Consider the following 72089-nt stretch of genomic DNA (forward strand, 5'->3'; position numbering starts at 1 on the left):
TTGAAGAGACAATTGCCATTTGTTGAGACTTGGACAGGGTTTCTTTCTTTAATAATCATGCTTTGTTCATTTAATATTTATCTAGAAACCCTGTCTTCAATCAAAGAGCTCATTGCAGAATATGTATGGTTTGTCTCCCCAATAATTTGTGTTAGTGCATGCATGGTTCTTTTCTTAGCAATATTTTCTGTACATTGCTGTAGTTTATGGTTATGTCCTTTATTGACTTTTTTCCTTTTTCCCACCAATCTAAAATATTCATTTTTGGAAAATGACGCGTCAGCGGCATTCTTCCATTACCATTGACCAGAACAACAGGAAGTCGATTATTGCCTCCGCCTACCGCACTCGGTTTCATATTTAATATTTTACAAACTAACTGGTATCTGCTTGTATTCCGCTTCACTCGAACAAAGTGTTTTAGTCGGACGGGAACCAGTTTTCACACTTTATTTCATTAAGTACAACAAAAATGTTGACCTGTCCATAGGAAGTCTTGTATAGTCCGCGCTTTTATTCTCAAAAATTGAACCTTCCAGTGGGGATGCGGACTATATGGTACAATTAGCAAGAAATAAGAGAACAAGTTCAATATTCGCGGCGAGGTGGTTTGTTTACATTCCGCCATCTTTGTTATTGATATTGTAGAGGGCGCTCTCATGATTTTTCAAACTAATTATTTTAATTCATCCATTAATATTAGATATTTCTATTTAATGTCAAATTAAAAGTGATAAATATAAAAACCTTTCATTACAAATTTCTCCTTTCTGTTCAATGCATTTAGAATTTGTAAACTACAAAACGTAATCGGTTATTGTTCATTCCGTTTTGGTGTTTCATACCGACTTAAAATTGGTTTGTATAAGCTTAGACCCTTCAAACATTAATGTGATAGGTATATTCAAGAATGTTTTACAAAAGGGTGGAACTGTTATATTTTCAAAGTCGTATTAAAGTGATATCGGTCATGTACGGATTTCGACTTTCACCGGTTAATTTCTTCTTTTACACGTGCTTTTAAACTTCCTTTCAAAACATCGCAAAGTTTCAAAATTGTTTTTTAAGTGAATTAAACTAATTTCAACAATCATGAAGCGTTCTAGAATCATTTTAAAGCAGTTTCTGCTTCTGTTTGATGATCAAAAAAGGGTTTCTCAAGGAAATACCGCAAACGATCGCAGGGGATTTGAAATGTTCAACTCAAATCGGCACCTGGTTTAATCGGCATATAGTCAAATCGGCACCTATTTGAAGTCAATTTGGCATCCAATAGTATTTGTTATAATATTTTCTATTTAATCAATTAATAACTTGTACAAAGTACATAGTTAATATGTTGTTGTGTATAAAGGTACGCAACGAAGCCCTTACCCAAGCTGTTGTTTCAACAATGAAACAATTAGAAAAATAAAATGGAAAACTATGAGGCCCTTTCAATAAATCAAACTTTCATGCCAAATAATAGCAAATTTAAGGTGTTTTTTTTTCAGGAAAGTTTAAACAACATCAAACGAACAATCCTGTAAAATGCTCAACTGGTTAAAAAATGCATAAAAAATAAATATCTAATACCTTTTATTCCTAAATATACCTCAAATATATAATTAAAAATACATGTTCCAGACCATGAGTATTTGGACTGTGCGTGTACGTTTCGGACCGTATACGTATACTCGCACAATCTGACAATACTCGTATGGTCAGACCGTATGAGTAAACATGTATGGTCCAGTACGAGCTAACCATAAATCACAATCTTTATTTTTATTTTTTATAAATTTTTATCATTACAATTACTTTTAGATGGATAAAATGAACAATTGAAATTCAATATTTGTTTAATTGTATATCTGAATCCTATTTTGGTACTCTCGCCCATGGTGACTCTTAAGCTTACTACCACAATTAATGATATTTTTTTTACATGTTTGCAGATCATTCTTGTTCCTTTGCATTTGCATTATTTTGAAAAGTTTCTAATATTTTAAAAATTGTCTTCCCACATCATGTTAACTTTCGATATCGTAAATTTCTATGATCATAATTCAATTAATGTATTACTGATTGACAAGCTAAATACAAGATATTAACATGATTAACAGATTTATTAAGCTTAAATATTTGTATTAGTTAAAATATTTTTTTTTTTTATTCCAATTACAATTGTAACTTTTACATATTAATTTGAGAGTTAAGTTATGTTGAGCTGAACATGAACTTTACATGCATTTGTAACTTATAAACTTAAGCAACTTATTAATTTAATTAATCAGACCATATGAGTATTTTGAAAAAGTACGCATACGGTCCAGGCCATACGCGTACGGTCCAAATACTCATATGGTCTGGAACATACACATTTAGTTGAGAAAAATAAATATATACAAAATGTACATGAAACCCCAAAAATGTGAAAGTAAGTATTTACAGACAATCCTTTCCTTAGGTATTTAACTCTTTTTGCTTAAATGCTAAAAACAAATCTGGCAACCTCATTCTTATTTTAACTCTTTTTGCTTAAAATACTGTTAAAAATATATATTTAACATGGGTAACAAATTGACTATATAGGGTGTCAATTTAACCAGGTGCCGATTTGACTATACCAGGTGTCGATTTGACCAGGTGCCAATTTAACCACGTGCCTGTTTGACTAGAATTTTTTGAAATTACCTGAGTTTCATTAGACTTTTGATAACAGTAACAAAACGATTATTTAAAATTAATTCAAAATTTCTGGGAGAAGGGGGTTCGACTATGTACCAGTGAGAAATATACAAGCCTTTCTACGGTATGTGACAATTCAGGTAGTCCTGACCTATTTATTTGTCTTTAAAAAAACAGCCATTTCACACACAGATATATACGAATATCAATTATATGCTTACAAGACAGGTTGCATTGTTAAATTAATTACGGTATGTGAAAATCAAGACTTGCATAACAAATATCCCAACATTAGAGACAGTGGCGTCATTTTTCCTCAGAGCTTTCAGCTCTTTGATTAATTTCTCCTTTCTCCATCAATTCCAGAAGTTTCTTATCAATTCTGTATATTTCTTTTGTTTTAGTAAAGATTCATTTAGTTTCCAAAATCCTGTTCCCCATTTTATATGGCCAATTAATATTCTTAATTTATATCATTTATGGTTTGATCTTGCAAAAGGTGTATATATTGTTTCTTTTATTTTATTACAGATATGTTTGGATTGATAGATTCTGTCTATTCTTGTTGCCGAACTATTGTCAAAGTTTCCCCATGAGTATACTCTTGTATACTCTTCCTGTTTTAATTATTCCTGTTTTTGAGTCTCTTTCTGATGTTATTAGGTTACAATCCCCTCAAAAAATTACTACATCTGTTTTTACACTTATCAGTTCAACATATTTATCTAATTGTTCATAGAATTCTGTTTGTGGTCTTGTTGAATTCTCTGGGCTATATATATTTAGAAGTTGATATTTTTTACTTTCTATTTTAAATTCAAGATGTTTGAATTTTCCTTTTAGCGTCGCTCGGACTTGTTTCTTAATTATTTCTTTTGCATCTTCTGCTATTAGTATGCATACACCCCTTGCCCTATTTTCTCCGTCGGAACTGTAAATTTTATAATTTGTAGTGGCTTCAATATCAACGTGGATTGATTTTTTTAAAACCCCTGTTTCTTGTAGACAGATGATATTTACATCTTGGTAGTTGTTGATAATAGCTTTATACTTTAAGTTTATGTTTTTCCTTATATTTTGTGAAATAATATGAAGGGTGCTTATGTGTGTTAGTAAAAGAGAGTATAGTAGTAATGAGAAGATACTAATCATAAATAAATAATAAATTATACAATATAATAGTTTTGTCTTTCTTTAATTTTAATTTAAATCTAGTTTAATCTTATGACTATTGTTTTATTTTATCTGTTTCTTTGCCTCTGGCTTCCTTTTTTCTACTTCATTTTCGCTATCACTTAGATTTATCCTTTTTTCAATTCTTTGTCTTCCCCCCAAGGGTGACTGGGGTATAGAAATATGGTCACCTGGTCTTCTCCCGACCGGCAGTAAAACGCTTGCCGAAGTGGGGCGTCCGTTTGGCTGTGCGGGATGTATCAAGTTCGCAGTCACGTACGTCCGGTCAGAAGGGGGACGTTAAATCCGATGCCTCGTGCAAAGAGAGTGCTACGCTCTTTGCACGTTAAGAACCCTTGCAACAACTCATTGAGGGGTCCGTAGGTGGCCTGTTGCAAGGCAAAATTTGTGTCCCTATCCAATAAACCCTCCTTTTCCGGTGGCAGTCCAAATTTTCCCGACCATCATCCCAGATGGCCTCTATTGTAACAACCTACCTATTGCAATTTATTGTTAACTTGTTCTCGTCCTGAATATGCATGAAATATTTGCCACTGGACGTTAAGCAACCAACAATCAATCAATCAATTCTTTGTCTTTCTGTTCTCGCTCTCTTTTTTCTTTGTCTGTTTGGACTTTTATTTGTTTGGTTTGGGATATACCTTTTCCTTGAGCCACTGAGGCTCCAGATTTGGCATTCGACTCTTTATTTTCTATTTGTTGTTCTTCTGTTTGATTGTTTTCGGGATCTGACTCAGAAACTGAGTCTAATATCTCTGTTAAACCCTCCATCAGATCATTGTAATCTGTTTGGTTTGGCTTTTTTTACCTTTTGGTTTTTCATTTATTTTTAATTTTCTGAATGTGGTTTATCAAATTTGACTTCAAGAGCTTGTGTGATTATAATCTCATGATCAATTGACTCATTGCTACTCTTTGATTCATTTAGAGTTTCTTCTATGGGGGTGGAATCGGAAGTGTTAGTTTGGGTTACTTCTATTGTTTCCTTGTCATGGTAGATGTATACCTCTATTTTCCCTGAGCTTATAATTGTGGTTTCTTGTGAATCTTAGGATTCTTTTGAGTCTTGTGTAGATAGGGACTCATTACTATTTGTTCTTGTTCTAGTAGGGTGGGTTCTTGCTGAACTCCAGGCTCTACGATGTAGCTCTGGCTGGACAATCTTTTGAGATATGTCCATGTGCTTGGCAATTATAACACTTTTTGCCGTGTGGCTGGCCTTCTTATCTAGTAGTTATTTGTTGCCCTTTTATACATACTTTTTTGGTATATCCTCTTTAATACTGTTGGCGACGACTGTAACGTCCCCACTAGATATATCAGGGAAATATTTGTAGTTGTTTTATTTTATTTCCCCTATATCTACATATTTTTGCATTTTGTTTCTGATGTACTCTAGTTTTAATTCATAGGGTATATCGAACAAAGTAATGTCAATGGTTTTTTGTTTGTTTTCCCATTGTAGGGGTTCTGCTTGCTCTACATTAAAGGTACCATCTTGAACCTCGATTTTGGTTATTATCTTGAATATACTTATACATAGAGATAAACTGTATACAGCAATAATGTTGAGCAAAATAAGATCTACAAATAAGTCTGCATGACCAAACTTGTCAATTGACCCCTTAAGGAGTTATTGCCCTTTATAGTATTTTTTTAACAATTTTCATATTTTTTGTAATTTTTGTAATTTTTAGAAAATATTTTCCACTGTAATAACTGGACCAAGTTCATTATAGATAGAGATAATTATAGCAATTAGAATGTTCAGTAAAGTAAGATCTACAAACAGATCACGATCACCAAAACACAATTTTGTCATGAATTTATCGGTGTCCATTGTACCGATATGCACAGAGACCAAGGTGAGCGACACAGGCTCTTGAGAGCCTCTAGTTACTTTCTCTTATATCATTTTTAAACTCTTCATTTTCAGATTTTGCATTATCTATTTGAATGATATATTTTGATACTTCTGCATGGTGATGTCCTATCATTTCGCTGATTTCTTTTACAACTGTAACAATTGCATTTGAAGGTAGTTTTAATTTTCCCTTAACTGAAGAAGAGTTAAAGCAAATCCTCTTTTAAAATCAATTGCAATTGCGTTGTTTCTACTTCAATGTAGCCCGGTGCTTCGGTATATTATTTTTCCCCTTCGAAAAATGTTTATGGTGAAATTCAGGGTGTTTTTGTTTCGATCAGATTCACTCCCACCTAACAACTGTTGGGGCAATTTTTTAACTATGGTCCACTTTAAGCTTCAGCTGGTATCTCAATCAGCATTCGTGTTTTCTAGGTGGAGAGAAAGAACGAAAAATCGTCACAATTGACGCTTCTTGCCATGATGACCAACTTCGGGGGAAATTCCCGCACAACCAACCCCGCCTTCTCGCCGACCCTATGATCAACTACATTAGATTTAAAGGAATGAATATTCTACAGCAACAGTGCTAAGCTAATTTCCATATAATTTGCATATTTTTGCAAATAAACGAAAATTATTCATTTTCTGAAAACAATTCAGCATGGTAAGGGTAAAGGCCCTTGGTGGTACAAACCAATTTTTTTCCAGTTTTATCTCAAATTTGGATGGTTTTATTTTAATTTATTTTGGGTCAGCATTTAAAAAGCAGTTAAACTATGGAGAGATATTGTAGATTCAATTACAATTTTAAATCATATAAAAATGTGGATTACCCAATAAAATTGAGAATGGAAATAGGGAATGTACATTTATCATCAGAATCAGATCTCATAATACAATAAAGTTCATGTTATATGGATTTCTCTAATTCTTCGTCAATTTATCCCTTTCTGCACCCATTGTATAAAAAAAAATTAATCAACGTGTGGTTCGTTTGATCTCAGTACTTCATTGGTTAAAATCCGATTATGACGTCGAATTTTCTTGCTCTCCTCTGAAATACCTATTGTGACGGCATGAAAAAAGGCGACCATGCCTGATGTCGTCACATAGAAAGAACACATCTTTTTGCAGAGAATTCGAAAAGAAGGAATAAGTTTGCCTGCATAATGTTAAAAAATCATTAGAGAAACAGATTCCACCACCAAAACTCGTGTAATACGATATTTATCCACTCTCGACAGTTAATTTTAAATATTTAAAACGCTCGGCCAAGCCTCGCGTTTTAAATTTGAAAATTTAACTGTCTCGAGTGGATAAATATCGTATTACACTCGATGCAGTGGTAGAATCTATATTTCTACAATCCTTAGTTTCAAGTTGTTTTTTTTTTTTTTTTAATTTTCAACATATCGTTTCATATAGATTATATATATATATCACGATATCACAGTAGCATGGGTTCGAATCCCGGCGAGAGAAGAACCAAAAATTTGTGAAAGCAAATTTACAGATCTAACATTGTTGGGTTGATGTTTAGACGAGTTGTATATACATTATGTACACAGCCATGTATCACGATCATTGATGGCGATCCGATGGATACATCTGTTGTAGGGTTGTCACTGACTCAGACGTACTTATATATATATATAATAAAAATTATAACACAAATTCCCATACGTTTCGGCCATTACGGCCTTCTTCATTGGAATAAATTACAACATTGAAACAACAATTACATCGCTTGGATACATTACGTTATAATAACTTCTATGACGTTCATTTGCCGCGTTTTTTGCTTTTTTAATATAAATATATTTATTATCGTTCATACATTGTGTTGAGTCCTTCAGGTTCTAAAGTTTTTAATTTTTTCATCCAAAAGGTTTCTTTAGTTTTTCTGTAAATTCCTGTCCCAAATACTCTCTCTATGGCGGTAACTTTCAAATTTGTCATGGAATGATTGTTCTGAATAAAATGGTTGGCTACTGGATCTTCTGTTTTTTTTGTGCGTATTTTTGAAAAGTTCAATAGCATTCGTTGATATAGTGTATCACCCGCTTGTCCTACATATAGAACTTTTTCACATTTTGTACAATTAATCGCATATACAGTAGGCGTGATATATGCGATTCATTGTACATATATATATATAAGAAGATCTCGTATGAGTGCCAATTAGACAACTCTCATCCAAGTCACAATTTACAAAAGTAAACCATTATAGTAGAAGATATTAGCAAGCAAAATCAAGGGAATTGTACAAATGATGATACAAGCATGAAAATTACCACAAAGCATCATAACTATATACTATTTAAGAAATAACTGCTGGCCATTAGAAAAAATATTTTTCAGTTTCAAGATGGCCACGGTCATTTTCTAAAATGGCTGTTTTCTTCAGTTTGAAAAAAAAATGATTTTTCTGGGAAAGTTTTTTAAACTTCTTTTAGTAAAAAAAATTATCAGGGTTTGGCGGCTACCTTCCTTACATCACAAATTTATTAAAAATTAATATTTGACATATCCAGTATTTGCGCATGCGCAAAAATGTTACAAAATTCTTTCAAAAACATTTGAATTAATTACCATATATTTAGTGTTTTTGGATTTCTAGTAATATTATAAATTGGTTTTATAACATTTTTCAAGGTTATAATACACATGTGTTTAACACTTTTGCGCATGTGCAAACTATTCATAGACATTAAAAGCGATTTGTGAGCACAACCAGGCAATTATCAGGTATTCGATGGATAAGGCGAAAATGTGGCGAATCCCGAAAAAACATCAATTGTAACTGCAGATCAGCCACTTTTGGAAATTCCTTAGCAAATTCAATGGGAATTGCCTGATTTTTATGGAAAAGATAAGTTTATCGTCATGTTTGGTGGATTGCACATTGCAATGACTTGTTGTTTAAGCAACTGTCAAACCAAACTCGGCATTTAAACTTATCAAAGAGTGTTATCACTTGTTAACTTGATTGATTTTTTTTAAATATTCTTTACGTATTTGCCTCAATTTTGGAACCGGAAATCACTATTTTTCTTCATTTATGTGTTGTTTTGTCGTACTTAGGAACTGTTTTTAACGTGTTATCATAACTTACATTTGATTATACCTATAACACATTTTTCAAGGATTTACATCCCTTGTGAAGTTGCTTGAAAGTATAAAATTTGAAATTTTTGACTTGTTTGCCGACATTTATAAATCGGAAGTCATCTTTAGTTTCATTGATGTATTGTCTAGTCGTCATTTAGGAACTGTCATTTACTTTTTATCAATTCTAACATTGGATTTTACATACAACTCACCTTTCAAAGGATTAACGACTTATTGCCAAATTGTTATGACGCCATTTCCAAAATGTGTGGTGGCCATCTTGAAAAATTGATTTTTTTTTCTGGCCAGCAGTGAATTTTTTATAAGTATCATTTAGTCAACCTTTATACCAAATTTCATGCTTGTATCACGATTTGCACAATTATGTCCATATTATTTCCCACTATAGGTCAAGGTACGGTCTTCAACACGTCCGCATTAGCTCACACCAAATCTATAAAGGGGCCAAAAAATAACTGGTTTAAAACAATTCAAACAGGAAAACCAACGGTATAATCGATATAAAAAAAACCACATCAACAAACGACAACCGCTTAACATTGGGTACCTGGTTTAGTAAGGTGCAAACAAATGCAGCAGGTTTAAACGTTTTATTAGGTAACAACATTCACACATCACAACATATAGATAGACACACTATAACATATATCAATTGAAATAGCCTTACTTATGTATCAAAAGACATACATGTATTAACAAAATTAACTAAACATGCACTAAACGAATAAATTGCATTTAAAAAAATTAAGTGCGAGTCTACAAAGAATCATCAGTGACGCTCGAACGAAACATTTTAAATAATGTCAATTAAAGTACGAAGTGAAGATATCTATTCCTTGGGTAGAAAATTCTAAGCATTATAAAAATTTCAAAATTCATAATAGGACGTAACTATTTTTTTTTAAACCCAGCTAAAGATCAGAATACCATAAGTAATAATGTCCGTGCTTAAAAGTTACATGTCAAGCTCTCTCTGTAGTGTTATGAATTTAGATAAGAAAAGCGAAAATTCGCATTCACGAGAAAAATTATTATTTATGCATACACGTGAAATTTTGCGCAAGACATAGTATATAAAAATATACGCACTATGACATAGTTGTTGATTAAATCGTAATTATTTGAAACTTATCATAATTTATGTCGATTTTTTTCAAACAAATGTGATCAAACTTGATCTACAGTCACAAACAATATAAAAAAGAAGATGTTGTATGATTCCCAATGAGACAACTTTACACAAGAGACAAAAATAACACAGATAATAATAATTATAGGTAACCGTACAGCCTTCAATAATGAGCAAAGCCCATCTTTTTTTCTCTCCTTACAATATCAGTATGTAATATATGATGAGCAATGTGATTGTACCAAGCCGTGGCGGACACAGAGCTTATGGTGGGTCCGGTATCTGGACCCCCTTTTTGGACGATCAATGCATTTGAATGGGGACAAATGGTCGGGCCTCCTTTTATACTGGGTTTTGGAACTCCTCTTTTTAAAATGCCAGGATCAGCCCATGTACGGCCAGGTCATTGCTTGTTCTAGTCAAATTATATGATAAGTTTTTGTTTTCAGGTAGTCAACTGTTCACCCCTTCTACAAAATGTAAAGATAGTCTTAGTAAGTAAGTATTACTTTATTTTGATCTGCGTATTGACAATAAAATTGAGAAAGAAAATGGGGAATGTGTCAAAGAGACAACAACCCGACCATAGAACAGACAATAGCAGAAGGTCACCAACAGGTCTTCAATGCAGCGAGAAATTCCCGCACCCGGAGGCATCCTTTAGCTGGCCCCTAAACGAATATATATACTAGTTCAGTGATAATGAACGCCATACTAAACTCCAAATTGTACACAAGAAACTAAAAATAAAACATAGACTAACAAAGGCCAGAGGCTCATGACGGACAGGCGTGAACATTCGGCTGGGTTAAACATGTTTATGAGATCTCAATTCTCCCCCTATACCTCTAGCCAATGTAGAAACGTAAACGCATAACAATTCGCATATTAAAATTCAGTTTAAGAGAAGTCCGAGTCTAATGTCACAAGATGTAACCAAACATATTACAACGTACGCTGTAATGAGCTTTTCACCGAATATAAAAAAAAAAACATATACAATAACAAACAAAACAAGACATGTAGCAGGCAAATCAAACGATTTCTTTCCTTGTGAGGTAGTTCTTACTTGTGGTATTTCAAAGATGTTGCTGTATCTAAAAAAATATTTAGTCTGTTTCAGAATTCGAAGTAGATTTTGTAAACATAAAGGAGCCAAATTAATAAAATTGTACAAGTCTAGTGTCATTGTCCTGGTGCGTCTCACTACGATACGGTTGGAACCTTTGCGTTGTTAAGAAGTTTTTCAGAGGATATGATAGATAATCGTCATTTACAAATCGCAGTGCTCTTTTGTGTTTTTCGAGGGTTTTTTTTTAGAATTTTTCTCTGTACTGAAATGCCAAGTTTATTCAATCTGGTTAAAAATTATCCAATTCTCTTTAAAACATTTAGCTGTTGTGGTGCCCTTCTACAAAAGTTACTATATGGGCATCACATTTTATTATATTATCAATATCAATTCCAAGTATAAACTTCTCGGCATCTTCACATGATAAAAAATAATCAGAGGCGGATTTAGAGGGGGCACGGGCCCGGCCCCCCTTTCTTGGACAAAAAATTGTTGCTTATATAGGGAATCACTGAAGCGTGACTGGAGTGGGCCCCCTCTTAGGCACTATCGGAACTACTCGGCCTTTCTGGCTGCACGAAGAAATAACGTTATTTTACTGCATAGCGAGAATAGTCGAGTAGTTACGATTGCTCTTAGGCGGTCAGTGGGCCCCCACTTATGACAATTTCTGGATCCGCCAGTGTAATAAAATAGCTGAGTTGGGATGACAGATTTTTTGCAAAGGTTCTTTTACCTACAGCAATAACTTGAAATATCAGGATTTGCCTGCATCTTATTTACTTTGAACAAATCAATCAGCACTAGAGACTCAGATTCTAATATAGATATGAAATTTAAATGGTCATAATCCATACTACTAAAAGACAGTGAGAGTGTTATCGTCATAATAATTGTATAATGTATTATGTTTAACAAAATAAAAAATATCTTTTATGAAGACATTAAACAAAAGAACTTTGGGGTACCACCCTTTTGGATGGCAGTTTAGCTACTCAGAACACTCTTGACTTTAATTTGTTATCTTTTCTGTCAGAAAGTTATGACTTCTATAAAGATACAGAGTGTGGAGAAACATCATATGCTAATAATGTATCTAATAAAATATCATGGGATAAGCAGTCGAAAGCTTTTGAAAAATCCATAAGAACTGTAGCTGTATAAAAAAAAAATGTCTTGGGCTTTACGCCAGTTTTAAGTAATCTGCATAGCGAAGTCTGACATCTTCTACGGAAAGCACATAGATAAGGATTAAAAATGGAACCAAAGAAGTCATATAACTGTAAACCAAATATCTTTCGTAAAAGTATGAAAAAATAAGTAACACTCTGACTTGTCTGTAGTTTGATTTCAGCAGTGGCCTGTGGGTCGATCTTTTTATGTAAGGGTGTAACTTGGGCTTCTTAAAGACGATCTGGAAATACGCCCATGTCCACAGTCAAATTTATAAGACTGGTTTAGTTTAAACAATATTTACTCAGATAAATCAACATTAAACGATATTATACAAATGAAATAATATTAAGGATTCAGAAACAAGCAATTTGTTTAATTTTACAAATCTGTCTCCTTAAATTACAAAATAATACACTTATTGAACAATACATAAATATAAATACTGGCATGCTCTGTAATAAATATATGAATATGAAAAAGGTGAAAGAAGAAGACTGGTTTGCTGAGGTTTGCTGAAAGATTTACTTGCTAACTTTTTTTGCTGGTATCCCATATTCTCCTGTTGATCCTGTTGCTTAGTCTCAGTTTAAATAAAGAAAATTAAAAAGTTCATGATATACTCTAATGAATGATACAGCAGCAAATATATACACTTTTGAATATTCGAATTATTATATATACAAAGGCAATATTAAATTAACTCTTTGAATATATATTTATTTTGAATGACCGTTACAGACTTTAACAATCGAGAAGACCTAAAACTAAAATTGTAAATTAAAAAAAATAAGAAATACTTTATTTTTTCAACGGATTATAATTTTGAAAATATATCTTATATTATTCACTAAGCATCACTAAAGCCTATGCAGAGGCATAAATAGAAAAATCTAGAATTCTCATGGCTGTTAAAGGGTCCGTTCTAGTCTACGTGTAGTGGTGTTGTGCACGGGAGCTAGGATCGGTTATTTATAGAAAACGGCGCGAAATCAAACAAACCGATGCAGTTTATGATAATAGTTTCGAGTTAGAAAGTCTGTACACGAGTTTAATCAATCATTTATACAACAATAATCTGGTAAGATAAAACACAAACACGGAAAAAATGAAAACACAATCGCTAACATGTATCCCAAAGGCAGAGCGTAGACAAGAACTTCTGAATCTAAAAGAATCTAGACATGCTAGAATAGAGTTCAAAGAAGATTTTATTTCCCAAATTACAGGGCCCTAGTCCAAATATATCATTAATGACCGATTGATTATCGATGAAAGTGAACGGGGTACAAAGATAAAATGGTCATAACTTTTTTATAATTCCCCTCCAAGCCACGTTACAGGGGGTCTCATTGGGGGGGTTCCGATCCCGGATCCCGCTTATTGTTTTGTCAGATTCCCGTATCCCGCTTACACTATTTATGTAAGCAATTTTCATTTTTTTGTCATTTCCCAGGTCCCGCTAGACCTCATTTCCCGTTTTCACGACACAATAATTTGACTTTCACGTGTCACGCTTACAAAAAAATCGGCAATCCCGTTTCACGCTTAGACCCCAATGAGACCCACTTACAGTATACAAATTTTTACAATTAAATACATGTATGTTTTAAGTTTCAGTGCAGATAAATGATTTCAAAATAAGTTTGAAAATCGAGGTGACATATAAATCATACAGCCTCCGTTGACTTCTTCGTTAAAACTCGATAAAACTGCTATGGGACCATTTTGTATAATCAATTTTCTCAACTTATTTATTGTTATTTATATCCTCCCAACCAGGGTTCCCCCTTGGTCAATTATTTTTTTCTCCACCTCTTTCGCCAAAACAATATATTTTTCACCACTTTAGTATTTTTTTCGCCAAGTAACATAAATATATATTTTTCGTTTAAAATTTACCTTTTTTTCTACCCCCCCCTCCACCATCCCTCCCTGAAATAAGATGATTTTGCCCCATTGTGTCGTGTCTATGATTATTCTCTCAAACTTATGTAAGAGTCTACATTTTAATGAATATAAACACTATAAACATTTACTTTTAAACAACAGATTTTTTTAACTTAAAAGGGAAAAATATTCATTGTATTTCAAACAACTTTTCTAAATGAGGGGGCCACTATACTTTTAATAATAAATAAGATATAAGTCCTGGAATATAAACAAAATTAATGGACATGTTTTGATCATATAATACCAGTATATATAAAAAAAAAAAAAAGATGTGGTATGATTGCCAATGAGACAACTATCCACAAAAGACCAAAATGACAGACATTAACAACTATAGGTCACCTTATGGCCTTCAACAATGAGCAAAGCCCATACTGCATAGTCAGCTATAATAGGCCCTGATAAGACGATGTTAAACAATTCAAACGAGAATAGTTCGTATGGAAAGTTTCTTTAAAAGAAAAATACTGATGTGCCCTTTTGTACTAAAAAATGGATTTTACAACAAAACAAAAGCTTTAATCACATGAAAGTGATCCCTCATTTCATGTGTAGTCATTACATTGAAGGGTTACTCTCATTCGACAAAAATGTTCGAGGGGTTGTTCCCAACCTTTTGGATAGATTTCTTCATAACTAAAGATTTCTTTTCTTGACCATCGTAAATGAAAAAGTTGAGACGTAAAACTATGGTGTAAACACGTGTGCCCATCAAACGACTTTAAAGTAGTCTCCCTAATCAATTACTTATATATACCTTAGATATTAAAGTCAGAGGATAATTAAACTTTTGAATCAGAGATTTTTCTTGCTTTTGAACATTTTTCGTAACAACAGCTTTCTTTTTCTAAACTATCTTTAAAAGGAGAGGAGACGTCAAAAGTTTGCTTCAAACAGGTGCGTCGCAAAGTGGTAATTAAATTCTGTATGTGATATTTAGCGGAAGCCATTTAACCATATCATTTTGTCAAACAATTCAATCAACACCTTTATTACTTAGTCCTTTGTTGTCGAAAGCAATAAAATGCAATCAGCTGATTATTGATTTTCTGTCCAAATCTTAATGAGGTCAATTCCGAGTAGTGTCTGATCGGATAAAGTCCGATCGAGAAACTAGAAAAAACGTAAATAAACAAGATGGAGGAAAATAAATCGTTATATATATTTCTTTCGTCAAATTCTTTCACAAATGACGAATTTTTTTCGCCACATTTATTATTTTTTCGCTAATTGCGAAAATGGCGACCGCCAGTGGAAACCCTGCTCCCAACCCCTAAAAAGATCGACAACATATATATATTCATTTGCATAAAATGAAAAAACCATATCACTTCAGGTATCAAACGTTTTGCTTCAAAATTTGATTGAAAAGTTCATATTTTGGCAGTCTTTAGCAATATTTTCAAAATGGTGGCCACTGTTGGAGGATAACAACAAAACGACATGCCAGTATTCATTTAGTTATAAATCAAAAAGTAATATTTCAAATATTTATCAATCTTTTTATACTTAAGAAATTTCTTTTTTTCGCATGTTCTTTAATACATCTATTAGAAACAGTCTTTCACACTAGAAATAAAGATTTATCATGTTTATATGCACGAACCATGCAGTTTACATAGATAGCTTGTGGCGACATGGGTATATATATTTTTGAAGATTTGTACGATGAAAATCAAAAAAATGTTAGATGCATGTCTTTTCAATAATTGTCTTACCTGAAAGCAGCATAGAATTAAACATTGTTTCTCTCTGTTAAAACAGATACATGCTATTTGTTTTGATAAAATTTCGAAGTTACAAATATAATAAAATGGCGACCAAATAAATTTCAAACATAGACGATGTTCGACACTGATTTTGCACATGCAAATAATTCAATTTGATTTGACTGTTTATATTGCAATTAAATATGACACGTTATTGTAACTCATATGATAATTAAGGATACATAATATAGCTAGATTGTGGATATATTAATTAAGTCATCATCGTGAACAAAGAAAACAAACATGGCAACGTGGCCTTTATATCACGATGTAAGTGTTGACAAGACCTATATATATTAGTATTGTACGATTGTTTATGAAATCATTTTGTGATAATATTTTATATTTGAAAACCTCGAATGGATGGTAAAATAGATGAAATATCTAAAAAAAATAATTTTAAAATCACCTGACACGTGTAACCAGCACATTTTACACAATCCTAATTAGGTAACCATTCACATGTAGAGTTATTGAACGTAATTATGACTGGAATAGTTGCATATGATTTTAATTTTTTTTTTCTGGGACGCCTTTCTACGTCGTAGGAAGTCCTAAGGAAGGCGTCCCAGAAAAAAAAATAAATAGCCTTTGTAGAAAGGCGTCCCCTCCAGAAAAAATAAATAAATAGCCTTAGTAGAAAGGCGTCCCCCCCCCAAAAAAAAATAGCCTTCGCCAGATGTCATAATTATTTTGACCTAATTTTCATGGTTCAGTTGTCAAAGTTTTTGAGTTTTGGTCTTATTTATAATACTGTGTATGCAATAGGTCAACTATACTTAGTGTATGGAAATATTTTATGATCTATATGTTAGTCGCGCAGGTTTTATTTGACCTTGACCGCATTTTAATAGTTCATTGCTCAGTGTTAAATTTAGTTGCAGAAAGCTCAACATTAGGATAATGATCCGGCGACATTAGCTGACTACTTAAAACCTTTTACATTTAAGAAGGTGGAAGACCTGGATGCTTCAATTACTTAAATTAAAATGGTCCAAATTTATTGACAAAGGAACAACTTTTTCAAAAGAACTATATACAGATATTTTATTTTAGAACATACATGTGAAAAAGTTAGAAGCCTTAATAATTGATATTTTTTTGAAGTTTTCAAAGGCTTGTTACTTCTCCCCCACCTGGTAAACTTGGCTACCTGTACATAGTCCAAATAATTAATCTATTTATGACGTCTTATTTTTCAGGTTGTAAAGATGGTTGACTCTGTTATGGCAGATTACTTCGGTAACCCTGGATCACCATTGTTACATCTTAACCACAGATACATGCACGCTATAGGTAATTCCAGGTGAGGACTGGTTTTATAAACTTTCTGAAAAACTACATAGATATATTATAAGAAGATGTGGTATGAGTGCCAAAGAGACAATAACTGTCCATCCAAGTCACAATTTATAAAAGTAAACCATTATAGGTCAAAGTAAGGTCTTCAACATAGAGCCTTGTCTCACAATGAACAGCAAGCTATAAAGGCCCCCAAAATGACTAGTGTACATTTATGATCAAATTTATATAAGATGAGAACCAATTACTGTAAATTCAGAAATTGTTGTGTGCGGTGCATTTATTATTGAGATTTTGTCATTCTAGACTGAAATGTGATTTTAATTTTTACAATTTTGAGAAAAATTCTGTTTAATTCATAGAAAATATTTCAAAATGCGAGTTTAAATTATTGCCTTTACAACTCGCATTTTTCGCAATAATAAAAACCTCGCATTAATTTCTGAATTTACAGTATTAGATACATCTTAATCTCAGGATACACTTATGCTATATGTAATTCTAGTTTAGAACTAGTTTTATGGTACACTTTCATCTCACAAACATGTATGCTTAAAGTACTGTATAGCGGGTTATTTTCGATGGGTGTAAATATTTGCTTATTTTCGCGGATAGAACAAAATCACCAAAATCAATTCCGCCAATTTAAATTGCACATGCAAAGGTATTGATAAAATTTTTGAATTGCCAAAATAATGAACAAAAACAAAAAAAGACAAAATCAAATAACAAAACCTATCCTGTCACAATATTGACAATAATTAAAACATGTAAACCAAGAATGTGTTTCAAGTACACAGATGCCCCATCTGCACTATCATTTTCTATGTTCAGTGGACCGTAAATATGGGATAAAATTTCTAATTTGGCATTAAAATTTTGAAAGATTATATCATAGGGAACATGTTTACTAAGTTTCAAGTTGATTGGTCTTCAACTTCATCAAAAACTACCTCGACCAAAAACTTTAACCTGAAGCGGGACGAACGGACGCACACAGACCAGAAAACATAATGCCCATAAATGGGGCATAATAAATGGGACATAAAAAATAAATAGATTACAGTATGTTTTTATTGAGAAATTATTTTAGGGTTCTACAAAAATATTTTGATTCTTGAATGTAAGATTTGTTCATTTTAAGTTTAAATAAATCCTGGTATGATTTAAATGGATGTGGATATTTACAGAGCAAGGGATTTATCAGAAGAATGTAAGATTCCTGACGGACCCGAGTTTCTAGTCCTTGGAGGAGGTGACATCAGACATGTTCTATACACCGTATCACAGATGTCACAATTACAGAAATTACCATCATCCATCTCAATGTATCTAAATGATGCTGATGATGTTGTGTTAGCCAGGAATATATTATTGTTAAAAGTGAGGCCAAAATATGATAGATTTATAATATGGTTTTCTTACCATACTTATTATACCCCCGCTTTAAAAAAGGGGGGGTATACTGTTTTACCTCTGTCTGTCAGTCCGTCCGTCCGTCCCATGAAACTTTCGTCACATTTTTCTCAGGAACTACACATCCAACCTTTCTGTAATTTGGTATCAACATTTATATATGTCAGCCATACCGTGTGATGCGTTTTCAGATTCATCACTTGACAACTTCCTGTTTACCGAACACTTGTCTGATTTTACACATGATAGCCAAGTTGAAAATTTTCGTCACATTTTTCTCAGGAACTACAATACAAGGATTTCTGAAATTTGGTTTCAGGATTTATATAAGTCAGCTATACCGTGTGATGCGTTTTCAGATTTATCACTCGACAACTTCCTGTTTACCGAACACTTGCATATTTTTACACTATTAATATTATCCACTTGCGGCGGGGGTATCATCAGTGAGCAGTAGCTCGCAGTTTCACTTGTTTTTTCTCACAATAAAAACTCTTTTTTTCCACAGAATTCTCATATATACTCACAACATGCCATGGTCCTGCTGAACCATAAAAGACCAGTGAAAAAATCTAAAAATAGGTGAAAAAAAACAACTGATTCTGCAAACACAGTAAATATTGTACAGTAAATATGTGTTTCTGTGATGACTGAAAAACATGTGTATGAAATAATTTGATAACAACTCAGTCTCTTTTTTCTCATTAACAAAAATATCACAATATTCACCAGCTTACATATTTTCAGATTCTAGAGACCTGTGACCCCAATGACAAGAAGGCTCTGTCTTTTCTATGGTCTGTGTGGTATAATACCTTCCTGACTCCATCTGAGCACACTTGTTTAAAAGATCTGATCCATAATGTCCAACAAAAGTTACCCGAATGTGTTGAGTATGCAGAGGAGTATAGTTTGAAGGATATAGATAAGGTTTGTTCCACCAGGCTAAATAGTAAAAAAAGCGGCAGATACGAAGGGGTGTTCCGAACTCATAAGTTGAAGAAAATTTGACAACATCATGTGGCAAAACACCAAAAAAGGTCTTTATTTTGCAATTTATTATCACGATCTAAATAAGAGCCATTTTGAAATCGAGATTTCCCAGCAGCCTATATAAATATATATAAATGATTTAGAAAGTGAACAGCTTTACAATTACATAAAATCAAGTGATAAAAATATTCAGAAATATTTTGTTTTTGGTTTATTAATGTTAAAGTAGATTAAAAGTTTGAAATATTTGCTTGTAAAAACACATATATACTCAATAGCAGAGAATATAAAACCTAATTATACCCCCGCTTTAAAAAAGGGGGGGTATACTGTTTTACCTCTGTCTGTCCGTCCGTCCGTCAGTCCGTCCTTCAGTCAGTCCGTCCCATGAAACTTTCGTCACATTTTTCTCAGGAACTACACATCCACCCTTTCTGTACTTTGGTATCAACATTTATATATGTCAGCCATACCGTGTGATGCGTTTTCAGATTCATCACTTGACAACTTCCTGTTTACCGAACACTTGTCTGATTTTACACATGATAGCCAAGTTGAAAATTTTCGTCACATTTTTCTCAGGAACTACAATACAAGGATTTCTGAAATTTGGTTTTAGGATTTATATAAGTCAGCTATACCGTGTGATGCGTTTTCAGATTCATCACTCGACAACTTCCTGTTTACCGAACACTTGCATATTTTTACACTATTAATATTATCCACTTGCGGCGGGGGTATCATCAGTGAGCAGTAGCTCGCAGTTTCACTTGTTAGGAGTGAATTAAAATACAATGCTGTCAGGATTAATGCTAATTAATCAATCTTTTGATCTTATTAATCTGTAGATTCAATGTTGTAATACTTTTATAACTGATTGACGGGTTTCATTTACATGTTTGTAACGAGTGTTGTTTACATAACAATATCTATAATGTGTGCTTTCTTGAGATGTTTTCTGTTAATAAGATAATTGACTTGAGTTAAAGTCATGGCTTCTAACATTGCTTTTCATTTAGCGATACAGTTATGATTTGAGGTATATATATCATCAGTCATTCCCAAAAAATGGGTACAATTACAAAATTTCAGTGTCGCCGGCAAATAACCACAAAATGCAAGCTTAACATATGTCACAGATCATCTTTTTCGTGTTCTAAGTGATTAATATGTATACTAAAATAAAATTATATTCTTTTGTGATGTATATTGTAAATATATTTGTGTGATTTTCTATTTAATATACGGAAATCACACGAATTCCGAATGTCGCCAAGAAAAACTCCAAATATCGGTGTGAATTAAAATACTTTATTTCATCTAAATCATGATTAGATTTGCTTTTTTTATTTGACACTTTATTGATTTTTATCCACAAAAATATTTTAGAATCAAAAGTTATAATATACACTTTGATTTACCCATTAAACCAATGTCGCCGATAAACGTATAACCTACCGTAACGTATCTTTAGGTACAGTCAAAACATATTTATATGATTGGAAATCATGCCCAAAGTGACTTTAAGCTAAGTTGATACATCAAATTTTAAAATCCTGCCTTTAACTTTTATTGCAATGAAACGAAAAATAAAAAAAAATCTTTTCTTTCTCTTTTTTTCGATTGTCGCATATAAGAATCCAACCTACGTAACGCGTACTTTGGAACGCACTAACCAAGAACAAATCAAAATGATGATTATTTCATTGAAAGCACTCATAAAGCTTCTCAATAATCAGTTTTGAGAAAGCAACTCAACAAAAGTGTTACATGTTTCCATGTATAATGTAAATAAAACTAACCTCCGTTTAAATAACCTCCGTGACGCAGTTATTTACAGTTAAGTTGTCAGACTTTTTTATCAGTATCAGCGGCTGCCGACACTGCCGAAAGTCATTTTTGTAGCAGACATAATTTATTATAAAGAAAACAGACAAACAAAATACAGATTTTGAGAAAAAAATGTTGTTTTGGGAAAGGTAGGTTAACTTGTTTTTTCCCTATTATAATGTTTAATAAACGTTATATCAGTCATTTTCTTAGATTTAAAATAGTCTACAACACAACTTGTGTAATTACGACGACAATCATAACTTTAACAGCGGTTTATGGCAAACATTTTCAAGATTATTTAGGACTCATCAATGTAACGGAGGTTATGCAAATAAAAAAAATCTAAAGATGCATGTAAACACGATCATACCAATTGAAATTTTTGTACATTGTTATAGATACCAAATCAGTTCATCAATTATCACTAATAAAAATCAAAAGGTGATGTCAAGCATAGACGACATCATTGATTTACGTTACGGAGGATAGAAATTTAAGGAAAAAAAGTTTTTTTTGTCTAACAGGACTTTACTCTTTTTAGATAACGATTTACTAAGAAAAATGTTTAATTCTGTTGTCTTGTTTGTCATTTAATTCCAATATTTACATTCATTTATATGTTTGCTGTTGGTAAGAACTGGAATTGTCCGTTATGGAGGTTTTAAATGTCGTTACGGAGGATAGAAATTTTCGAAATGAAACTATTTTGACTTCAAAACTTCATAGTTGAGTATAATACATACATTATGGTGTGAAGGAAGATGACATTATCTGCATAGAGCAAATAAAATTAAGTTGAACAGTATTCGGTTTAGGTAAAACATATTTTGAGTGAAAGTTTATGAATCGTTACGGAGATTTTGACAAGAACAAGTCCATTTGACTAAAAGAAACATATAACTTGATAGAAAACAGTTTTTTAGTTTGTAATGTCAATAAATTGTTTAGAAAAGCTAGCATTAAAGAGTTAAGTGTTACTATGTATCAGCATTCAGATACTGGTTTGATATCAACCTCCGTAACAAAGATGGGGGTGTGGATTAATACAAGCATAAAAAATACATACAAGTGATTCAAAACATAAATAATAGGGTTTTTCCTGGAAAGCTGTATTATGAAACTAAAATATTATACAGCATAACATTTCATTAGTTTAAATTTATTACTAAATAAGTTGTGAAAACTACTTATTTGAATTATTTTTTAAACATTATATTAATTCAGACCTTAAAATTGGTATTTGCTTTCAATATATACAGAATAATACGTATAAATCAGTTTGCTATGGTGGTAAATGTAACACATTTCACATGAGCCTCGATTTAAATCTTGTGTTTTTCTCTAATGCAATTTTTAAGATGACTTTATACAACACTAACCTCCGATACGTTCATACTTACCTTGTCTTACAAAAAATGCTAAAACTAGAAAACAACTAAAATGGTGTAAGTAAAAATTAAAAAAATGACAGACTAGATATAGACACAGAAGAAAACAACACTCTCTCTCTGTTCAGTTGAAATTTATTTTTTAACAGTGTCTACATTCGAATTGTACCCATTTTTTGGGAATGACTGTCATGTCTATAAAATCAGTGTTACTGTTAAATACAGTTGTCCTCTAGATATCCTATTCATATACGCAAATGTATGGTCTTCAGCTAATGAAAAGAGTTTCCTTGAAATTTTCGCTTTTGCTTTATTTTCGCATTTTAATTCTTACCGTGAAAATAGCGAAAAATAAAACTGCCGCGAAAATTTCCCTGTTTACAGTCTATGCATGTTTTTGGTTTATAATAATAATTTTCTATTTAATTTAAAGGTCTTTAAGTATTGGTCAGAAAATCTAAACATCAATTCCAAGAAGATAAAAAAGAACCGAGATTCCTTTGTACAGAAGTATGTAAGTTCTGAATACAATGAAGAGGCATCATATCACACTGCGATAGAATGCTTATCTGCAGCTGAGGCATCTATTTTCTGTATAATGCCTGGGTCCACCTTGTTCAAAAAGAGACAAGCAGAACTGAAGTCCTATGTAGTGTCTGGGGTTTCATCCTTGGCACAGACAGATACACTGAACAGAGTCAATGTTACTTTACTGTGTCCACACTTAAAGGAATGGAGAGTGGAGCCTTCTGGAACCCCTTTTCATGCTTATAATCATGGAATGTAAGTATATCATGTATATGATATATATCTACTGTAAATTTAGAAATTGTCAGATGTTTTTATTATTGCAAAAAATGTGACAGAGTTATAATTGCAATTATCATGATAATTTTAACTCCCTTTTTTTAAATTTTTTGAATGAATTAAAACAGGATTTTTCCCAATATTTCAAAAATTAAAATCCTGTTTTAGTCTAAAAAAGTAATTTATGATTGTACTACAAAAAGAAATAATTTTTATTTCCAGTTTTATTCCGTCTTTGACAATGAGAGAGAACTGTATGGAACAACTCAAACAATGGGTTTCTGGGTGGAGAAAGTTTTTAAACAATGGTGGAAAACTGCAGGTATAGATCAAATATATTGAAATGATGGAGAGTTGTCTCATTGGCACTCATACCACATTCTCTTATATCTATATAGTCTTTCGATCGGTTTAATTGGGGTCTGGAGCTGTCATGTCAGTTACTGCTTGTAGTTCTTTGCTAATTTATGAATCGGGAGAGTTTTCTCATTGGCACTCATACCACATCCTCTTATATCTATTTACATATGTTGACTTTTTTCCAGCAAACATGGATATTCTTCTTAAATAAATAGTGGAATTCATCTCCGTGCTGTTGCTGAAAACGTAATTAAAAAAAAATCAAAAAATATACGAAGTACTATTCTGAGAGATATTTTTCATTGAAATATTCTGAATAAAAATTACATTTTATATTCCCAGTGCCTTCTCCCATGTGAGAGTTTGGTACTATAATGATAGATATCAGTCTTCAACATTATTGTTATTTAAAACTTCCAATATTTGAGCACATGAGTCATCTTTGAAAAAAATCGAGGATTCGTAGGAGATTTTAGCAGAACTTTTAACATTGACGTGCGTGAGCATTGCATGTATAATGTTAAATCTTTGGTATACTTTGTATTTACATGTATACTATAGATAAAGATATCCCATGGTGAGCCTCTGGCACTCTGTAATAGTGCCTTTGATATACTTTATATTTTTATGTATACTGCAGATAAAGATATCCCATGGTGAGCCTCTGACTGTGTGTAATTGTGTGCTACCTGCTGACCAGAGATTTGACTTTATTGATACCTCATACCTCTGTGATGATGTTGGACTGATGAATCTTTTGTTATCCTGTAGCCACAGATTGAAAAGGTTATAAATTTTCTTCTATTTCTTAAGGCAAAAATTATGAATATTTAGTATTTCCCTGAAATAGAAAAATGAGAAGATGTGTTATTAATGCCTCTGAGACAACTCTCCGCTATTTGAAGTATAACAACTTTAGGGGAATATACAGCCTTCACCAAAGAGCAAAACACAAACTGTTGATAAATTGTAAAAAAAACCTGAAAATACATATGTAAAACAATTCATACAAGAAAACTTACAGTCTAATGTATGTACCGATTAATAAATGAAAAACAAATGTGGTATACACCAATAAAAACAACCAAGGAATTAAAGGTTGTCACATACAGTAACTTTAAATTATGATTGCATATCTTATTTTCATGTTGATTAAAAAAAAAATATCCAATATATCAGGTATCAAAGTACTAAAAAGTGGCTTTGAAAAGATGAATATTTAAAAAAAATTATTAAGAAAAAAAAGAACTTACTAATTGTAAAACTTTTCAGGATGGAAACTTATACAATTGTTTTTTATAACAGTTGTTTTTTCTGACTTTTTCAATAAATCTATTAATATTTGCATTTATTTCAGAGATGGTTTGTTAACTGTACAGTCTGTCAAGTGGACAGAATCTTTCTACACAAACTTTGAAGATTATTTACAAGACAACTTGAAGGCCTCCGCAGGGTTTTATCCTATGATGTATGGACTCTGTCTGGCAGAAGATTTTACATTGGGAACATGGTAAGTACTGGAAATTCATTTTCAATTTCCTGTTTTATTTTTTTCAACATTACAGCTAGATGTGTTTCTCGTCACTGAGTCAAATAGCAAACTAATAAATGCCATTTTACTAATGAGTTTTGCTAAAATCAATACTATTCCAGTCATATTTTCACACTTATAAACTTAGGTATTAAAAAAATACATTATAGAACAGTAAATATTGTGTTTTTTGCACAGTTGATAATATTCATTACAGCAATCCAGCCAGACCCAATGTTCATTTTGCTAACCAGACAAGGAAGAATATAGTAAAAACAAGATGGAAGTCTAGTCTATTTGATAATGGTCAAACAGTAGATATTCATGGTAAGTACTGTATGTGAAAATAAATACCCGCGAACGTGTTTGAAATACACAATTCGCGAAATAAGTACCGGTGAAAAAGTACAAGTACAGTAATTTTTTTAATCAATGAAAAAACATAGATTCTGCCTCTTTAACAGAAGCTTATATTGGTCAACACTGAACTATTTGTTTAAATTATATTAGATATACTGAGGAAGGTTATATATCTCCTGTCACTAGTTTCTATGTTGCATGTAAATCACAAAAGTTTCAGATAAATTCATCATAGATAACATGGTTACAAATATGAAAAACAAATGTTTAATTCATAAAAGACTTGCATCGGTGCTTGATTAAAAAAAAGCTGAAAATTCCAAATAAATATGAATTTGAAGGGCATAAATTAATTTGCATCAGAACAGTTTAAAAAAAAAATGAATATTCACCAAAACACAATTTTGTCATGAATCCATCTATGTCCTACTAGCCACTGGACGTTAAGCAACCAACAATGAATCAATCTGTGTCCTTTGTTTAATATGCACATAGACCAAGGTGAGCGACACGAGCCTCTAGTTGTGTATCCCAGTATAAACCTGATAAGATATAACATTTGTGGCAAGATTCTGTCTTTTATTCCATAATCATAATACCTACCAATTTATTTTTATAAATAACTGACTATTTTTTCCAGGATCTTTAGAGCTACTGAGTGTATTTAAGTTGATAGTAGATACAGCATTTGATTGTGAGCTTTCTCCAGTGATGAATTTATGTGGATCAGGACTAATTCTTCCATTAACTGTCATCTATCTTATAAGAAGTATGCAGCATAAAGTAAAAGGGGGAGGTTTGTAGTGTTTTACTCATTGACCTTACAGTGATAGCCATAAAGAGGCTGTAGGAACATCAGCTAATTAAAATATATTAGACATCAGCAATTACTGTTTTTAAAATGGAACCTTGCAATTTTTCATCAGATCATGTCTTCTTGCATATTTTGAAAGTCGTAGATCTCTTATACGATACTTCATGTAACACATATTTTGATTGGATGACGTTTATTGTTGATCCCACATTCGTATGATTTTCAATAAAGATAAGGCCAGACTTTTTATTTTATCTGTTTAACGAGAAAATTTGTAAAAAATTAGGGTCGAGGGGGCGAAATAAAAAAAAAATAAAAGTGCAAAATTGGTCCAGTCGACATTAAAAATAAAAATAAAACCATTAAAAGTGACTTTTTTTTTTTTTTTTTTTTTTTTTTTTAGAATTTATCAAAATACAAGAACAATGAAATGAGAACAGACCAGTATATTAACCCAGAGAAATATAAATACATATAGTTTATATCTGTCTCTGGTTAACCCTTCTATTAATATAAACATAAAAACTATGTTTTGATTCTGTATTTCCACTAATATAGATCCATGGCACGGTGCCACTCAAATATATCAACCTCGCTGCATATACACTATATATGTATATACCAGTCACCCAGTCAGGAACCTCTTAGTTGTTGCAGAGACATATATATACACATGTGTATATATGTCTCTGGTGTAATAGTCCCAGAGTTAAGCAACTTTAACCTATAAATTGAAACAATGCTTATACATGGAAATATATACATTAATCAAGAAGATCTAACCAAAAGTATGTTAATGCGTGTAGAATGCGTAATTTTCCCTTTTGGGATCAATTTTTGTCTGTCAGCAGTGCCATTCATGCGTCTGTAGTCATTATCGCAAGAATCCGGATTTCGGTCATAGCGGGTCCGTTTCCGATGAAATCCCGATTCCGATCCGTAGTTCTACAAATTTAAATGTCGGACGAAGAAAAATATACAAAAATAAACGATGTTTGATACGCTATTTGGAAAGGAATATGACGTTTCTAATGCAATACATGGATGACAAGTTTACTTTAGGCTAATTTCATCAAGTTCTGATGAAGTAATAACTGATTTTGCCGAAAGTTAGAATGATTTGATGTACGCTCTCGTGTAACAAGTATGAAAAGCATGCCACCAGCTTAAAAATCTTTTAGAAGAAAATATATCGTTTATGCCTTGAATTTCTTTACTTTTAAATGAAAATTGCTGTTTCATTGACTTGGTAAAAATTAAATATTACCGATAACGAAATTGACTGAAAGCGAGTATCGTGAACAACACATTTTATTTTTTTCTGAGGATTTCGTAACAGTCGGCGGGAAAAATAATAATAAAAGTAAGAAGCACTACTTTTATTTTTATTCTAAAATCGGGAAAGGTGGAGTCGGCGGATCTCGTTAAACAGATAATAAAAAAAGTCTGGCCTAACAGTAGTTGCAAACAAAAATTTCAAAATGGACAGAATTTGACATAATGTTTTGTAGTAGAAGCTTGACTTATAAGAATGGTATACAATAATGGCAGAATTGTTTGGTTGTATATATATTAAACTGTTTTGTTTTAGCTGAATGTCTACTGGATTTAATAGAGAAGCGTCTACCAGTAGTGGCCAGTAAGTCTGGGCAACATTTTAAACCAAGTGAATTGGAATGGAGAGAATTGAGACATCAGTTCTTCCCAGATATAAAGCAGCCAGAAGCTAAAGGTATAACACTGGTACATGTTGTTATTTTCTACTGATATACAGCTTTTTCTGAAATCATTATATTTAATCTCCAATTTTGTTTTTTTATGTGTGAATAGCAATATTTTAATAAATATCTTTATTTGATTAATTTCTGAATTTACAGTAAAAAGAAAACTTTTAAACATTGAACATTTGCACATCTTCAATATAAAATAATTTACATATTTTTGTAGAGCCCCTTATTGTTATTGAGATAGAAGAGTTCTATAATCCCAATGACAAGTTTCCCTGTAATGCTGGTATAAAAAGGCCACATCAGCTGTTTATCTTTAGCACAATACACGACAAGATGGCATACATCGCTGCACAGTGTAAATTTAATAAAAAGGTTAGTTTTCTTCTCTTTCTTTCACTTCTGGCAATAATTCATTATTTTCAGTAATTAATGAAAGAGAATAGACGATAGAATATTCATAGTACTAAGTCCTATTTCAATATGACTTTCACATTCATCCATTTTCCTGTATATTTCTAATGTCATAGTGCTGATATAAATCATAAAATGTTATCATGTCATAGTTTTTCATTAATCAACATAGCACTACATAAAGATTACAATATTGGTTATTTAACTTTTTTTTTCAAATCTAGTACTATGGAATAGATTATTACAAGCAAAATATAAAACACAATTTTTTTACCCATGTTTATTCTGTTGCAAATTTGATTTGTTTAAGAGAATTCTTTTGCTTTTACGTAGGTTATTTTCGCAGGGTGCACATTTTTGCCTATTTTTTGTGGATAGAACAAAATTTAAAAGGGTGCATGCTTAGGTATAGATGAAGGTTTTGAATTCGGCAAAATAATAACCGCTGAAATATTTCATATACCTTATTCAAGGTAAATCGCGTAATTTTAAACCCTCGAAAATAACCCCCTATACAGTATATTGTATACTGCTTGAAACATAAAAAGACATAATGAATAAAATACATGCATATATTTTATATTACAGCAGCTATCCTGTACATCACAACCATGGTCCATGTTATCATTAATGAAGTACGAACCTACCAAGCAGACCTTAGGCTTTCTATGTCCACGGAAATATTATGAAAACTTTAATGTGATGTTACCGTTAGTGCTTTCACCGTTCTACAATTCCATTCCCTCGTTGATGTGTAGGAATTGTATCTATGACGATGATTTAAGAGGATACAGTTTTGATACAGAGGTATGTCAAGGGCGGATCCAGCATTTTTAAAAAAAGGACAAAGGGAGGGTTCCAACTATATGTCCCCATTCAAATGCATTGATCGTTAAAAAAAAGAGGGTGTTCCAACCCTCGGAACCTTCCCCCTGGATCCACCACTGTATGTTGAGGTCATTGTCATATTTTAGAGTTCTCAAAAATCTTATTTAGTCTGATGGTCTAAATGGAAATCAAGACTGCAAATCTGGTAGTCCCAGTTAAAATTTGGTGGTCTAATAAATGGCAGAACAATATTTGCTATTAATTGTTAGCATACAAGTATAAATAACATCAAATAAGAAGATGTGGTATGATTGCAATGAAACAACTCTCCATCAGAGATCAAATGACATAGAAATAAACAACTATAAGTCACCATAATACCTTCTACAATGAGCAAAACTCATATCACACAGTCAGCTAGAAAAGACCCTGAAATTACAATTAATGTAAATATGCCTAAAAATTAACCCATCAATTTTGTTGGACATCAGGGGTTGAAGGCATAAAACTTTACTCGGTCCTCGGAGCACAAAAATCATGCTCGAAACATGAAATCCAGCAATTTGATTGGTTGATTTTCGAGTCTGAGTACAAAAATCATGCTCGAAAGTTTTATGACCGTGAAGCCAGGCCTCACGGTCATAAAACTATCGAGCATGATTTTTGTACTCTAAAATCAACCAATCAAATTGCGGGATTTCATGTTTCGAGCATGGTTTTTGTGCTCCGAGCACTGAGCAAAGTTTTATGCCTTCAAGGCCAGGACCATCACTACACTCATTTTGTGAATCTGTCTGATCAGTGGTCAGGACTGTCAGGACTGACAGTTTCAAGGGTGGACATATGAGAGGGCCCTTTGTGTAGGATTATATATGATAAATGCTCAAGACTTTTTAAAAGTATCACTCAAAACTTGTTTGTCAGAGAGTACTTCCATAATGAAATTCAGGGAGTTATTAGTTTGCTATATAATGTTTGTTAGCATGAAATTTGCCAAAGCATATTTGACTGTAATTAAAAAATAATCACCTGATGTATATTTTACAGGTTGTCAGATACAATGGTTCCCTTTACAACCCAAAAGAAGTTGAAGAATTTGAAGTGAAAGATGAAAATGACAATACAGAGAAAGAAGACATTTTCAATGTGGTAAGAAGTTAATTTGTGAAAAGGAAAAGAATTGAATTCAAACCAGTTCTGAAAGAGAGGCAAAAAATACCAGAGGTACATTTAAACTCATATGTTGAAAATAAACTGACCATGTCATGGCTAAAAAAACAGAAAAAGACCAACAGACAGAAAAGGTCATTTAAACTTACTTCAATTATTTGGTCTATGTCACTGTGACTGAAATGAAGGACAGCAATGTTTTGTGCATGGTGTTTTTCTTCAATTGCTTGAAATTGTCTGTCCGTCTGTCTCCCTTCATGTTAAAGTTTTTGGTTATGGTAGTAATTGATGAATTTTAAGTCCAATCAACTTGAAACTTAGTACAGATGTTCTCTATAATATTATCTTTCTAATTTTAATACCAAATTAGAGTTTTTACATCAATTTCATGGTCCACTGAACATAGAAAATGATAGTGCAAATGGGGCATCCGTGTTCTGTGGACACGTTCTTATTTTGTCAAGAATAGATGCAATATTTGTTTTTTTTCCATTACGAAAAGAGTATGCATTTTATGCATTTCAGGCCAGAATTTGACATGCAGATAAATTACCATACATCAAAAGTAACAAAACTGTCTTGCTTGTATTTATCGGAAGAGATGTTGGAAAGTCTCCATGAATAAATTGTTAGGCCTAACTTTTTATTTATCTTTTCCCCTACATAATACCCAAATAGTATTATTTCAATGCTGAAAATTCAGAATAAGAATTCCATATAAATATTCACAGATGAGGTAATATTGCCAATGAGACAATTATCCACTAGAATTCAAATAAAGTGGCTTTTGGTGATTATAGACAACAACAAAAATGTGATACAATTTAAATGAGAAAACCAACAGTGAAAATTAAACAAAGCGATTTTATACTAAAAACAAATATGACAGTTGTCTTTTCCTACATTTTCCCCAAATGTCATTCATATTATACTTTTAATTCAGAAAATGACTTAAGGTTGTTGAAATCAGAATAAAAATCATACTGTACCTTTGTTTTTATGCCCCACCTACGATAGTAGAGGGGCATTATGTTTTCTGGTCTGTGTGTCCGTTCATCCGTTCGTCCGTCCGTTCGTCCATCTGTCCCGCTTCAGGTTAAAGTTTTTGGTCAAGGTAGTTTTTGATGAAGTTGAAGTCCAATCGACTTCAAACTTGGTACACATGTTCCCCATGATATGATCTTTCTAATTTTAATGCCAAATTATAGTTTTTACCCCAATTTCACGGTCCACTGAACATGGCAAATGATAATGCGAGTGGGGCATTCGTGTACTGAGGACACATTCTTGTTATTCAGATAAATTTATATCCGTAGGAAACATGTGAAGCAGAGAGGTTCTATAATATTATTGTATCCTGTAAAAAGCCAGATATAGAAGTAACAGATTTATCTGGAGGAGTGACAGAGGACAATAAGTGTATTATACAATACTCTGTCCAATACAAGTTAGTATTACTTTAAATTCAACAATTATGGGGATGTTTTAAATGATAACAAAGGAATAGTCTGAGGGCTTACACTATTATATAAGCAACCCGCATTCATAATTTCGGTAGCAATCACATGAACCAAATTTTTGTCAGTGGTCATATATAATTACATTAAATGTATGTTTCATTTTAATACGTTATTCTGATTGGATAACTGCAATCTCTTGTTATTCCTTAATCAACTTCATTACACAATGAAATTTATCATTCATGATAACACTAGGACCCACAATAAAGTGCACAGGTAAACTAAATAAAAAATTGATAAAACATTTATATTATTTTTGACTTTATTTAGTGTGACCACAGAAGAGGAAACAAGATTATTCAGTGGTTCAATCATGGTAGCACTGCCTGTGACAGGAAAAATAATGGTTCTGCATAAAACCAACAAGTACATAAGAGGAGAGATTGGGAAGGACTTCAAACAGCTAGAGGGACCACAATTGGTACCTTACAGGCAGATAAAAGTTTCCAATTATCCTAAGTTAAAGTGGGACATGCAGAGACTAGTAGAAACTTTGAATGGTAAGAAAGATTTCAGAGGAAATATATATGTCTGTCAGTTATGAATTAATACAATCTCGATTGCTATAACAAATAAGTTGGGCTGCTACTTAAAGAGGCGCAAGGTTATAAAAATTTCAGCGATTTAAACATATTTTCATTACAAATTTTATTTATTACATTATTAGTTGTTACTTAATAAGTACTTATGTACTTGTTGGTTTTATGCAGAACCATTATTTTTCCTGTACCATCCCAAAAATTGATTTGTTTTAACTCCCAATAAGTTTTAAAATGTGTATATCATTGAAAAAGTTCCAAATTATCTCCCTTTGGTGAAAAAATGTTATTTTTGGCATTTAAATTGAAATATCTTTTTTAACTCATCATTGACCTATAATTTTTTCCAATAAGCTGATACACTAAACTATTGTAAAAATTTAAGCAATTTCTGTAATTCAGTTCTTTTTTTATTTCGATATTACTTTTTTTCTTCCTATTAGTTCAACAGAAAACAGTACCTTAACAAAAATGCATGCTTCTTTTGAATGCAGATTGTGAGCTTAAATGAACGGTGACCTCATATTTTTATTTTATTTTTCTGTCAGGTTTAGGATAAAGTTTATTTAGGCCAGGATTTTTTAATTTGTTGGTTTACGGATCCACCGACCCGATTTTGCCGATTTCCAGAATAAAAATAAAATTGACTTTTCATGCTTTTTTATTCCCGCTGACCCTAAGAAATGCATTATCCCTGAAAAATAATTAAAATAAATTTTTTTTATGAAATGAAATGCATTAATCACTAACAAAATTGATAACACTTGCTGTTGTGAAAAAATAAAACTTCCAGTTTACGTTTTTAAATATAGACAAATCAATTATCATAATAACTGACCTTGAAATGTCGTTTGCACAAATAATTTTGCAGAACGAAACTTGTGTTTAAAACCAATTACACAATAAGTTCGTTTCCTTTATTTGTCATCAGTCCGTAAGATGCATCATCTCATAGAAATAGACTTGTCCAAATGTGGATAGGTTGAAGGCATCAAGTTGAAGTATTGAATATGAACAAATCATTTGAAATTTTCTTGTTTCATAGATAATAAAAAAATTATCGTCCATTTGGATAAAAAACGGGAATGCGAGACAACAGATTGACCCGATAATCTCGTTTTTCCAATGGACGAGTCTATTAGGTTTTTGACACGTGTGTTGAAACTTATTTTCGTACGACGTTTTTACATTTTTTTTCTTTATCAGTTTTCGTGCTTGAAGATCATTATTCACCAAGTTTTCTGGAATTGATTAAGAGCTACGCGAATCTATTTTTCTTGTTTCTGAAATGACGATTTAATTTCATCTTTGTCCGTGCACCCCCCTTTTTTTTACTGTAACTTATTAGACAATGTCATTCGATGTTTATAACAGCTGAGCAATAATATTTCATTGACCTAAAATTTAAGAAATGATGATAAAATGGCATAACAAACATATTGTTAGAAAGGTGAAATATATATTGATTTTGCATATTTTTCTGTCTTCAAAGATGATTTTTAACCGGATTTTTGTGACAAAAATGTCGGTTATTGATTTGGGGATGCTCGGCGGGCGGCCGGGCGGCCGGGCAGTCGGGCGGTCGGGCAGTCGGGCAGTCGGGCGGTCGGGCGGGCGGCAATCAAATGTTGTCCGTGCATTAACTCATGAACCGTTCGGCCAAAGCTTTTAAAATTTTAATATGTTGTTACTGACAACTAAATGAAGGTCATGTTCAATAATGGCGATTTTGACTTTTACCGTTCAGGAGTTATGGTTCTTGAAAGATTGAAAAATGGAGTTTTCAGTCGTGTCCGTGCATTTACGCATGAACTGTTCTACCAAAGCTTCCCAAATTTTAATATGTTGTTACTGATGACAAAATGGAGGTCAAGTTAAATAATGACGATTTTGACTTTTACCGTTCAGGAGTTATGGTTTTTGAAAGATTGAAAAATGGAGTTTCCAGTTGTGTCCGTGCATTTATGCATGAACTGTTCTACCAAAGCTTCCCAAATTTTAATATGTTGTAACTGATGACAAAATAGAAGTCAAGTTCAATAATGACGATTTTGACCTTTACCGTTCAGGAGTTATGGTTCTTGAAAGATTGAAAAATGGTGTTTCCAGTCGTGTCCGTGCATTTTATCATGAACCATTCAACCAAAGCTTTTGAAATTTTTATATGTTGTTACTGATGACAAAATAGAGGTCAAGTTCAATAATGACGATTTTGACTTTTACCGTTCAGGCGTTATGGTTCTTGAAAGATTGTAAAATGGTGTTTCCATTCACGTTATTGCATTTACTCATGAACCATTCAATCTAAGATTTCAAATTTTAATATGTTGATACTGATGACAAAATGGAGGCCAAATTTGATATTGACGATTTTCACTTTCACCATTCATCAGTAATGGTTCTTGTGATATTGCCAGGACACAAATAAATATTAATAAATCCGGTTTGCTGTCGTTGTGACAGCCTCTTGTTTTTCTTTTCTTTTCCCGACCGACCCGACTTTTTCATGGGGGAAATCCGTAAACCAACAAATTAAAAAACCATGGCCTAAATATTGAAATAAATAGCAAAATCCTATATTTAAAAAAAGAAGATTTATACCTGCAAGCCCCCTTAAGTTATATCCCAACATAATGTTATCTCAAATACAAACAGTGAATTGTGCACCCAAAACCTAGATTCAGATGGATGGACATATTTGTTCAGAAACCAGGTATGCAAGAGCCAGAAAAATATTAATTTAGACAATCCTTCTTGATATTATTTTACCACTCTTTTATATTATCAAGTAACGGCAGTCTTCAAAACATAATTAGTAGTTAGGCGATGCACCTGTAAAAACATCTAACATTTAAAAAAAAAATCCAAAAACATTTTTACTTAACAATGTAATATTTAACAAGAACTCCCATTCATAGATAAAGTTAGGAAGTGCCCCTCCCCCCCCCCAAAAAAAAAATCCCATCCCCCCAGTCTCCTGTATCTTTTCATGGAACAAACCTAAATATTTTGATTATTTGGTTAAACAATCAACAATAAAATGACAATGATAAAATGTCCTTATATTTTGCAGGTATGTTTGATACCACTAGACAGATGCAGAGGAAAGGGATGCTAGCAGGAGGATCAGACAAGGGACCAGACTACTTTGTGGAATTTAAAAATACTCTACAAATTATACTGTTTTGGGTCAAGAGTCCCCCAGTTGTTAGACCAAAGGTTTGACTTCTTTTGTTTACTTTTTTATTTACCTCTTTTGGGTATTTTCTTAGTAGCTGCTCCTCCAATTCAAGCATGTATTGTTATACCCTGTGTATAATTAAATTGCCAGTCAAGGTTAATGCTCAAATACAGAATTTCATTTACTGGTTAGTTATTTATGCAGATTTATCTCCCTTCCATCCCATAGATGGTTTTGTTACTTATATGAAGTTCTAAAGAAATTCCTATTTTCTGGCAGATTTACATAATTTCAGTAATTATACCCCACGCAACGAACCATGCAACGAAGTTGCGGAGGGTATAATGTTTTTGACCCGTCCGTCGTACCGTCCGTCCGTCCGTCCATCAGTCCGTCAGTCCTGTTTCTTGTCATCGCAACTCCTCTCAAACCACACAACAGAATTTCACCAAACCTTTTCAGATAATAAGGACATACTATGTAGTTGTGCATATCGACGGGAAATTGCGATTCAATTTTTTTTCTAGGAGTTACCCCCCTTTGAACTTATTTACTTTAATGTACTACTGCAACAGTTTGTCATCGCAACTCCTCTCAAACCACACAACAGAATTTCACGAAACCTTTTCAGATAATAAGGACATACTATGTAGTTGTGCATATCGACGGGAAATTGCGATTCAATTTTTTTTCTAGGAGTTACCCCCCTTTGAACTTATTTACTTTAATGTACTACTGCAACAGTTTGTCATCGCAACTCCTCTCAAACCACACAACAGAATTTCACGAAACCTTTTCAGATAATAAGGACATACTATGTAGTTGTGCATATCGACGGGAAATTGCGATTCAATTTTTTTTCTAGGAGTTACGCCCCTTTGAACTTATTTACTTTACTGTACTACTGCAACAGTTTGTCATCGCAACACCTCTCAAACCACACAACAGAATTTCACGAAACCTTTTCAGATAATAAGGACATACTATGTAGTTGTGCATATCGACGGGAAATTGCGATTCAATTTTTTTTCTAGGAGTTACGCCCCTTTGAACTTATTTACTTTACTGTACAACTGCAACAGTTTGTCATCGCAACTCCTCTCAAACCACACAACAGAATTTCACGAAACCTTTTCAGATAATAAGGACATACTATGTAGTTGTGCATATCGACGGGAAATTGCGATTCAATTTTTTTTCTAGGAGTTACGCCCCTTTGAACTTATTTACTTTAATGTACTACTGCAACAGTTTGTCATCGCAACTTCTCTCAAACCACACAACAGAATTTCATGAAACTTTGTAGATAATAAGGACATACTATGTAGATGTGCATATCAACAGGAAATTACGGTTCAATTTTTTTTCTAGGAGTTATGCCCCTTTGAACTTATTTGCTTCAATGTACTTCTGCAACAGTTTGTCATCTCAACTCCTCTGAAAACACACAACATAATTTCATGAAATTTTGTAGATAATAAGGACATACTATATATATTATTATTCAATATTTTTACTTATACAATTTTTTTTTCTTATACTTATTTAATTTCTCCAATGACAATGTGGGGACGTGGGGTATGTGAGCGTGCTCACTAAGGTTCTTTAATTTATAATATGATACTGTTTTGGTTTTCAATATTTTCTGATATGTTATTTCAAAGCTACAAAAACTTGTTTCCGAATCCAATATTTAAACTTTATGTAACATTGTAATATTTTATCATGTAATTTTTCATTAATAAATACTGTTTAAATTAAAGCTATAGGACTATTCATCAGATTAATAAAAGTGCATATCATGCACTAGCTTTATTGTAAAAAAGAGGATGTGGTATGATTGCCTATGCGACAGCTCTCCACAAGAGACTAAAGATGCAGAATATTAACAAATATTGGTCATCGTACTGCCTTCAATAATGAGCAAAGCTCATATCACAAAGTCAGCTATTAAAGGCCTAGAAATCACAGACATATACAATTCAGATGAGAAAACAAACAGCCTAATTAATGCACAAAAAACAAATATATTTATGTGTAACACAGTAACAAACGACAACCACTGAATTGTAAGCTCCTTATTTGTCACAGGCACATGATTTATTCTTGTCTTGTATCAAATTACTGCAAACCATTGGCTTCATAATTTTCTACAATCAAGGTGTGCTCGTATTCACTGATCCGTGACAAGAGGATGGTAGATCCTACTGCTGGTCGTAATAGAGATCAGGAATGTGGGAAATACCCAGATGAAATCTTCTTGGCTGTTATTGGAGAACATGAAGTAGATGGAAAAATGACACTTAAAGTTGTATGGATTGACTTTGAAATCTACAACAAACTGGTAAGTATCATATACAGTGCAACCTGTGTAATTGGACACACTGGGGGACCAGACAAATTTTTTTTTATATTTTGGACCAGAAAAATGTTTTGGTTCAAGCAGGTTGTTAGAATACTCAGGTGTCAGATTAGGCAGGTTACACTGATATTTTTTTAATTTACTTGAAAATTCACTATTCCAGAATCTGATGCATTTTAGGTATGATTTCCAAAAGTGTACACCAAAAACATTGTGATTGGCTAACAAGGTTGCTAAATATTAAAAACTCAGCCAATGATGTGACATTTTGTTCATTTTTGGAGTAGACACAAAGAAATTATCTGTACATGATTATTTTTAAGTATAAGACTGAATTCTGCCATGACTAGTTTTATTTTACATTGATGTAACTTGGAACATTCGTTAACAGGAGACATTTCTACAGTGGTCATATAGTGCTGGTTATATTTCAGGAAGCAGAGGGCAAGGTTGCAAAGGGATCACATTTGAAGTTTATGAAAAAGTATTGGTATGATGATGAAGACAAAAGTCATCCCATGGGAAATACTGCAGAGGTAGGTATTTCAGTTAGTGAAATGAAGATGTTGGTATCTTTCAGATTAATGAGGGGGATAGGACCTTTATTGGGACTCCGGGATCGGGTGTTTTTAAGCTCAGGATTTCGGGATTGACACTTTCCGGATCCGGGAATCCTTTTTTTGATTTTTTCGGGATGATGGAATTTAAATTTATTCAGGATTTCGTGTTTTTAAGCCCAGGATTTCAGAATCAGGACCCCTCCTACCCCCCTCATTAATGTGTTGCATCTAGCTATAGCATATCATATAGATTTTTTATTTAGAATGAGGAAACAATGATTCAATGAAAAATTCCAACAAAAAATGATATGTTCTGTTCATTTGAAATCACTATTTAAATACAAAATGAAACAAGTAAGTGAAAAGTTGAATGAATGTTTTTATTCCACTGCATGTTGATTTTGATAGCGAAATCAACATTTGATTGGTTGAAACGTTCACACGTGACGTTGAACAAAAATTCATATTCACCTCTGAGTATCATATTTCCTTCTGACATGTCGGGACTAAATCATGCAACGCTACGCGTGGTTTAAGACTCTTATAATACAAGCGGATAAGTCACAAAATTACCAGTATGCAAACTACTTTTTGAAGTTCAGCTTAGGCAGTGGAATAAAACTTTCATTTCCCTTGGCCTCGGGAGATATGAAGATTTGTCCACCCTTGAAAAATCATATTTCCCTCGGGCAGAGCCAAGGGTCCGGAAACAGTCATATTTGCCAGTCTTGTCCTAAATTGAAAGTATTTTGTCCTAAACAAGTAATTGGGATTTACGACAAATTTTATTTTTCAACAGAAATAATTTCTGTCATTTCGTTGAGATCGAGTTTCTAAATCGCCATTTTGAACTTGTTTTTGTTTTGTTATCGATTTCCTGTAATAAAACTGACACTACAGTAAAGTGTTATAATCCTGAGGGCCCTCCTAATTACTATATTAATGCCTCGGGGAGCTATTGGCTAATGTTCACTTATCTCTTTACCTGTGTTTTTAATTCACACCTGGCTAGTATTAATCACAAGCTCAGAACTAATATTATAAAGAAATTAAAATTCCATAACAACTGTCTTCATTATTTAATTACTTTTCAGCTAAGACAATTGTCAATTTTGATTTTAAAATTAAATTAAAACTTGATTTTATTTGCTTACAAAAAAAATAATTTTTCACTACTAACACACATGCTTTGTTTACTATGTAATACACATGCTTGAAATTCTCTTCCGCAGATAAGACACTAAATCATAAATTTAAAATGATTTCATGCTAAATAAAGTAAGTGCAACTAATATCATTAAAAATATAATATTCAAACACTATCAAAGGTAAAAAAATTAAAAAGTCGATGATTTCATGTGAAATGAGTCCAGAATTGTTAGTTTTAGTATTGTCGCAAACATCCGGTTTGAGTTTTGACTTCAAAATTGAAAAAAACGTAAGCTATGACTGAGAAGATTATCGTTTTGAGTCATTAAAATCCTTTTATTTTTAAACTGTTGCCTTCCCTTAATTGCTCTTGATTGATTTTTTGGAAAATGGTAGGAAAAATCATGATTTTAATGTGATGCAACAGTTAAACAATGTTGTTGATGCTATGAGTATGAGCATACTCATGCAGTAATGTGATTTTGACAATCTTTTTTTTAAAAAGGGCACCAACTCAAAATGACCTAAATTAGGTGAAAAAAATCCGTATCTTTTGGCAGAGCCCTCATAAAAATATGAATATTCTTGGGTGAACAAATGGCATGGGATATAAATGTATAGAATTCAACTCCTTTACGTGTTGCAGCAAGCATGAAAAATATCAAATAAAATTTCACGGATAGATTCACAAGAAAATATATGCCCTGTTCATTATCAGCATAAAACATATTAGAGTTGTATTTGAGGACCACTTGCAGCCATTTCTATTAGATTTCCATGGAGAAACTTTAGACCCACCCACTCAGTCATATGATTTCCCTGGAGAAACTTTAGACCTACCCTCTCAGTCATATTCTGTTCACTTTTGCTTAGTTTAAATATTAGTTTGTGATTAGGGTTGATTAAGATGAACCCGTAATGGTAAGTTTATGATATTTGGTATGCAGTTGCATAATTTTTGGAGTTGCATATGTATAACCACATCTAATTGCATGGAGATTATATGACCCTGTCCTTTCAATCATAATTTATTGACTTTAAGTTTAAATGCTTCGTATAGTTCAGATATCCAAGTGTTGTCATTTTATTTTCTGTAAGTATAATATGATATTGAATTACATTTAAAGAGTTCCGACCTATCTCTGTTTAACCGAGAAAAAAAATGTACACATAGCTTTCTGTGTGTACATTTCATTTTTGTCGAGCCTGCAACTTTTGTTGCAGAAAGCTTGACATAGGGATAGTGATCCGGTGGTGGCGGCTACGGCGGCGGCGTTAGCTCACTTCTTAAAAGCTTTATATTTTAGAAGGTGGAAGACCTGGATGCTTCATACTTTGTATATAGATGCTTCATGTTACGAAGTTTCCGTCAGTCACATGTCCAATGTCCTTGACCTCATTTTCATGCTTCAATGACCACTGGAAAAAAAAGTTCAAATTTTTTGTAATGTTGAATTCTCTCTTATTATAAGTAATAGGATAACTATATTTGATATGTGCGTACCTTGCAAGGTCCTCATGTCTGTCAGACAGTTTTCACTTGACCTCATTTCATGGATCAGTGAACAAGGTTAAGTTTTGGTGGTCAAGTCCATATATCAGATACTATAAGCAATAGGTCTAGTATATTCGGTGTATGGAAGGACTGTAAGGTGTACATGTCCAACTGGCAGGTGTCATCTGACCTTGACCTCATTTTCATGGTTCAGTGGTTATAGTTAAATTTTTGTGTTTTGGTCTGTTTTTCTCATACCATATGCAATAGGTCTACTATATTTGTTGTATGGAATGATTGTTAAGTGTACATGTCTAGCGGGCAGATGTCATGTGACCTTGACCTCATTTTCATGGTTCAGTGGTCAAAGTTAAGTTTTTGAGTTTTGGTCTTTTTATCTAATGCTATATGCCATAGGTCATCTATATTTGATGTATGAAAATATTTTATGATCTTTAGGCCTTTTTTTTTTAATTAGTTGGTTTACGGACAACTAGTGTCAAAGGTTAGGGTCGGAGGAGGTAAAAAAAATAAAAATAAAATAGCAATCTTAGATTTTTTTTTTGTTCACGTATAACTGTTCTGAAAAATTTGAGTTGGAGGAAAAAAAAAAAAAATGCTGTTCATTCATGACATTACAGGGGTTGAGGAGGAGAAATAGTTTAGCTCTTATCTTGATATGCTTTGCATTTGATGGATGGATGGTCAATTGTTGTTTAATGTCTAGTGGCTAATCAGATGCATAATTAGGATGAGAATATGATAATGAGAAATGAAATGCTAAACTGACACACTGAGCCAGAATTTAAATGTGGTAGCTCACAAGGTAACAGTTCCCCCAAAGATATGTTACCTTAATACCCAAACACATTATTCTGACTCATCAGCCATATTGTCGAATATGGCATCGCCGATTGTTTGCTTAGGTTTGCATTTGATAAAAGTGCTCTCAGTACGTTGACCATCAAAGTTAATATTCAACTGAAAGTAGATGAAGCCGTCAGACTCCATGGTCCTCCCTCGTTGGGTTTTTGAATTCGTCTGCGTCATTTCGAAGCTTTTCAAAATACGCCGTTCACTACAAACGCTTTATTGACACAGACAAAACGTTTTGGAACGCCTCGGATTTTTTTATTCACAGCACTCGAAAAATCGGGTCGGCGGAATAAAAAACAACACGAAATCAAAATTTTAATTTTATTTCACTTTTAAACAAAATCGGGTCGGCGGATCCGTAAACCAACTAATTAAAAAAAAAAGGCCTTATGTCAGTTGAGCAGGTTTTATTTAACCGTGACCTCATTTTCACGGTTCATTGCACAGTGTTAAGTTTTTGTGTTTTGATCTATTTTTCTTAAACTATAAGTAATGTGTCAACTATATATGTTGTATAGAAGCATTGTTAGTTGTACCTGTCTGCCTGGCATGGTTCATCTGACCTGGACCTCTTATTCAAGGTTCATTGGTCTTTGTTTAGTTATCTTGGTTAATGTTAAGTTTATGTGACAGTTGTAATAAAGCTTAGCTTTATACTTAGGACTATCAACATAATATCAATGATTAGTATAGAAGGCGAGACATTTCTGCGTGTGCACTCTTGTTATTTTTATGTCCCATTTATGGGCATTATGTTTTCTGGTCTGTGCGTCCCTTCGTTTGTCCGTCTGTGCGTCCATTCGTCCGTCCTGCTTCAGGTTAAAGTTTTGGTTAAAGTTTTTGGTTGAGGTAGTTTTTGATGAAGTTGAAGTTCAATCAACTTGAAACTTAGTACACATGTTCCTTATCATATGATCTTTCTAATTTTAATGCCAAATTAGAGATTTTATCCCATTTTCACGGTTCACTGAACATAGAAAATGATGGTGCAGATGTCGCATCCAAGTACTTGGGACACATTCTTGTCTTTAAAGTATTTTTTATGATTTCTAGATAGCTAAAAAAGGAGGATGCTTTTTATATCTGCAATTTGCGAAATAACTGACTGAATTTCATTCTTGTCATTCATTGTATAAATGTCCTAGATACTGTAAATTCAATATTTATTGCAATGTTTTTATTATTGTGAAAAATTAGACAGTGTTATAATCAATTTTGATTTATTTTTTTCTGAATTAAACAAGATTTTTTTCAAAATATTACAAAAATTTAAATTGTATTTTGTAGTTGGATGACAAAATGGCAAAAGTAAATGCACTCATTAATTTCTGAATTATCTTTATCTAGGATATTTTTACAATGGATCTCAAAACCTCTTTTTCTTTCAGGCGGCAAGGATATTTCAAACAGTGTTGCGTATCAACTCTATGAAATGTGTACAGGGAGGAGATAATGGATCTGGTGTATGGAACTTTGTATCCTTCCTACAGCCTGTTTATACTGTGGGAGAGAAAGACAAGGCCACAAAAGAGGGAATGTTTGGTGAGGCAAATCATTACTTTGAAAATACTCCTTTATTATATATATACTTGAAAAACCGTATTGACATTTGTGAGGGGGGAAGGAGGGGTCCTGATCCCGAAATCCCGGGCTTAAAAACATGAAATCCTGAGGTCCCGAATTTAAATAAAGTTAAATCCCGGATCCCGAAGGGGTTAATCCCGAAATCCCGAGCTTAAAAACACCCTTTCCCGGAGTCCCGATAAAGGTCCTATCCCCCCTCATTTGTAATGTACTTAAGGAATAAAATTGAGAATGGAAATGGGGAATGTGCCAATGAGACAACAACCAGACCATAGAAAAAAACAACAGCAAAAGGTCACCAACAGGTCTTCAATGTAGCGAGAAATTCATGCACCCTGAGGCGTCCTTCAGCTGGCCCCTAAACAAATATATACTAGTTCAGTGATAATGAACGCCATACTAATTTCCAAATTGTACACAAGAAACTAAAATTAAAATAATACAAGACTAACAAAGGTCAGAGGCTCCTGACTTGGGACAGGCGCAAAAATGCGGCGGGGTTAAACATGTTTGTGAGATCTCAACCCTCCCCCTATACCTCTAGGTAAAGAAAAGTAAACGCATAACAATACGCAAATTAAAATTCAGTTCAAGAGAAGTCCAAGTCTGATGTCAGAAGATGTAACCAAAGAAAATAAACAAAATGACAATGATACATAAATAACAACAGACTACTAGCAGTTAACTGACATGCCAGCTCCAGACTTCAATTAAACTGACTGAAAGATTATGATTTCATCATATGAACATCAGGCACAATCCTTCCTGTTAGGGGTTTAGTATCATACCATCATAACATATATGAGAAGAACATAACCCGTGTCATGCCAACAACTGGTTTTTGAATAAATGTATTTAGTTCCGATGCAAAGACCCTATAAGTGAATCAATATTAACGCCAAAATATGCAATCTTTAATGACCTGACAACAGAATCGTAACTATATCCCTTCTTAATAAGTCTATTCAAAGGTTTTGTTTGTTTTTGAGGTGAATACTGACACCTTTGTGCTTTATAAAGAATATTTTCATAAAAAATTGGATGTGAAATACCTGAACGTATAAGAAGTCTGCATGTTGAGCTATATTTACGAATGATGTCCTTATACTGATGATAAAATTTAGTAAATGTTTTGACTAGTTTGTGATATCGAAAAACAAGTCGAATCGTACAAGTTGAGATATATAAACACCGTAAGATGGTGACAAGGGAACTTCACCATCTAAAAATGGATAATTAACGATAGGAAATGAAAAATCATCTCTTTTATCATAAATTTTAGTAATGACTGTATATATATGGAAGTGTTTAACGACCTTGACTGGCTTTTCAGCCCTCGCACGGTCGGTTTGAATGACTGTAATTTTTTTTCTGTCTATGAAGAAATAACATAAAAAATGTGGTGATCACTGAATTAACCTTGTAGAGTGTTATTTTAAACACATTTTATAGGCTATTTTGCATAGACAGAAAAAACATTAGTCATTCCTTATTATTAAAATCTAAATTCCATTTTAAGAAGTAAATAATGAAAACAAACTTACTACAAAATTATGTCCATGAGCTGATAGTCAAACAACTTTTAGCCAATCAGCAAATGTGTTACATCCTAAATGAAATTATTTAAACATGTAATAATTTAAACTAAAAAGTAAACACAGGCCTCTACAATAAAAAAAATTTCAACTTGTCCTGTAGGACAAGCACATACCAAAATTTACTTGTCCGAATGAAATTGTTACTTGTCCAAAAATTTTCTATTAAAAATAACCTTTTTTACATTTTTAGTTGATTAAAGGAACAAAACGAATTTAAACAATATAACAGAATTTGATGTATTTTTTTTTTAAATACTTTTCAAAAATATGAGTCAAGTACAACTGCGAAGCTAGTCATATCACAGGAATTAGGTTCTAGTTTCCATCAATGCTAGTCCAGGGGTTTAAAAATCCACTAACCCGACGTCCGGGACTACAGCATTGAGGCCTCGGGCAATCAAAACTTGTAACCCAATATGCCCGACGGACTAGTAACAAAAAATTCTTGGCGTTTCCAAAATAGAAAGTGGAAACTCTCCTCATCACTATTCTATCTTAGCCAATCAGATTCGACTACGTCATCCGGGATTCCCAGAATATGAACTGATTTTGTAAAGGTTTTAAAATAGAACAAATAACTCGGGGGTGGATCCCGTACTTTCAATATCGATTTGGGGGTATTGTACATTGATCATGCAACCAGAGAAATATAATGTAACCTGTTGTACCTCCTTCTTGCACGTTGATCTTTTTACCGATTTCACAAAACATGGTGAATAACGAACCTTTTTCACGGCTGCACGTGAATTAAAAATGGAAAAACACGTTGCACGAAAATAACCCTTTACCACCCTCTTATAGTAGTCTCAGTGTGAAGCCTCCAGAACCAAGACCTAAACATTAACAGTCTTCAGAAAACTTAAACTTGATGCAATAATATTTCATTAATCATGATTATCTTCATTTATATTCAAATTAATAAATTAACAAATACAATTTCAGTTTAGAGACTGTGCTCAGTTTGTTATCTATTTATAGCCCACAATTAGCTTACCTAATAAATACATTTAAATATGTGGATATTACTGTACTTCGTTTATAAAACAATTATAAAAGACACAAACTCTGGAAGGTGATATTTATTCATATAAATATTTGAGGTCATTTGATTTATTTAAATAAATAGAACTTTAAAAGTTAAACTGAAAACAAATATGAGCATTACATACAACCAGCTGGTAATTCTTTTACACAAACGTGATGATGTATCTGATAAAAACCACTCCAATCCTCTTTTATATAACCATGTATAGCAGTGGTCAAGACTTGTACCATCTCCGGATTTGGTCAACTCATTATTACAGAATATTCAATTATCGATTAATTGAATATATCTGCTAATGGGATATTTTTTTGCTGACATAAGTTTTGGGTATCCAATTTGCAAAGATCTACTGTACAACGGATAAAAATTGTTAAGTTTATAGAATTCATTGTATATTGCAGTTAACTCTGAATTTGTAAGGCATACTCGGGCTAGCAGGTCAATTTTGTTGGGCTAGTAGTTCTTTCAACAGGGCTAGTAAAATCCTGCTACCAATTAGCCCTGGGCTAGTGAGCTATAACAAAATTTCTTTACCCCTGTAGTCTCATCAGACTCTAATCATGAGGCACCATCTGATAGGCCTGTACACTCATTGGATTTGTATTCTGTTTGGTTTTTTTTAAGTTAAAAAAAAGTTTATTCAAATGCAATCAATAAAAAGAAGATAAGCCATCATAAGGTCTAATTGCCAATGAGACAACTCTCTACAAAAGACCAAATGACACAGAAATTAACAACTATAGGTCACCATATTGCAAGTAATGTTTTTTTCTACTTATGATCAAATATGATTTTGTGAATTTTATGGTAAATAAAAAAAATATTTTTGTGAAAAAATTACTGGTATGGTATTTATTATAAGGAACAGAATAAGGTAGCAAAATGAGGTACTGATTTGTCTTGGTCCCGAAATGTCTCCTGCCTTGTCAAACTGTCTATCAATCATGTCTACTAAATATGTCTCCTACGGTGCCAAACTGTCTCTTAAACAATTGGAGCTGAATCTTTCGAGGTGACGAACTGTCCTGTAAAGTTACCTTATCTACAAAGCGCATCATTGATTCCAATCAGTAAGACTGTTTTCTGAGAATAGTATACCTTTTACCTGTTAAAAAGTACCTGACAAAGAACCAGTTAAAAATTATCGATTGCAAGTAAACATGTTGAAGAAAAAGGTTTTGCATTTGAATAAGCAGAATACAGAAACATGTCAAATTAATATTTGTTTTCTTGTTTTTGTTTATAATAAATTACTTTGTTCATCAAAGTTGAATTAAATTTATTTTCTGCAGAATAATTGTACTTGTCCCGACGGACAAGCTTGATCCAGCTTTTACTTGTCCGACCTTTTTTCCCTCTGGTACTGGACAATCGGACAAGCGTTATTGTCGAGGCCTGAAACATTATTGCTATTTTTGTTATAACATTAAATTATTAATTTGACTTAAGTTCAAAAAAGGTAAATTGTCAAATATTGTAATTTAAATATTTAGGATTTATTAAATCATTCTGATTGTCTTCATGTTGCCTTATAGACGTAACATGTCAAAATAAAAGTTTATTTTGTGTCTTCTCAAACCTGCCTTTCAGATCCCTGCCAGTATCCCAATTTATGAATTTTGAAATTCCTTATTTTCTACTGAAGACATCAAAACGCGTTTAAATGAGTCAAAAGGGTATTTAAGCACATCCATACTCATATATTACCTATTTCCATTCTCAATTTTATACTCATTCAAACTATATAGAAGTAGATTAAAATCACTTGAGGAGCACAAGACCCTCTTTGGCTTAAAACCCCCCCATGGAGATTTTTATAGGTTGACGGGTATGGCCTATTTTTTTTAACCTATTGGTCTGACAAGTGAATGCATTTTGTTTGTTATATCTATATAGTCGGAGGATAAACATTTTTGTCTGGTCTTTTACAGAAAAGAACTTCCCAAAGATACAGAACCATCCATTAGCAGTGTTCCATACAAGGTGTCATGTCTGTAGTACACCTGTAGGACGTGGCATGAAGGAATGTACAGATTGTCGCGCTGTCCAGTACTGTACACAGGAGTGTTATGACAAGGACAGCCAATCACATGCCATGTACTGTAGTAAATCTGTTAAAGGTGAACATGATGCAGAATTAGGGAGGGCCAATGTGTTAGCTTTGGGCTATGGGTTTTGCTCATTGTTGTAGGCAGTACAGGGACCTCTAGTTTCTAACTTCAATGTATTTTAGTGCCTGTTGCACATTTTTCATTGGTAATCATACCACATCTACTTACTTTTGAAATGAATTCATAAAATAACTTGACTTTGCTATATATTTATTTGTTTTTGTCCAACCTGCTACTTTTGTCGCAGAAAGCTCTACATAGGGATTGTGATCTGGCAGCTACGGCAGTGTTGGCTAACTTCTTAAAGGCTGTATATTTTAAAAGGTGGAAGACCTGGATGCTTCATTCTTTGTATATAGATGCCTTATGTGAAGAAGTTTCTGTCTTTGACATTTCCATTGACCTTGACCTTATTTTCATGGTTCAGTGACTACTCTAAAAAAGTCCAGGTCAAAACAAACTTAAGGTTTGCACTCTGTCCGTCTGTCTTTCTGTCTGTCCATCTGGCAAATCAGTTTTCCACACTTTTTTTCTTCGTTCTTGAAGATAATGATTTGATATATGATATATAGTTTTATATTGACAAGTTCATATTTGATCTGGTCTGATGATTAAGTCCAGAGTTATGGTCCATATCTAATGTAAGAGTACTATGTTCAACCATTATTGGCATATTTCTGTACAAAGGGAGATAACTCCTTTTTTAAAAGACATTCCTTAGTAAATTATTGAAGATTTTGTGGTAGGTTTATGTTATTTTGTATAAACTAATTTTTGGAATGCTATATATATATTTTTATGCCCCATTTATGGACATTATGTTGTCTGGTCTGTGTGTCTTCGTTTGTTTGGTCGCCTGTCTGTCCTGCTGAAGGTTTAAGTTTTTGGTCGAGGTAGCTTTTGCTGAAGTTGAAGTCCAATCAACTTGAATTTTATTACACATGTTCCCTATGAAATGATCTTTTAAATTTTAATGCCAAATTAGAGCTTTTCCCCCATTTTCATAGAAAATGATAGTGTGGTACTATGGACACATTCTTGTTTTTTTATGTTGTGAAATCCTTTAATTAGATAATAATCTATAATTTAGCTAAGGAATATATTTCATTACATTACATTGTGTAGATAAAAGTTGTTGACATTTTATAGATAAGTTACAAATCTATAATAGTTTGTGACAAATGAAAAAAAAAAAATATTTGGAACTATTAATTTAAAATTGATTATAATTTGAAAATAGATTAACATTGTATTACATATCTTATTTTAGAGAACTATTAAAAATATCTAATGTTAAAGTGTTTCCACACATTTTTTCATTATGCTGGAAGGTATTGATTGATAATTATACCCCCGCTTTAAAAAAAGGGGGGGGGTATACTGTTTTACCTCTGTCTGTCAGTCCGTCCGTCAGTCCGTCCCATGAAACTTTCGTCACATTTTCTCAGGAACTACACATCCACCCTTTCTGTAATTTGGTATCAACATTTATATATGTTAGCCATACCGTGTGATGTGTTTTCAGATTCATCACTTGACAACTTCCTGTTTACCGAACACTTGTATGATTTTACACATGATAGCCAAGTTGAAAATTTTCGTCACATTTTTCTCAGCAACTACAATACAAGGATTTCTGAAATTTGGTTTCAGGATTTATATAAGTCAGCTATACCGTGTGATGCGTTTTCAGATTCATCACTCGACAACTTCCTGTTTACTGAACACTTGTATGATTTTACACATGATAGCCAAGTTGAAAATTTTCGTCACATTTTTCTCAGGAACTACAATACAAGGATTTCTGAAATTTGGTTTCAGGATTTATATAAGTCAGCTATACCGTGTGATGCGTTTTCAGATTCATCACTTGACAACTTCCTGTTTACCGAACACTTGCATATTTTTACACTATTAATATTATCCACTTGCGGCGGGGGTATCATCAGTGAGCAGTAGCTCGCAGTTTCACTTGTTGGTACATGTATACTATATTATGTCAACTAAATATAGTGTCTTGAATGATTGTGAGGTGTACATGTATTTCTTGTTTGGTTTATATGACCTTGACCTGATTTTCTTGGATCATGTTAAGTTTATGTGATAGTTGAAGTAAAGCTTTATATTAAAAACTCAACATAACATCTATAATTTATAAAAAAGGCGAGGCATTTCAGTGTGTGTACTCTTATTATATTTCATACAGGTGCAAAGATAATGCGTCAATTTAGAAGTGAGCAAGCTGCAACAGAAACTAGAAAAAAGGAGAGGTGTTCAGAATGTACAAAAAAGAAGTTAGAGTTGAAAAGATGTTCCCGTTGCAAAATGGCTGCTTATTGTAATCAAGCTTGTCAAAAAAAACATTGGCCAAAACACAAAAAAGTATGCAAATCTTAGACAAGAAAGTGCAAAGCAGAAGAAAAGTAAAACATCTGTTCACAGAAATGTTAAAAAAAACTGTTGATCAGTGAATAAGAAAAAGATTGCAAGAAAAATTTATATACAAGGAAATCCAATTTTGACTAATATTAAGAACACTCTGTATGAAATAATACCAAAATCTAAAATAAAAATGGCCAATTGTTTTGTTTTACATCTTTATTCCAGCAGTCATTAAATTCATTTTATGGATGATTCTTTAATTTAAGAAATTTCTGTCTCATGTCTATTGTCCTTGACCTCATTTTCATGGTTCAGTGAGAAAAAAAAAATAGTTTTACGTCGTGTATGAGTTATTGGATAACTATGTCCGTGCATGGTCTGCACGTCTGTTAGATAGGATAAACCTGCCTCAGTTCATGGATCAGTGATCAAAGCCAAGTCTGTAGCACAGATACTATAAGTAGTATGGGTAATAAATTTACCTCACCAGTCCTGAAAGGCCAAGTTAGCTTTTCTCATCACTTGGCGTCCTGTTGTAGTCTTCCTCCTTCATGGTCTGTTAACTTTAACAAAAATCTTATCCTTTGAAACAGCTGGGCCAAATTTTATTAGTTTGTGATTAGGTCTTATTTGTGGTGAACCACAAGTGGTAGGCTAAGGTCAATTATATTTGGTAGCAGTTGTATTAGCATTGGCGCTTCTCATTTCCGTGGAGATTATTTGGCCTTGCCTCCTCAGTCATGGTCTATTGACTTTGAAAATTTTGCTTAGTTTACATGATTTAGTTTGAAATTAGATCAATTTAAGATGAATTGTTTATGTTAAGTCCATGATGTTTGGTATGCAAATTTATTGGCATTTGAAAGTATTGTTTCAGTGGATAGTATATGGCTCTACCCCTTCTTCATGGTTCATTGACCTTGAAACTTTTACATAGTGCACAAGTTGATGTTTTTATTTAAGTTTCTAAAGGGAATAACTAATAACTAGTCAATGATATTTGGTATGCAGTTGTATTACCATTGGCACATCTCATTCACAAGGAGATTATTTAGCCATGTACCTCAGTCATGATTGGTTAACTTTGAATATTTGCCTAACTTGTGTAACATGTTCAGTATTGCTATTTTAATTTCAACATTTGAATAATCAAAATTTAAAAAAAAAGCGAGACATAAAAATCAATGGTTATTATCTTGAATATTATTATATATAGAGATTAACTGTAAGCAGCAATAATGTTAAGCATAGTAACCAAAAAGTCAGCATGACCAAAATTGTCAATTGACCTCTTAAGGAGTTATTGACCTTTATAGTCAATTGTTTACAATTTTTCATAATTTTTGTAAAACTTTTCAAGCTAATACAAGAACATGAAGGTAATATTCAAGTTGTGTCTATCATCTTGAAATCTGCTTTGAGTAGAGAAAATCTAACCGGGGCAAAAATGATCAGATTGTGGAGATCTACCTACTGTCACTTTTAGTAAACTTATCGGACTTATTACCCTTATATGATAATTTACTTTTATCCCCCATTTATGGGCATTATGTTTTCTGGTCTGTGTGTCCATATCTGTTCAGTCTTCATCTGTTCGTTTTTTCGTTTTTGTATATGGTCATTTTTATAAATTTTCTGTCACTAAACTGGGATTTTTTTCGGAAAACTAAGGATTTTCTTATTCCAGGAATAGATTAGCTGTATTTGGCAAAACTTTTTGGAATTTTTGGTTCTCACTGCTCTTCAACTTTGAACTTGTTTGGCTTTATAACTATTTTGATCTGAGCGTCACCGATGAGTCTTATGTAGACGAAAGGCGCGTCTGACATATTTAAATAATAATTCTGGTACCTTTGATAACTATTAAGTTTATGTGATTCTCTTAGTCAAACTTTCACATAATAAGATTTTCGACGTGAATTGATTCATAAGTTAAGCTTGGGAGACATTTCAGTGTGTCTACAGTTGTACCATTGCGAGGTAAATACATATTTCCAAATTGATTGGTTGTCATGGAACACTATATGATAAATAAGAAGATGTGATATGATTGCCAATGAGACAACTATCTACAAGTTCAAATGAAGTTCATGCTAGCAATTATCGGCAACTGTTTGGCCTTCTACAATGTGAAAAATCCCAAAACTGTATTTGTTAGCTATATAACACCCATCTGTATCTGTATCAATATAAATTCTGCCAATGTAGGCACACCTCCAAAGGAGTTGAATATGTAATCCTCCACCACACAATGTTATAATACACAATGAATGTCTAAGTCCGTGTTCACATTGACCTTAACTCGGTGTTGTGTATGTGTAACTCGCACGTAAACTAAACTAAATTACGTTCCCATTGATAAAACTCGATGTTTACATGTAGTGTAAATCATGTTTTGTCTACATGCAGTCGATACTCGATGTAGGCCTTGTGTAGATTAAGTGTACACAAAACTAGGCACTTAAAACATTAGTTAGGAAGGAACGATGTTTGAATAAAATTGATATTTAAAACAATTATTAATAAAGTTTTTTAAAGAAATATTTGTCTAAACTTGAAACAGCAACCCAACAACCGGTTGTCAAATTCAACTAACAATTTCAGGGCAGATAGATATTGACTTGATTGACAAGTTAACCCCTTGTCAGATTTGCTCTAAATGCTTTGGTTTCAGAGTTATAAGCCAAAATCTACATTTTCCCCCTGTTCTATTTTAAGCCGTGGCGGCCATCTTGGTTGGATGGCCAGGACATCGGACTCATTTTTTTCCCATCACTTGGCGTCCGTCGTCCGTCGTCGTCGTCGTCCGTCGTCGTTAACTTTTACAAAAATTTTCTCCTCTAAAACTACTGGGCCAAATTAAACAAAACTTGGCCACAATCATCATTTGGGTATATAGTTTAAAAAATGTGTGGTGTGACTCGGCCAACCAATCAAGTATCCGCCATGGCTAAAAATAGAACATAGGGGTAAAATGCAGTTTTGGCTTATAACTCAAAAACCAAAGCATTTAGAGCAAATCTGACATGGTCTAAAATTGTTAATCAGGTGGAGATCTATCTGCCCTCAAATTTTCAGATGAATCCGACAACCCGTTATTGGGTTGCTGCCCCTGAACTGGTAATTTTAGGGAATTTTTACTATTTTTGGCTATTATCTTGAATATTATTATAGATAGAGATAAACTGTAAATAGCAATAATGTTCAGCAAAGTAAGATTTACAAATAAGTCAACATGACCAAAATGGTCAGTTGACCCCTTTAGGAGTTATTGACCTTTATAGTCAATTTTTAACCATTTTTCGTAAATCTTAGTAATCTTTTACAAAAATCTTCTCTGAAACTACTGGGCAAAATTAATCCAAACTTGGCCACAATCATCTTTTGGATATCTTGTTAGAAAAATGTGTGGCGTGACCCGGCCAACAAACCAAGATGGCCACCATGGCTAAAAATAGAACATAGGTGTTAAATGCAGTTTTTGGCTTATAACTCAAATACCAAAGCATTTAGAGAAAATCTGACGTGTGGTAAAAGTGTTTATCAGGTCAAGATCTATCTGTCCTGAAATTTTCAGACGAATCGGACAACCTGTTGTTGGGTTGCTGCCTCTGAATTGGTAATTTTAAGGAAATTTTGCTGTTTTTTGGTTATTATCTTGAATATTATTATAGATAGAGATAAACTGTTAACAACAATAATGTTCAGCAAAGTAAGATTTACAAATAAGTCAGCATGACCAAAATGGTCAATTGACCCCTGAAGGAGTTATTGCCCTTTATAGTCAATTGTTAACCATTTTTTCGTAAATCTTAGTAATCTTTTACAAAAATCTTCTTCTCTGAAACTGCTGGGCCAAATTAAACTAAACTTGGCCACAATCATCATTGGGGTAACTTGTTTAAAAAATGTGTGGCGTGACCTGGCCAATCAACCAAAATGGCTGCCACGGCTAATAATAGAACATAGGGGTAAATGCTGTTTTTAGCTTATAACTCAAAAACCGAAGCATTAAGAGAAAATCTGACAGGGTTTAATTGTTAATCAGGTCAAGATATATCTGCCCTGATGTTTTCACATGGATCGGACAACCCGTTGTTAGGTTACTGTCCTGAATTGGTAATTTTATGGAAATTTTGCCGTTTTTTGTTATTATCTTGAATATTATTATAGATAGAGATAAACTGTATACAGCAATAACGTTCAGCAAAATTTATAGTCAATTTTTAACAATTTTTTCGTAAATCTTAGTGATCTTTTACAAAAATCTTCTTCTTTGAAACTACTGGGCCAAATTAAACTAAACTTGGCCACAATCATCATTGGGGTAACTTGTTTAAAAAATGTGTGGCGTGACCTGGCCAATCAACCAAAAAGGCTGCCACGGCTAATAATAGAACATAGGGGTAAAATGCAGTTTTTGGCTTATAACTCAAAAACCGAAGCATTAAGAGAAAATATGACAGGGTTATATGTTTATCAGGTCAAGATCTATCTGCCCTGATGTTTTCACATGGATCGGACAACCCGTTGTTAGGTTACTGTCCTGAATTGGTAATTTTATGGAAATTTTGCCGTTTTTTGTTATTATCTTGAATATTATTATAGATAGAGATAAACTGTATACAGCAATAACGTTCAGCAAAATTTATAGTCAATTTTTAACAATTTTTTCGTAAATCTTAGTGATCTTTTACAAAAATCTTCTTCTTTAAAACTACTGGGCCAAATTAAACTAAACTTGGCCACAATCATCATTGGGGTAACTTGTTTAAAAAATGTGTGGCGTGACCTGGCCAATCAACCAAAAAGGCTGCCACGGCTAATAATAGAACATAGGGGTAAAATGCAGTTTTTGGCTTATAACTCAAAAACCGAAGCATTAAGAGAAAATACGACAGGGTTATATGTTTATCAGGTCAAGATCTATCTGCCCTGATGTTTTCACATGGATCGGACAACCCGTTGTTAGGTTACTGTCCTGAATTGGTAATTTTAAGGAAATTTTGCCGTTTTTTGTTATTATCTTGAATATTATTATAGATAGAGATAAACTGTATACAGCAATAACGTTCAGCAAAATAAGATCTACAAATAAATTTACATGACCAAAATAGTCAATTGACCCCTTAAGGAGTTATTGCCCTTTATAGTTAATTTTTAACATTTTTCATAATTTTTTGTAAATTTTTAGAAAATATTTTCCACTGTAATTACTGGGCCAAGTTCATTATAGATAGAGATAATTGTAGCAACAAGAATGTTCAGTAAAGTAAAATCTACAAACACATCACTATCACCAAAACACAATTATGTCATGAATTTATCCGTGTCCATTGTTTAATATGCACAAGACCAAGGTGAGCGACACAGGCTCTTAAGAGCCTCTAGTTTAAACTAGATACCCCAAAGATGACGTTGGCCAAGTTTTGATTAATTTGGCCCAGTAGTTTCAGAGGAGAAGATTTTTGTAAAAGATTACTTAGATTTACGAAAAATGGTTAAAAATTGACTATAAAGGGCAATAACTCCTAAAGGGGTCAACTGACCATTTCGGTCATGTTAACTTATTTGTAAATCTAACTTTGCTGAAAATTTTTGCTCTTTACAGTTTATCTCTATCTATAATAATATTCAAGATAATAACCAAAAACAGCAAAATTTCCTCAAAATTACAAATACAGGGGCAGCAGTTAACCGATTCATCTGAAATTTAAGGGCAGATAGATGTTGACCTGATAAACATTTTTACCCCATATCAGATTTCCCCTAAATGCTTTAAAAAATTGGTTTTTGAATTATAAGCCAAAAACTGCATTTTACCACTATGTTCTATTTTTAGCCGTGGCGGCCATCTTGGTTGGTTGGCCGTGTCACGCCACACATTTTTTAAACTAGATACCCCAATGATGATTGTGGTCAAGTTTGGTTCAATTTGGCCCAGTAGTTTCAGAGGAGAAGATTTTTGTAAAAGCTAACGACGCCGGACGACGCCGGACGCCAAGTGATGAGAAAAGCTCACTTGGCCCTTTGGGCCAGGTGAGCTAAAAAAGGGGGGTATTTTGTTTATTTATCTGAGTCAGAAATTTTTCCGCGCAAACGTTTTATTCAGTTGTTTTTTCAACATTTAACACTATAATGTATGGGGTAACTCTTGATTCAGAATTTTTTTTTATCATCTGTAGGACCAGATTTTTTTTATCCAATTGGGGTTCTAATGATCGTTCCCTTACTGCTAGACAAGTTGTCCGAAAACTTTGCATTCGGTTCTATGTAATGAACACTTAAATGACATAGAGTTTACAAGTGTGAACAAATCTTATGTACAGGTAATTAAATAAAGTGTATAGATGTGAACAAATTCAATGTGAAACCAATGTCCAGTACATTAAACTAATTGTAAACAAGTTTACTGTACATCGAGTTGGTGTGAACACGGTCTAATCCAATTATGAATACACAGTAATATATCGGTAAAAAGTGACTTCTATAACATGTATAATGCCACCGTTATGTACATTTAATATTTAATTTGACAATAAAAAGATAAAATTTATCTTTAATATTGATATGTATGCACCCGTATAATAACCAAAATTTATTAAGGTTGATTTAACTGTCTATTTGATTTGTTTACAACTGATGATACCTTTGGAGATTCCCATCCTGATCATCAGCATAATGTCACATGTTACTTAACATTCACTCCTCATGAAAGATTGTTTTTCTTTTCACATTTTTGTTGTTTAGTTAGCAGATAATATCGCTTCATATGCAGATTGTTAATAAGCTGTCTACGCACTCTTTCTAGTTGTCCAGCAATATTGTAAACAATTTTATTGTTGCATTTATTCACAGTATAGTAGAAGGGATTAGGTATTAGTTGAACTAAGTCTACTTCCTCTGCAAAGTTAGATTTTGCTTAAAGTTCACTACCCATATCAATTATTATATCCACAAATCTTTTCCTGACCATTTCCAGTGACTCACATGTCAATAGAAAATGTGACAAGGTTTCAGGACTCTTATTACAAAATTTACATGTTGGATTGACTTTGTTTTTATTGAACGATGCTCGATTTGATTGAAATATATAAGTTCCTGTAGCAATTTTAGTTCTTGCAGGAATCCTTACAATGTCTCTATTATTTGCTGTTTTTGTAGTAATCAGTGGGTGTATTTTCCCTATAGTATATTGACAGTTCATATACTGAAGAGTTGAGTACATCTTTGAGTCATCAAGAATTTTGTTAGTCCAGTAGCTTTGCACTATATTGTCTATAAATGATTTCCATTTTGATTTTGTAAGTGGATTATCCAGATATTTTTCTATATGTTCTATATTATATAACAAGCAGATTTTTTTTTATATCAATGAACCAACTGTTACTCTTAAAGGATTTCAATTTAAGCTGTCTTTCTGCTATTCGCCACTCATTTGAAGTTTTTTCTGATCTAGAGATGGTTCCAAATAATGTCAAAATTTTGATATGTAACTCAGCTTCAATTGGTATCATGCCAGAGAGTATATAAATGGCTGGGTCTGCTGTATTTGTAGATAATGATAATAGCTGTTTTAATAATTTCTTGTGGTATAGATTTAAAGTTGTTAGCGATTTTCCTTTTTGGATCTAAATTTCTAGTCCATATGTTAGAATTGGTAATAAGTTTTAACTAGTGTGAGTATTGTTTCTTGGTCTAATCCGTTGGTTCCGTGTAAACCTGATCCCATTAAACTATATAAAGTACGCCTTGCTTTTTTGATGTTTTCTTCGAATGTTAAAAGGAGTTTTTTTTCTGATTTATGTATTCCAATGTGTTTTTCTGTTTTAACTACTGGCATTGGCTTATCATCCATATTCCAAAATCCTTCTTCAGGTTCTATTATTTGTGTGTTTCTTTTTACTGGCAGTATGACACTTTTAGTTGGTTGTAACATATATCCTTCTCTTCTACCGAAGTCAACTGCAATATCGACCAAAGACTTATCTCAAGTGGATTAGTTGCTATGATAGCGACATCATCAGCGCAGGTAGGTGCACAACAGTTTATGTTACCAATTTTCCCACCTAGTCCTGTTTCACACAAGAGGTTCAATAAAGGGTTAACATATATTTTATACAAGTCAGCAGATATAGTTCCACCTTGACGTACTCCTTGTTCTACTAGAAAAGGTTCTGAAAGGTGACCATTCCATTTAATACATGTAGCAGCATTTTGGGGGCCGCTGCAGTCATGCTTCAATGATTCCCTATATAATCAACCAAATTTTCCCCACGAAAGGGGCGGGGGCGGGCCCCCAGGCCCCCTGGATCCGCCTATGGATTTCCCATCAAGCATAGCTAAGTAAGTTGGTCTTTTTAGGTCTTTATTTTCTCTCTCAAATTCCTCTATGATGAGTTCACACATTAATGGGGTGGTATCCTCTGTGAATCCACTTTGTAATGGGTTGAGATTCCTTAATTTTCACATTTTCTCTTAATTTCAAAATTTTATATTATTTTCGATAAGGTTGGAGTGACAGTTATTCCACGATAGTTAATAGCATCCTTAATATTTCCTTAGTTTTTAAATATTGGAAATAATGTGCCTATTTTTAGTAGGTCTGGAACATAGCAGTATGTAAATGACATATTTATGAGTTCACATATATAAGCTCTCAGATCTTCACCACCATATATAATATTTTCTGCTGTTATTCCATAAATATCAGCTGCTTTATTTTTGTTCAAACTTGATATTGCTTTTTCTACTTCTTCATCAGTCACTTGCATATGGATATATCTTTCTTGGCAAATATCAGATATAACTTTAACTTTTTTTTCGACATTTTCCAAATGTTTATGATCAAACTTTGTATTGACAGACGTTTTAGCTAGTTCCCTAAAATGTATATGCCAGCCGTTAATCATTTGATTGTCGCTGTTATAAATTTGACCATCAACATTGAGTTCATCTAAATGTTTGGACATTTTTCCTCTTTGATTTCTGATCATTCTAAAAAAATGATAAATTTGTACACAGAAGACTAAGTTAATGATGCTTGTATGCATTGGTTCAAGAATTGGAAGAACATTATTTTTCACCGGTCACTCGTTTCTTTTGACTTTAATAATGTTTCCGTTATTTTTCCAGTTATAGAACGCAACTTTCTTGTTACTGATAGCTTGACGGATTTCCTCATTCATCATTTGTAATTTTGGCTTCTTTTTTCCTTTATTTGATTTAGGAGCAAAAACTTTTGTAGCTTTAATTATGATGTTATTTAAAGTGCTAAAACCACTCACAATGTCTTCACGGTTTTGTGTTTCGCATCTTGTTGAGCTAATTTCTGTTGAGATGAGACTTGCATATTTTCCTGTATCAATTTTGTCCCATTTAATTCTTTTGTTAAACGTTTTTGTTGAAGTTTGCGACTTTCCAGAAGTATTGAGCTTTTTCTGGTGATGTAGAACAGACAATAATATAGGGTAATGGTCCGAGACATTTGAAGTTACGTTTAGTTTCTTTATATCTATTATGGTCTCTAAATATTTGTTTTGATAAAGAATAAAGTCAATGTCCGTGGTATCTTTTCCATTTGAATGTATAAAGGTAAGAACAGTTTCATTTGAAGATAGCTCATGATCTTGCATAAAGTCATTGATACACTTTTTTTTTTTGACAGGAAGCCCCAATAATTATGTCATTGAAATCTCCTATATTTATCTGATGAGTATTGGAGTATGTACATGCATTTTCATTCAGTTGGTCTATACATTCTAGTAACTCTTGTGTACTATTAGTGGGTCCTTTGCATGGTAGATATAAAGAAATAATGATGATGTTGGGCTCACCTTCTATTTCAATGCATTGGATTCTACTATTTCCTGCTTTCACAGTTGATATAAGGTGGTCTAGTTCTTTTCGCCACAATATTGCAACTCCGCCATATCCTCTCGGCATTTGTATTGGCGGCAGAGGGTCATCAGTGTCAACCGACTTTCCTATTCCTATATATTAAGAGTGAATTTCATACAACATGTTAAGTTGACAGTCAAACAACCAATGTTCCTGTAGTTAATAAATATCGACATCTTCCTTCATCTCCACGAAGAATGGTCCACAAGTTAAAATGATTTTACAATTAAAATTCAGAATTTTCATATTTTTCTGCTCACAATCATTAAAATCTAAAACATTATTTGTACAGTTACTATTTACATTTGTAAGCAATTTCTTATCTAGTGCGGTGTCTAGTTGAGGCTTGGGTGGTATAAAAAATTATCTGTGTGTCTTGTTGGTTGGTAGTACAACGCTTGTCCTATGAGTCTATACAGATTGTCTGATGTTGGCTGATTGTTATGCTTCAATTGATATATATCCTGATCATTTTTTCTTGAATGTTGTGTTGTATTGTTACGAACAGAAATGTGGTTTTGGACATAATCTTGGTTTGTCCAATTTGGAACAACTTCTATTAGGTTATCCTTGCAGATGTTTCGAGTCTCTATCTGTTTGATATGAGAATTGACTTGGTATTCTTTGATCATAATTCTGATAATTCCTGTCTTCATTTTCTGAGCGGTAACAGTATTGATTGGGTTCACTATATCGTGCTCCATACATACTGTACTGATTAGTTGCTGATGGTTCACCATAGTTTGACTATAGCTGCTTTGTCTTAAGTGTAGTTGTTGGTTTGAAGGATACGTTTGCTGGTAATCATATGTTTGATTTTGTCTATTGAAAGAATCATTGTTGGTAGTTTTATTTTCATTTTGAAGTTTATTTATTTCATCATCAACTTTACTAAGTACATATTTTGTTACTTTTTCTCGTATACCAGTTACGAGGTCATCCGTTGCCTTGCTAGCAGAGCTTTGGTGTTCAGGAAGATGTTGATTTGGCTTGTTCTGAAGAGACTCAATTTTGGTGTACAGAGTTTTAATTGTATTTTCCAGTTCTAGATTTCGAAAATCTGATTTATGTAATCTATCTAAGATGTTTGTTTTTTCCTTCATATTTTCATTAATCATGGCTTCTTTCATTTTAATTTGTTCCTCTCTTTTTTTTAACTTTTGTTCTAATTGTTTCTATTCCTTCATACGAATTATGTGACTTTCATCTAGCTTGTTTTTATCAGCTATAACGGTATATGTTGAATCATCAGTAATCAGATTTGTAGAATTTGGAGATTCAGTTTATGTTGGTTGGCGTATTTCAGCTCTTCGAACAATACTGACAGTAGGTCTAGATTCAGGTTGTATATGTTTTGGATTTGTTTCAAAAGATATGTTAATCTGTTCTGGTTCATTTAAGCTAGTTGTCTCAGTCTCTATTTCTATAGATTTTGGGATTGTTTCATGTTTTTGTTGTTGGGTTTTGTCACTGAGATCTCCCTGTTCAGATAACCCTATGCATGAATAGCATTTTTGAGTGTCATTATCTAGACAATTGTCATGAAATGGCATATCACATATTAAACATCTGTTTTCAACACTTTGTTCAAAATTATTGCAGGCATAACATTGAATTTCTTCTTGTAACATCATGTCAGCTATTGACAATTCTGAATTTTTAATAGCACAGTTATTATCTACAATTGCTAATTGATCAAAGTTGTTTCTTGAATCAAACTCTTCATTTGTGCAAGTTTTACACACATAATTATGTTCACTTTGTTCTATGACTTCAATTTCTTTTTCATCTAGTTTGTCACATTTATAATGGACCCAGTGATTGTTTTTATACATGACAGATCTTGTTCGACAATGACGTCTACATTTAAAACATTTTTCATCTTGTTGGAGCTCATTTTGCTTCTCTTGTTCATTATCTAGATTTTTCCCAATGACTTTATTCTGTTGTAAAGAGTTTAGTGCTTCTTTAAGTTTTATTGCCAAATTTTGATTAAACATTTCTATATTGATTTTTGCTCCATTTATCTGTGTGTTACTCATAATTTTGTGAATTTCTTGAGCATGTTGATGTATGAATTGATGAGCATCTTTTCCATTTATCAGTAATGTACATTTTGTTAAGTAGGCACTGATTGTGAAGCTCAAGTTTGTAGAGTCAGTGATTTGATAGGTATATTGTACCTTTTTACCAGTTTTGTCCTTGGCAGTAGTTTTATTGTATGAATCAAATAGTTATCAAAGGTACCAGGATTATAATTTAGTACGCCAGACGCGCGTTTCGTCTTCATAAGACTCACCAGTGACGCTCATATCAAAATATTTATAAAACCAAACAAATTCAAAGTTGAAGAGCATTGAGGATCCAAAATTCCAAAAAGTTGTGCCAAATACGGCTAAGGTAATAATCTGCCTAGGATAAGAAAATCCTTAGTTTTTCGTAAAATTCAATGTTTTGTAAACAGGAAATTTATAAAAATGACCACATTATTGATATTCATGTCAACACCGAAATGTTGACTACTGGGCTGGTGATACCCTCGGGGACGAAACGTCCACCAGCAGTGACATCGACCCAGTGGTGTAAATAGTTATCAAAGGTACCAGGATTATAATTTAGTACGCCAGACGCGCGTTTCGTCTTCATAAGACTCATCAGTGACGCTCATATCAAAATATTTATAAAGCCAAACAAGTTCAAAGTTGAAGAGCATTGAGGATCAAAAATTCCAAAAAGTTGTGCCAAATACGGATAAGGTAATCTATGCCTGGGATAAGAAAATCCTTAGTTTTTCGTAAAATTCAATGTTTTGTAAACAGGAAATTTATAAAAATGACCACATTATTGATATTCATGTCAACACCGAAATGTTGACTACTGTGCTGGTGATACTCTCGGGGACGAAACGTCCACCAGCAGTGGCATCGACCCAGTGGTGTAAATAGTTATCAAAGGTACCAGGATTATAATTTAGTACGCCAGACGCGCGTTTCGTCTTCATAAGACTCATCAGTGACGCTCATATCAAAATATTTATAAAGCCAAACAAGTTCAAAGTTGAAGAGCATTGAGAATCCAAAATTCCAAAAACTTGTGCCAAATACGCAAAGTATGTTTCACATGCGAATATGAATAACTCAAAGGAAACTTTATCTAGTTTAGCAGTTATACCCCCGCCTGTAAATGAATATTCAATCTCAGACCTCTGTGTCGTCTCATATTTTTTCTTAAAAGATTTTTCAATATTTAACACATATCTGTTCTCATAAGTTTATCCAATATAGAGCTTGCTGTCACTCATTGAATGCTTTAAATTCGTTTTTTTTTAACTAAAGCCATCTTGTATTATAAAATTTTCAAGTATTAAAATTGTCTATAAGACCAGCGATGCCTGTTGAGATTCCCACCCTGGTCGCTAGTACATATAGGGCAATTAACCAACAGTCAAATATCACTTGTTTTGTAATCTTACGGAGCCACACTCTTGCTAGGGTCGTATCTTGATGTATTCCGTCACGGTACAAGTTAAAGTTATATTGATCAGATGCTTTACGTTTGTTGTCGAATTTTTTCTTGTTTACTTTATGATAGATATCTGAGGCAAAATTTGGTGAAATTAGTCCAAGTGTCCTGTTAAGGTTACTAATATGCTCGTTAATCTCTGTATATTGTTTCAGAAGTTTGATGTCTTGTTCTATCAGTTGTTTTAACTCAGGATGGTGTTTATATTTATTCCACGCATGTATAGAATATGGTGGAAGCTGCAAGAAGGTGATTTAACAACAACCGAAGTTAATAAACTTTGACCAGGAGGTGGTACAATAGGTTCACGTAGATACTTCAACAATTTATATTCTGTCATGAGTTGTATATTATTGCAATCAATAGTTATTATATAGATTATATTCACAAGCGTGCAGGAGTATACACATGTACACGTTAAGCAAAGCTATCTATGGGTTATATAAGCAGGCTGGATATATGTGGAAGGCAGACAGCACAAATTATATACACAAAGTTCAAAGGACTGCTAAAAATCGGTTAGGGTTAAAATAATGTTATTCACTTTTGTTTGAAGACGATATATAATAGTCATGAATTGAAAATTGATTGATTGATTGTTGGTTGCTTAACGTCCAGTGGCAAATATTTCATGCATATTCAGGACGAGAACAAGTTAACAATAAATACAATAGGTAGGTTGTTATAATAGAGGATGATGGTCGGGGAAAATTGGACTGCCACTGGAAAATGAGGGTATATTGGATAGGGACAGAAATTTTGCCCTGCAACAGGTCACCTACGGACCCCTCAAAGAGTTGTTGCAAGGGTTCTTAACGTGCAAAGAGCGTGGCACTCTCTTTACACGAGGCATCGGATTTAACGTCCCCTTCTGACCGGACGTGACAGCGAACTTGATACATCCCGCACTGCCAAACGGACGCCCCACTTCGGCAAGCGTTTTACTGCCGGTCGGGAGAAGACCAAGTGAACATATTTCTATACCCCTTGGGGTTCATGAATTGATAAAAAATGTTTTATTCGGTAAAACAATAAAAAAAGATTTGCACTCCTGAATAACGTAGTAAGTTTCACTGATATTTATAAAAATATGATACTATCACAACTTTAATTCAGAGAAATTATTATTGATGGGTGCATACAGACTATCTAAAAAAAATTAAGAGATGGCCGCCATGACATGCGGTTTGTGGATGGACTTATAACTGCCGGATTGGTTTAAGTGTTTATATATCAAATAAAACGCATAAAAAGTTTTTAAAAGTATTCCGCCAGTGTTGTGTGTATTTGCAATGTTCCTGTCACAATATCATGAATATATCTTCTAAAATATCAAGTTCAATGAAATTTTTCCTCTCCCAAATTCAAACCGTCACCATGTATACGAGCTTGCGCATCATGAAGAAAAAATAAACAGTTATATTGAGGAAACTAAACAAAACAATTTACGAAAAAAAAATATGACAGACATGAACCAACGACGACCACTGAACTATAGACTCCTGATTTGGGGACCTGCTTACATGTTCTCCTGAAAAGGTACTTCAATGTGTATTTTATATTGAATGCATATGATGAGTATGTAAATATGATTGTTTTTATAATTTGATATTAGCAAAGTGTGAATAAAAATCAATATGTTACATGATCCAATATTTCGTATGAAGTCAAACATGACTTTGAAAGAAGTTGTTGCATGGCCATTGCACATCTTCAATTTTATCAGAGAGAAAAGCCGGGTTTCAAAGTTATTGTAAAACTGCATATTCTAAAGGTGGCGTGAATCTGATGTGAATACTAAAGTGTCCAAGACTCATCTTGTCATGTCCAAGAATGTGTCCCTCCCCTGCCGCGCATGCGTTAGATTTAATTAGTATCGGTCAATAAGGAAAATGATAAAATCGTATAGATTATTAAGGAAATATCACTTTTAATGGGTGTAGTATGAAACCAGTACACTTTTCCTCAGTTTCCCTCTGATAGTGAACAAAACAATTCTATTGTCTTTCAAACAATTTTTTCAAATTTTAAAATAAAGGTTATTAATAACCCGTATTTTTTTTATTTGAAAATAAGTAGTGCTGTCATAAAAAAATTGACTGAATTTCTCGCTACATTGAAGACCTGTTGGAGACCTTCTGCTGTTGTTTTTTCTATGGTCGGGTTGTTGGCTCTTTGACACATTCCCCATTTCCATTCTCAATTTTATTCCATTCTCAATTTTATGTCCATATAGAGACATTATTGGATTATTTGTATATGGCACTTTTTTAAAAATAAATTAATATAACTTGCATTAGGAATATGAATTTTTCCCTTATATCATGCAAAACGGGAACAAATGAGGAATAATATGGTACTCTTTATTTTAAAATATCATGATGATAACCCCCGTAATTGTGTTATTTAATGAATGGCTGTTATTTATTTTGAATTTATTGAACCATGAAATTAATTTTTGACTTTTCACATTGAATAATCCGCGAAGAGGATTATGTTAAATTGAAGAGTCAAAAATTAATTTTATGGTTCAATAAATTCAAAATAAATTATTGCCATTCATTATAAATAAATTTCTATCAAAAATCCGTCTGAAAGATATATATTGATACGAATAACAACGTACACAGATGTTTACGTATGAATACACAACGTTAGAGTGGGCGTGTCGTCATAAAAATTGATAACATTGAAAATAAAGCTAATTCTTTTAACCAATGAGAAGACAGTAAATACACCAAATTTATTTATTTAAAATGGATATTTTTGCACAATATTGCATCAAAGGTACAATTTATTTGTTGATGTAATTTCAGCAAGACAGCAGTCTGTGTTTATAATAAGTTATACATTGTTTCACAGAATAATATAGTGTTTTATCTTTAAATGATTGACAACAGAACTTACAGCAAATGAAAATGATGGATGTGCTTTAATTATAAGACATAATATTAGTGTTAAGTTTGTTTATAGATTCCTTCATTGAATTTGCGTTTTTATATTTTAATCAGATCAAAACGTATTTAAGAAATGTTATTTAAATACTTGACGTTTACATGAAGCACGTACACACGTGAATTATGACATGATAGCTATATATCTGTGTTACCTGAAGTGTCCCCAGCAGGCGCTGGTCACCTAGAATATTCTTAATATTAACCAACCAATAAGACGAAGGCAATTAAATAATTTCCTGCACACGAATATTTGAAATATTACAGACTCGACAATAAAAGTTATCTTTATAAGAAATTTCAAAATGACATCTGCACATAATCTTCGTCTCCGTAATAATATTGACCGACAACTTCTATGCTTTGCCTCGTAGTGCTAAGAAAGAAGTAGTTAAAGAAATCCTTGACGATAGAAAGACTTATAGCAAAGATACAGAACCCTCAAAAGGTACTTATCTTGTACTTTATTCCACTATTCTGTGTGTGTATTTTTTAAATTTTATTTCATTATTTCTCAATTCTGTAGTCATTTTTCTTTAAAAAAAAAACAGCCTACGACCCAAAATAAGAGTATGAAAAAGGTCACGAATACAATTCTATTCGAAAATTAAGGAAAAGAGAGATATATTCGCATACATAATATTTGAACACTGCATGACTTAAAACACTAGACATTCTTTAATAAACACGAATCTGATTTTTAGTTTTAAAAAGACATCACTCACACCACATCTTCCTATATCCAATCACCCGTCCTTAATTCGCAAGTATTATAAGCTGTAGTTCGAATAATTTGTTAAAGTCTGTCCACTACCATCATTTCGAGTCCAATGAAAAAAAGTTTTATTCGAGATCAGTATAACTGTCTCTAGTATATATGTTTCTGATATAACTCAGTGTTCCAAACACGATATTCCATAAACAGCAAAAAGATAAAATATATTAATACCTATTATATTTATTGCATTCATAAAAGTTTAATGATCGATGGTAACTAATTTGTGTATCCTTTTCTAACTGTTACGTTAAAGTAAAACGTTCGGAGTATTACTGGTTCATAATTTTTAGATGACTGTCTGTTGACTGATCATAACATTGATTGATTGATTGTTGGTTGCTTTACGCCGCATTAGCACAAAAAGGCTATATCGCGGCGGAGCCAATTCTAATATTTTTACAATCTAAAGCATATTTTTAAAATAAGACAAAAAGTCCTTCAGTATACTAAAAATCTAGACTAAAGCAAATTGATTATTTACAAATAAAAATCAACAGTAAGATAACGTGATAAAAATTAAAAACGACTTAAATATAATAACATTTTTATATTCTATAATACATTCCAATTTCTTTTAAAAATACAACAATATTTGTAAATGGAACATTATTAAATAAATCATACATATTATTGACATTGAAATGCTTCTTACGAATATCAGCAAAGTCAATTAAAAGTAATTAAAACATGTTTAACAGTATACTTGCAGTTGCAAGGTACACATTGTGGTTCATCTTCATTTTTTAAAAGATACTCGTGTGTTATTCTAGTATGACCAATACGACATCTAGAAATAACACACTGATCTTTTCTGCACATAAAATTATTAAAAGGTTTGCCTAAATTAGGTTTAATTTCATGTAATTTAATATCATCTTTTTTACTCCATTCCACTTTCAATATATTAAAAACATATTCTCTAATATTAGATTTAAAATCAGTATATGGTATATCACAGTTAGATAAAGGGTCACCCAGGGCATTCTTTTCCTCAAGGTCTACAGCTGTGTTTCCAAGGATTCTAACATGACTCGGAACCCATAGAAATATTATTTCTTTCAGAAGAATTTTTAAATTCCTCATTACATATAAAATTTTTAGAATTGTTGGGTTTTTAATTTTAGTATTTTGTATAGCTTGTAAGCATGAAAGTGAATCAGAACATATAATAAATTTTGATTTATCTGAAGAAGCAATAAATTTCAAAGCCAAAATATTTGCTTTTGCTTCACCAGTAAAGATGGTTGCATCAGATGGCAAACGGAGAAATAATTATCCATGTATAATGCTAAGATGTTGAGTGCTTTCCCTGAAATGATATACACCCAAGGGTGACTGGGGTATAGAAATATGGTCACTTGGTCTTCTCCCGACCGGCAGTAAAACGATTGCCGAAGTGGGGCGTCCGTTTGGCTCTGCGGGATGTATCAAATTCGCAGTCACGTCCGGTCAGAAGGGGGACGTTCAATCCGATGCCTCGTGTAAAGAGAGTGTCACGCTCTTTGCACGTTAAGAACCCTTGCAACAACTGTTTGAGGGGTCCGTAGGTGGCCTGTTGCAAGGCCAAATTTCTATCCCTATCCAATATACCCTCATTTTCCGATGGCAGTCCAAATTTCTCCGACCATCATCCCAGATCGCCTCTATTGCATCAACCTACCTATTGTATGTATTGTGAACTTGTTCTCGTCCTGAATATGCATGAAATATTTGCCACTGGACGTTAAGCAACCAACAATCAATCAATCAATGAAATGATATATATCCTGTTTTGTATGGACGGTTTGAGTCCACTAATCGAGATTGAAAAAAGGGGGGTCAGAAAACTCGTCTCTCTTAAGTCATATAATTTATTTGTTTTCTGGGTTTTTTTTATGTTAAGAAGAAACAAGCGTCCATGGCAAATCATTAGTTGTTTCTTGTTAGTTTATTCACAACTTTTATAGATCTCGATACGATTTTAAACTGACATTTTAAAAAGACATTGATCCATTTTGAAGACAACATCACTTCCCTGTAGATGTCTTTTATTTATTATTTTTGTCGTTGGGTTGCTGTATCGTTGATGTATACACCACATCTTCTTTAATCATACCATAAACATAGAGTATTTAATATTGTATGCGTATTCTGTTCTACCTTGGTCAAATAATGAGCTCGCATTTTGTATTATGTTCATTTCGTATTCCTTTTTCATTACAAAAAAGGAAACTGCAGTACATCGTTTTAGATTCGAAATTTAAAGTGACGAGTACCTTATGCATAAATGGCAACAAAATCATCAGTATAATATTGTAATTTTATTGAATCACCTTTTTCATAATTTCTATTGCTGATCTTACATACCAGGGGTGGATCCAGTCATTTTAAAAAGGGAGGGTCCCAACCCATGACAAAAAAGGGGGTCCAACTATATATCCCTTCAAATGCATTGATCATCCAAATGAAACCCCCGGAATCCCCGAGATCCGCCACTGCATACTAACAGAATACTTGTTTTGGTCTGATTTTGTTTGAATATTTACCCTAATTTATTTAGAAAATAATTAGAATAATTTCGTTTCAAGGACAAGTACATCTCAATGAATCGATATTTACATGTTAGGTGTTTATTGACCTTGACTAATACTTTGATTATATAAGCCATCGTTTGCAAGTCTCCAGGCGTCAAGTATATATTAATTTTATGACATAATTACCATATCTGGAATTGACGGTTGGTGATTCAGAGTTTTGTTAAAATCTTATTTTCTACAAACCAACAACTCAGTGTGATATCGACTTCAGAATTTTCATCTAAACTATAAAATTTTATGACTTTTGAATATGAGAGTATATGAAAACAATTGTTTTTTTTAAACAGAGTGGATTGTAGAGGATTGTATATTTGAATTTGATATTACGTTTCAACAACTAAAACAATTTTTAGTTTGATAATAAATTTTATAAGGCTTGATTGCCCACATAGTTTAAGCGTCTGTAATTTGTAATTAAACACAAATATAGAACAAATTCTTATTTAGTTTCCTAACATAAGCAGTTGACCTTTCCGCTGTACGGCTTGCACTTTTTGTGCTGACATGAATTATCATTGATATGGTTATATTTATAAATTAACTGTTTACAAAATTTTGAATTCATGAAATACTAAGGCTTTTGTACCTCAGGCATAGATTACCTTAGCTGGATTTGGCAAAACTTTTAGGAATTTTGGTCCTCAATACTCTTCAACTTCGTACTTTATTTGACCTTTTTAACATTTTTGGATTCGAGCGTCACTTATGAGTCTTTTGTAGACGAAACGCTAGTCTGGCGTATATACAAAATTTAGTCCTGGTATCTATGATGAGTTTATTTGCTTCAACAGTTCATTGTCAAAACGTTTAAAAGCAAATCTATGAAGTTAAAGTCTCAACTATTTATTGTCTATATTCAATGATTTAGATATTCATATTCATGTGCCAAGCAATTCTTTTTTTAAAGATTGATGTTTTTTGCTTAACATCCGGGGGCAAATATTTCATGAATATAAAGTTGTAGGTTTTGCCGTCCTAAGAATCTACACATGTTTTTCATATGGTCATGTTCAATAGTCATATTTTCACACTGACTTTTGAGAGAATTCCGCTTT

At 32.9% G+C, this 72089-nt stretch overlaps 2 protein-coding genes across 3 annotated transcripts; both read left to right on the top strand.

The window, feature by feature from the left end:
* The first annotated feature begins 13208 nt into the window (after positions 1-13208).
* Positions 13209-23678, top strand: LOC139494455 (uncharacterized). The gene is made up of 5 exons (XM_071282616.1): positions 13209-13318; positions 17162-17265; positions 18452-18644; positions 19425-19607; positions 23325-23678. The coding sequence occupies exons 2-5, from the start codon at positions 17171-17173 to the stop codon at positions 23676-23678; spliced, it is 825 nt and encodes a 274-aa protein (XP_071138717.1). The 5' UTR covers positions 13209-13318; positions 17162-17170.
* A 248-nt stretch (positions 23679-23926) lies between these two features.
* On the top strand, positions 23927-51505 carry LOC139496000 (uncharacterized). Of its 2 annotated transcripts, none has more exons than XM_071284434.1 (17): positions 23927-24020; positions 24699-24844; positions 25416-25568; positions 25807-25916; positions 26590-26745; positions 28355-28495; positions 28711-28865; positions 29493-29711; positions 30780-30881; positions 32219-32349; positions 32693-32922; positions 36035-36180; positions 38304-38486; positions 38939-39040; positions 43973-44126; positions 48743-48931; positions 51129-51505. In XM_071284434.1, the coding sequence occupies exons 1-17, from the start codon at positions 23940-23942 to the stop codon at positions 51317-51319; spliced, it is 2589 nt and encodes an 862-aa protein (XP_071140535.1). In that variant the 5' UTR covers positions 23927-23939; the 3' UTR covers positions 51320-51505. The 2 variants fall into 2 exon arrangements, with proteins under 2 accessions (XP_071140535.1, XP_071140536.1); XM_071284435.1 differs by having other exon boundaries at positions 29496-29711.
* Positions 51506-72089: the final 20584 nt, after the last annotated feature.

Source organism: Mytilus edulis, chromosome 11 (assembly GCF_963676685.1).
Source record: "Mytilus edulis chromosome 11, xbMytEdul2.2, whole genome shotgun sequence".
Lineage (NCBI taxonomy): Eukaryota > Metazoa > Mollusca > Bivalvia > Mytilida > Mytilidae > Mytilus > Mytilus edulis.

What these genes read in the sequence shown, in the direction of transcription:
- LOC139494455 (XM_071282616.1), top strand. Translation starts at nt 17,171, where the DNA reads ATGGTTGACTCTGTTATGGCAGATTACTTCGGTAACCCTGGATCACCA. An exon ending in CACGCTATAGGTAATTCCAG is followed by an intron (nt 17,266 to 18,451) that starts GTGAGGACTGGT and finishes GGATATTTACAG; the next exon opens with AGCAAGGGATTTATCAGAAG. An exon ending in GTTTGAAGGATATAGATAAG is followed by an intron (nt 19,608 to 23,324) that starts GTTTGTTCCACC and finishes TTTAATTTAAAG; the next exon opens with GTCTTTAAGTATTGGTCAGA.
- LOC139496000 (XM_071284434.1), top strand. Translation starts at nt 23,940, where the DNA reads ATGAGAGAGAACTGTATGGAACAACTCAAACAATGGGTTTCTGGGTGG. An exon ending in GATTTTACATTGGGAACATG is followed by an intron (nt 25,569 to 25,806) that starts GTAAGTACTGGA and finishes TATTCATTACAG; the next exon opens with CAATCCAGCCAGACCCAATG. An exon ending in CACAAAAGAGGGAATGTTTG is followed by an intron (nt 44,127 to 48,742) that starts GTGAGGCAAATC and finishes GGTCTTTTACAG; the next exon opens with AAAAGAACTTCCCAAAGATA.